Source organism: Esox lucius, chromosome 20 (assembly GCF_011004845.1).
Source record: "Esox lucius isolate fEsoLuc1 chromosome 20, fEsoLuc1.pri, whole genome shotgun sequence".
NCBI lineage: Eukaryota > Metazoa > Chordata > Actinopteri > Esociformes > Esocidae > Esox > Esox lucius.
Window position 1 is genome coordinate 30825728 of NC_047588.1, and position 54029 is coordinate 30879756.

General features: G+C 40.9%; 4 protein-coding genes across 5 annotated transcripts; all 4 read left to right on the forward strand.

The window, feature by feature from the left end:
- The first annotated feature begins 17244 nt into the window (after nt 1-17244).
- On the forward strand, nt 17245-22016 carry ino80c (INO80 complex subunit C). The gene is made up of 6 exons (XM_020041496.3): nt 17245-17995; nt 20607-20723; nt 20866-20977; nt 21145-21212; nt 21402-21562; nt 21894-22016. The coding sequence occupies exons 1-5, from the start codon at nt 17774-17776 to the stop codon at nt 21531-21533; spliced, it is 651 nt and encodes a 216-aa protein (XP_019897055.1). The 5' UTR covers nt 17245-17773; the 3' UTR covers nt 21534-21562; nt 21894-22016.
- A 6398-nt stretch (nt 22017-28414) lies between these two features.
- Nucleotides 28415-29693, forward strand: LOC105018947 (H-2 class II histocompatibility antigen, E-U alpha chain-like). Its single transcript, XM_020041497.3, has 2 exons — nt 28415-29179; nt 29340-29693. Exons 1-2 carry the CDS (start codon nt 28999-29001, stop codon nt 29468-29470), a joined length of 312 nt encoding a protein of 103 aa, XP_019897056.2. The 5' UTR covers nt 28415-28998; the 3' UTR covers nt 29471-29693.
- An 83-nt stretch (nt 29694-29776) lies between these two features.
- Nucleotides 29777-34894, forward strand: LOC105018946 (H-2 class II histocompatibility antigen, E-S beta chain-like). Its single transcript, XM_034288908.1, has 5 exons — nt 29777-29935; nt 30257-30529; nt 30631-30912; nt 33147-33260; nt 33760-34894. Exons 1-5 carry the CDS (start codon nt 29875-29877, stop codon nt 33780-33782), a joined length of 753 nt encoding a protein of 250 aa, XP_034144799.1. The 5' UTR covers nt 29777-29874; the 3' UTR covers nt 33783-34894.
- Nucleotides 34895-35418: 524 nt separating this feature from the next.
- Nucleotides 35419-44461, forward strand: LOC105018945 (cytoplasmic dynein 1 light intermediate chain 1). 2 transcript variants are annotated; one of them, XM_034288907.1, is made up of 14 exons: nt 35419-35547; nt 35723-35796; nt 37023-37139; nt 38222-38452; nt 38553-38722; nt 38972-39065; nt 39288-39423; nt 39528-39639; nt 39965-40024; nt 40152-40196; nt 40355-40445; nt 40646-40756; nt 41916-41939; nt 42794-42859. In XM_034288907.1, the coding sequence occupies exons 1-13, from the start codon at nt 35456-35458 to the stop codon at nt 41936-41938; spliced, it is 1356 nt and encodes a 451-aa protein (XP_034144798.1). In that variant the 5' UTR covers nt 35419-35455; the 3' UTR covers nt 41939; nt 42794-42859. The 2 variants fall into 2 exon arrangements, with proteins under 2 accessions (XP_034144798.1, XP_010883078.2); XM_010884776.4 differs by lacking the exon at nt 41916-41939 and having other exon boundaries at nt 42794-44461.
- Nucleotides 44462-54029: the final 9568 nt, after the last annotated feature.

Consider the following 54029-nt stretch of genomic DNA (forward strand, 5'->3'; position numbering starts at 1 on the left):
TGCCTGATGTCCCTTGGTCTGTCTGTCTGCTCCCCTTTTTTTTTTTTTTTTTTTTTTTTTTGTCAAATATAAAAAAATAAAGTATAAAAAAAAAGAAAATAGGACTGATCATGCAAAAAAAACTGTCTTTGATTTAATGATAGTGATCATATGAAGCCATTTATTATTACATAGTTGTTTGGCTCCTTTTTAAATCATAATGATATCAGAAATCTCCAAAGTGGCCCTGATCGAAAGTTTACATACCCTTGAATGTTTGGCCTTGTTACAGACACACAAGGTGACACACACAGGTGAAAATGCCAATTTATGGTTAATTTCCCACACCTGTGGCTTTTTAAATTGCAATTAATGTCTGTGTAAAAATTCTCAATGAGTTTGTTAGCTCTTACGTGGATGCACTGAGCAGGTTAGATATTGAGCCATGGGGAGCAGAAAATAATTGTCAAAAGACCTGCGTAACAAGGTAATGGAACTTTATAAAGATAGAAAAGGATATGAAAAGATATCCAAAGCCTTGCAAATGACAGTCAGTACTGTTCAATAATTTATTAAGAAGCGGAAAATTCACAGATCTCTTGATACCAAGCCAAGGTTAGGTAGACCAAGAAAGATTTCAGCCAAAACTGCCAGAAGAATTGTTCGGGAAACAAAGAAAAACCCCCAGGTAACCTCAGGAGAAATACAGACTGCTCTGGAAAAAGACGGTGTGGTTGTTTCAAGGAGCACAATACGAAGATACTTGAACAAAAATTAGCTGCATGGTCGAGTTGCCAGAAAGAAGCCTTTACTGCACCAATGCCACAAAAAAGCCCAGTTACAATATACCCAACAACACCTTAACACGCCTCACAGCTTCTGGCACACTGTAATTTGGAGTGACAAGACCAAAATAGAGCTTTATGGTCACAACCATAGTGAGTCAAAAAGGCCTATAGTGAACACAATACCATCCCCACTGTGAAGCATGGTGGTGGCTCATTGATGTTTTGGGGGGGGGGCAATACACAGAATTAAGAACGAAGGGTATGCAGACTTTTGAAAAGGGGTCAGTTAAATGTTTCCTTTTTGTTGCTATGTTTTGTTTTATGATTGTGCCATTCTGTTATGACCTACAGTTGAATATGAATCCCATAAGACATAAAAGACATGTGTTTTCCCTGCTCACTCAGGTTTTCTTTACACATGGTACATATATGATGAATTTTCCAAGGGTATGCAAACGTTTGAGCACAACTGTACGTAGATATTCTATTGAAAATTCCAGCTGCAACAGTCATTTACAACATTTACAATGTCTACACTCTATTTCTGATCAATCTGATGTTATTTTAATGGACATTTATAAGTGGCCCCAAACCTTTGAACATGTATACCCTCCTCATTCAGCACTCACATTACTCTGATCCAGAGCAATGCATTGGCACATATAAATTAAATGGGTTTGGCCAGAGTCATATTTCCAATATATAGAGTTTAGCAAATGTAGCTGAAACTTAATACATGGCTCCAGGGTAGACCTAACACTGTTAGTTGTGTCACTGTTAGGCGTGTTCTCTCTCCCTCTCAGTGTTCACTGATATATGCAATGGTACCAGGGCTGAGTGTGAAATATGAGCTGATTATCTCTGACTCTGGTCTCTACAGCTTGGGGGCAAACAGACACACATACCCCTGGATGTGATCAATCTCTTTATTTTTTCTCTCTCTTCCTTAAACACACCCCCACACATACATTGGCTCAAACGTATACCCGTGTCAGCCGGCTATCTCACAATACACATTACAAACACATTAATAGATATCTGGTGCCCAGTCGATGGCTGTCTTATACAGAAGGCAGTGCATGGGCAGTGCTGCTGGCTTTGGGTCCAATCTTTGACTCATATCAGAGACTTGGCTAGACTATGACATGGACTGTGAGGTAGACCTCAAATTTTGTGCCAAAGATCCTCTCCTTCAGGGATCGTATCTGCTTGAGCAGTTGTTGATCTGCAAGTAATGTTCAATCAATCAATCAATCAATAAAATGTATTTATAAGCCCTTTTTACAACATCAATTGTCACAAAGTGCTTTTACAGACACCCGGACTTAAACCCCAAGGAGCAAACAACAGTAGTTTTGAATTTCAGTGGCTAGGAAAAACTCCCTAAGAAGGCCGAATTTTAGGAAGAAACCTAGAGAGGACCCAGGCTCAGGGTGACCAGTACTCTTCTGGCTGTGCCAGGTGAGATATTAAGAGTCCAATTGGAATAATTAATACATTTATCTGGGCTTAATCCAGAGTCTATTTAAAAAGAAGTATGACCAGATGGACAAGGACAGGGACAGCAACGGGGACCCCCAAACCAGGTACTCTGCAGGTGTGTACCAGGACCTCATGTCCTCCTAAAGTTTAAAACGGGAGGAGACTGGGAAAATTCAGAAAATGCATTCCTCATATCAACAACAATTTATAGTGGAGAAGGAGAACTTAGTGGGGAAAGGAGAACTGACCCAATCCCCCAGCACAATAGTGTAGCAGCGTAAGACCTTGGAACTAAGACGGAGGAAGACCTTGGAACTGAGACACTGTGGCCCTACCCAGGGGAGGCTCCCGGACAGGGCCCAACAGGCAGGAAATCAATCCACCCACATTGCCAGGCAACAACCAAAGGGTCACCCACCAACCGCAACCACCCTGAATGAGGGCCAGCAGAGTAGAGCCCAATTGCACAAGTGCGCAACAGAGAGACAACAACAAGCCAGTGACTCTTCCCCCGAATGGCATTGGAGGGAGGGCATCCCAGTGGCGACGAGAGCCCAACTGGCAAGACAGCAAGGGTGGACAGTATCAAGCCTACTGGTCACCTTCATGCCCTCGGGCCAGGCTACACCTAATTATAAACTGTGCTGTAGAGATGAGTTTTTAGTAGACACTTGAAAGTTTGCACTGAGTTTGCATTTCTAACCTTAATGTTTCAAAGATGAAAATAAGTAACTCTTGAGACATATTTTATATGTTCTTCAAAGGAGAGGTCAGGGTCAAGGGTAACGCCAAGGTTTTTTACAGTTTTTTGGGATACGACCATGCAGCCGTCGAGGTTCACAGTGAGATCTGCTAACAACACTCTTTGTTTCTTGGGTCCTAAAACGAGCATTTCTGTTTTCCTTGAGTTTAAGAGCAAGAAGTTCTCTGTCACATGTTGCATGATGAACCACCCCAGGCGACATAAACTCCACACTATGTGGATAGAAATCATATTTGTGATTTTGCACATCTGACTGCCTGGCGTCTTCAGCAAAGAAATTATTGAAAATGGCCTGTGCAATATTAAGCTATATTAGTTAGGTGACAACCAATGTAAATTGCTAGAGTACTGTTAAAAAATACATTGCTGAACATTTTTGTTATTAACATTTGTGCCATTTATTCTTGTCTGTCAAACTTTAGATCATTTTAAAGTTAATGTGTCAATAACACACTATTAGTTTTTCGGTCCCCCTCAAATTTAGAAATTTCAGAATCACATTTTGCAGCAATAGACTAAGCTGTGAGTCTATTATGATAGTTCTCTACCAAATCTTCACACCTAGATTTAACTATATTACACCGTTCTAGTAACAACTGTTCAAGTTCTGTCAAGTTCCTTGCTGGGTGATTTGGAATGTGATATGTGACATTTGAACACAGTTATAAATGATATAATAGAAATTCAGTTAAAATGTGTTGGTTGCAAAACCTTAAAAGTAAAAAAAGTCTGCTATGATGTGATCTTGATTTCAGCCTTTGCATGTATTTGGGATGAGGGTTTGTAGACTATAGTTATCCACTGTAGATGCAAAGTGACTAAGACATTAACCAATGAACCACTCCTTACAGGTTTGCCTTTAATTATTTTATTTTACACACCTCATATGTCATTCTCCAGGATTATTTTCTTTTTATTCACTTATGGTTTCTTTCATTGTCCAGCAAACATTGGCAATTCTAGTCATATTAGCAACTCATGACTGTAGTTGTATCTTGAGAGTTGTAGTTATATATGTTTCTAAATCTCTGATATTGTCAGGTGAAAACTCTCATGGGAGATGTGCTTTCAGAAGGATTTATCTAGATGCATTTTGGAAGTGTACTACTATGTCGCTGCAGTTGTAATTTAAATAAATAATGCTTAACCAACATCTTAAGCCAAACAAAAGGAAATTGTCTTGTAAAACATGCTAAAAGGTTGATGTTAAGTGGATTTCAATCACATTTAGTACAGTAGTCCATTCACTAAGAGATCACATCGGCAAAACAATCATACTCTGTACCCTACTGAAAAACAAAATGACCATACTAACATGAGGCAACATATTCATGCATTCTGAGATAGATTTGAGATTTACATGCAAGTCCCTAAATGAACACAAGACTTCCTTATTTGTATTGACTTCTAGACATTACTGAATAGGACCAGGAGTATGTGGAGTAGATCTCCAGCTAAACGGTAGCAGATGCTTGAGCAGAAAACAATGTCTCTGATGCAACAGTAGTCCTTTATTGTTTATATTTAATATTATTTATTTACAGCCTTGTATTACAGCAATAAGAAAACATACAAAATACACAGATATGACATAAATACACATAGACTTATAATTTAAAAAAGCCCTCACAAATGGCTGTTAAACAGAATCAGAATTTGGATTGCATTATACGTTTCTAACTTAAGGTCACTTTGCAAAACATTATAAGTGTGGTGGTGTAGAAGTTGAAAGTCATTTAAGCTAGCTCTGAATAAATCTGTGTTTTATCTAGCACTAGCCAGTCCTGAAAACATGATTGATATCTCCCTTTTTCTTTACATAATTTGTGAGGTTTTGAAAGTTCTGAGGTTGCTGCAGGACAGTCTTATATACATGCATCAACCAATGTCATGGTCTTTCTGGAAGTCGGAGAGTCCCAGGCAACCAAGTGTGCAAAAGAATACATAATCATCATATTGGGGAATACATAATCATCCTATTGGGGAATACATAATCATCACAATATAACAGCAAGTCAATTAAACTTCAGGGATATCATTCTGTCCAGTTAGGAAGTATAAGCAATTGTGAATCAACATAGCAGCAGGGTCTGGAGACACCATAGTGAACGTTATGCTGCCTGCATCATCATCCAGTATGACCACTTTGGCGGTGGGTCAGTGATGGTCTGTGGATGCATATCCTTGGAGGGTTGCACAGACCTCCACGTGTCAGTATATTTCGTTCATCGAGACCCGATGTGTGATTTAAGTGTTCCCTTCATTTTTTTGTGCTGTGTACTTTGTTTTACTTGCATTTTGTACTAACATTAAAACCACAAGTGAATTTAGTTGGTACTCTAAATCTGACTCTAAATCAGACTATAAGTATGCAAAAAATTTTGTAAGCAAGGGAACAGACAAAAATAATACTGTGTCATCAGTAAAAATTAAAGATACAATTTATAGTTATAAATGTAATTACTACAAGGAGTAAACTGTATAGGACCCAAAATGTAACCCTGGGGAACTCAACAAAATATGTCCATTCTAATTTCATCACTAAGGTAATTTTTTACACCAAATGCAAGTGTCCGTGGCCATGCCTTAGGAGATCAGTTTCATTAGCAAATGGAGTGATCCATCGTATCAAAGGCCTTAGAACCGGATAACACTATGTTATATCTCAACCATGGAATTGGCAATATAATTTATGACCAATGTACAGTATTTGACAACAAAGTGGCAATAACAGGAATAAACAATAGCGTTTCCATCAGTAAAAATGTCCAGATATCACTATTGTTGAGGCAGAGAGGAGACGGCACTGTAATCTGACAGTTGAGGTGTCTGTTAAAGAATAGGGATGCTGGGGGTCCAGTGCCCAACAGTTAACTTACAGCTCACAGTTGAACTTGGTTTATAAAACATTCATGCATGTTTGCTATTGAACTGCACCAGTCTCCACCAATGCTTTATTAATGTGCAGCTTGTAGCTGTAGCCTGCTAGTGATATAAAATGGATGAGATGTCAGAAGAGTATTTCTCTGACTCAGCAGATTCTCTCCCTGTAAAAAATAAAAATGGTGTTTCCCAGGATTCTACATAACCATAGAGAGCAAGACCATATACTTAAACAACAAGAAAACACTGTTGAACAAAACACAAACACTACCATACACCTGGTGTCTTTATCCTGTGTTGACTTCTGGTTGTTGACAAGTCTTTCTCTGGGGACTGCTGTTAGCTGATGGATCTGCAGCAGGTGTGTGTGTGTGTGTGTGGGGGGGGGGGGTGGGGGGGGTTGGGGGGGGGGGGGGGACTGAAATCAGTTCTGGATTAATTACACACTTCCCAAAATAGACCGTTGAGAAGGAAACCACTTTTCTCAAATAAAAAATCTATGGAATGAACAGCATAACATGTGGTAGTTCTCCTTTAAAGTAACCATCAAGCCTCTACAGGTATTTTAATCACTTTTTCATGACTTTTGGAGACGCCCCGGAAAGGGACTAGGATTACAATTAATGGGAAATCGTGCCCATTGCTCAGCCCAACTGTAATGCAACCCTTACTCCCCTCTCCAGGAGATGATACTGTTTGCAGGAGGCAGGACAATATTTGAATATGACACTGAGAGTTCTATGGGACATAAACTCGATTATGGCAAAGTTACACACAAGGAACCCCTGTAATCCACCACTCAACCACAGAGATAGAGGGAACTCAAACAAAGCATGAACTCACCAACGTCTATATCATTTGCATTCAGGCACACCCTCCCTCTGTCAGTTGGGATAATCTCATACTAGATCATTTCATTTTCCTTAGGCAGTGTTCCCACCACACACTTTATGTTTAGTTGCAAACAGAGTGAATGGTTAATAGGCCGACCTGATCTTTGCCACTCACATTGATAAAACATATTCTGTTTATGTTTCCTCTTAGAAATACCAGATTTAGGGCAACATCACTAAATGTTAATGGAAACCCCATTCTATTCAAAATTGTATTGCTGCCGTTTGAATAGAGAGAACCCTAATGTTATGAAAACACAGTGCCTTTTTAGATTCCACTCTGGCAGAGATGTGGTCTCAAGTCTTGTGATTCAAGATAAACTTAGACAGGGTTGCTTTGTGTTTTCACACTCTAGCTACCACTTGTGGCAGGTCAGGTGCCAGCTAGCTCAATCATGCCAGGTGCAGATGCATTATGTCCCAGCGAAAACGTCCTTGTTAAGAGAGCTGTGAAATAAGTGGAACAGCTTGATGGGACATGCATCAGAGGAATCTGACATCTCCCACACCTAATGTGGAGTTGCAACAAGGCAAGGCCATAATCACAAATTGAAAGTTATGAAATTAGGAGGGGGAAAAATAAAATAAACGTAACATCCCCAAGTTATTCATAAACTATTTAAAAAATTTTTTTTCTTATTGTATTTTTTCCGGCAACTTTTTGAGACCCATTACTGAGTGGTGCCTAGTAAGTTTATGTCTGCATTGTGTGAAGCCACGCTAATGCCAATAAAACCATCTTCTGGTGGAGATTATATGGATTTCCTGAGTAGTCGTCCCAACGAAATGTCCTATGGATAGCTGGCAAGCATCATATTTGAAAAGAATGTGCGCCTCACTACCTGGCGGTCTGATATGATGCAAATATTTGTATCAGTCCATTGGCCGCTCAGTCATAACATAAGTACTACAGAGACGCTGCTAATCAACCGCCTCTTGCTGGTGTGCCCTTAAATTAAAAGCCCAGTGCAGTCAAAACACTTGATTTACCTTCCTGAAATGTTGAAAATGCCTGGATTTTAAACCTGTTTAGGTTGGATGGAAATGTTTGTCCTACTGAATTTCTTGTCCTGATATGTGTCACAAAGTAGATGTGATTGTATTTGTACATCTTAAATGTTAATCGGAGTAATGGTTGATGCTTGAGACCATCCTATAACCCAGGGTCAAGCTAGCCGGGGTGCAGCATCCTTATCCTTTGGTTATGTAGTTCTCCCTACACTATACTTGGCCTTATCCTTTGGTTATGTAGTTCTCCCTACACTATACTAGGCCTTATCCTTTGGTTATGTAGTTTTCTCTACACTATACTTGGCCTTATCCTTTGGTTATGTATTTCTCCCTACATTATACTTGGCCTTATCCTTTGGTTATATAGTTCTCCCTACACTATCCTTGGCCTTATCCGTTGGTTATATAGTTACACTATCCCTACACTATCCTTGGAAATGAATCTTGTGTTGGCAGATGCAGCATGTAAACACAGCTGAACAAATTACACAAGATTTTACTTCAGTGTACACTCACCTAAAGGATTATTAGGAACACCTGTTAAATTTCCCATTAATGCAATTATCTAATCAACCAATCACATGGCAGTTGCTTCAATGCATTTAGGGGTGTGGTCCTGGTCAAGACAATCTCCTGAACTCCAAACTGAATGTCAAAATGGGAAAGAAAGGTGATTTAAGCAATTTTGAGCGTGCCGGTCTGAGTATTTCACTATCTGCTCAGTTACTGGAATTTTCACGCACAACCATTTCTAGGGTTTACAAAGAATGGTGTGAAAAGGGAAAAACATCCCGTATGCGGCAGTCCTGTGGGCGAAAATGCCTTATTGATGCTAGAGGTCAGAGGAGAATGGGCCGACTGATTCAAGCTCACCAAAATTGGACAGTTGAAGACTGAAAGAATGTTGCCTGGTCTGGTGAGTCTCGATTTCTGTTGAGACATTCAGATGGTAGAGTCAGAATTTGGCGTAAACAGAATGAGAACATGGATCCATCATGCCTTGTTACCACTGTGCAGGCTGGTGGTGGTGTAATGGTGTGGGGGATGTTTTCTTGGCACACTTTAGGCCCCTTAGTGCCAATTGGGCATCGTTTAAATGCCACGGCCTACCTGAGCATTGTTTCTGACCATGTCCATCCCTTTATGACCACCATGTACCCATCCTCTGATGGCTACTTCCAGCAGGATAATGCACCATGTCACAAAGCTCGAATCATTTCAAATTGGTTTCTTGAACATGACAATGAATTCACTGTACTGAAATGGCCCCCACAGTCATCAGATCTCAACCCAATAGAGCATCATTGGGATGTGGTGGAACGGGAGCTTCGTGCCCTGGATGTGCATCCCACAAATCTCCATCAACTGCAAGATGCTATCCTATAAATATGGGCCAACATTTCTAAAGAATGCTTTCAGCACCTTGTTGAATCAATGCCACGTAGAATTAAGGCAGTTCTGAAGGCGAAAGGGGGTCAAACACAGTATTAGTATGGTGTTCCTAATAATCCTTTAGGTTAGTGTATATCAGATATTACTTGATTCTTGATTTATGACTTGGTTCCATCTATCCATTCTAGTTAATAGATTTAACCTTACTTTAATCGACACAATTTATATTTTGAATTACAGTTTTGCGTTTGCAGTAATATGTTACTGTTTTACACATTGCAATAAATGTGTAAAACAAATATTAATTATATAAATATTTAATACATACAGTGTAATTTATTTTCACCTACGCAACTTAGCAATATTGTTATAGTATTGCTGTTTCACTGCATGTTTTGATGATTAAATGTATAAAAACCTACCTAGCTTTTTGTTTCGGTGGCTTTTCTTTGAAACTTACCTACAAGTTATCAGTATTGATTCGGCATAATTTCGAGATAGGTTTTTGCTTAGTTTCCATACGGAAGTGGACATGATGTAACCAACAACTGTAGCATTGGTTACCTCCATAAATCCCCCCACCATAGACCCCCTACCATAGACAGATGATTATGGATGAGTTACCTCCATAAACCCCCCCACCAAAGACAGATGATTATGGATGAGTTACCTCCATAAACGCCCCCACCAAAGACAGATGATTATGGATGAGTTACCTCCATAAACCCCCCCACCATAGACAGATGATTATGAATGAGTTACCTCCATAAACCCCCCCACCAGAGACAGATGATTATGGATGAGTTGGCTCCATAAACCCCCCCACCATAGACAGATGATTATGGATGAGTTACCTCCATAAACCCCCCCACCAAAGACGGATGATTATGGATGAGTTGCCTCCATAAACCCCCCCACCAGAGACAGATGATTATGGATGAGTTGCCTCCATAAACCCCCCCACCATAGACAGATGATTATGGATGAGTTACCTCCATAAACCCCCCCAGCATAGACAGATGTTTATGGGTGAGTTACCTCCATAAACCCCCCCCCACCATAGACAGATGATTATGGATGAGTTACCTCAATAAACCCCCCCGCCATAGACAGATGATTATGGATGAGTTACCTCCATAAACCCCCCCACCAAAGACAGATGATTATGGATGAGTTACCTCCATAGCAAGATCTTATCTGAACATCATTACATTTTAGTGTCTCTTCGAAGAATATGGTATCAACACCCATGAGGGAAAAATATCCTGGTTGAGCAAGCAGAGTTATAAGGAACAGAACGGCTTGGGAAGATGTGCATTTGGAGACTCATATCTCAATCTTTGACTCCCTTCCACTGTGTTTTTGTGATGGGGCCAGGCCATAATCATGAATCTTATATTACAAAATTGACATAGGAGAAAACTGCACAAACATTGAAATATAAAGAGATGGTTGATCCCTAATCCCAGACGATAAAGACGGATTACGCACAGTTATTATAGAAAAAACGAGATACGTCATTGGTTAATGAATGGAGGAATCAATGGTCAGTCATAATGCTGCGCCGTGGCTTTGAATCTGCCCCACTGTGACCAGGAAAAAACTCCCCTCTTTCCAGTCTAATAAACTTTAACGATGCCTGAAAAAGCATCAATAAATAAAATGAATGGAGGAACCTGTAACACTCCTGCTCTGCTCCTAGGTGTTTTATGCTGTTTCAGTTAGGCCGCCCTGGTTCCCACAATATATTGGTAGCATTGAGACTAAGCATGGCTCTTGCTGTAGTCACCTCTTACTGAATGTATTTTCTCACAGGATATTCATAGCCGCCAATCTGCTAATCGGGCAGCAAATCTGTCATTGAAAAGTATGCAGCCTAACCAGGCTGGTTTCATTGTTTGAAATAGGGTTATGGGAAACAATTTCAAATAGGCCTGTTGAGCAAAAAGCAGTCTTCCTATTCTGGGTACAAAGTAATAGCCTATGAGAGAGAGGCTTTTAACATTGCCAGTGACTCAGCTGGACTGGAAAACATTTGAAGAACTACAATTTTCTTCTTCATATTGTAGCCTACAGTTGCTGGACTAAGACGTGGCCTTAAGACTTATTATGATACTGTACCATACCAGACCCAGATCATTATAGAAACAAGTATAACCACACATACAGATCATTCCATAATAACTAACTCTGTGGATATTTTGTCTCTTGAGCAGCTAAAGGATAAACCACTCAGACGTGTGTTTTAATCAGGTCGATACACCCAACATTTTTCTATTTTGTCTGGGATTCAATTTAATTTTTTTCCCTCTTAGACCTTCCTATTTTTTTTAAATGTTGTCTATGTGTCTTCATACCCAAGAGTTATTACTGGGTACAGGCAATACAGCTGTGAATCATTTTGAATAGGATTCAGCCCAAGTTGCTCTTGTGCAACAGATATTTATTGTTTTTGTAAAAAATCCAAAATAAGTTTTGTTGGGAATCATTGATTTAAACCATTCTTTAAGTAAGAGAGGAGACTGAACCACTCAACAACATTCATTAATTCTTGTAGAGTAAATTTGCCGTGTCCAATGCTGATGGCTATCTGCTAGATTGGGCTAAGTATTTTAAAGACCAAGACACGTATCTTTTCTCAACATTTTGAACTGGGTATTACTTGTTTCATATTTATTCTCATTCATATTCAGACTAATTTTGTGACTGGCTTACCCAAAACCAGCTGACAGTACATGAAATACACAGCTTTGTGACATGTTGACACAAACCCTGTGTTTTTTTGATTTCGGCCAAAACGCCAGTGTTGTCAAGAACATGGATGATTTTCAATAGATGTGTTGACGCAGACTTCCTTCCGTTTTCTTTCACTTACAGGCCAGTAATGCAATGTTTGCTGGTAATACAGTTTCTTGCAGCCAATCAGTGGATTTGAGCTGTGTGGAGTGGGTCCAAACACTGCTAAAAAATAATTCAGGGAAGGACGGCTTCTTCCAGGTGAGAAACATCCCTTCTCCACTCATGCATGACAGTTTTTGGGGGTTTTCTCTGAAATACTGGGTTTAATTCAATAGCTACAGTGTAACGTACATCTGTTTTTCATGAATTTTGATAGTCATGAAAAATTTGCCATAGAATGTTCAGGGAGACGGTTATTGTGTGTCCTACATCAGAGTTGTTTCCGGATCACTATGGCGCTCAGTATGACACAACACTGATGATACCCATTGGTGAGTTTCTGAGCTGCTGCCCATGATTTGGCACAGTTGGTACAGATACAAGGCTCTAGTGGGTTAATGAAAATGTGGGGGTCAGAGACTCACACCCCATCAAAATTCCAGAAGCTAACCACTACTGGACAGTATTGCATTGCATTGCATCATCTTCCGCTTATCCGGGGCCGGGTCGCGGGGGCAGCAGTCTAAGCAGGGATGCCCAGACTTCCCTCTCCCCAGACACTTCCTCCAGCTCTTCCGGGGGGACACCGAGGCGTTCCCAGGCCAGCCGGGAGACATAGTCCCTCCAGCGTGTCCTAGGTCTTCCCCGGGGTCTCTTCCCGGTGGGACGGGACCGGAACACCTTCCCAGGAAGGCGTTCCGGAGGCATCCGAAACAGATGCCCAAGCCACCTCAGCTGACCCCTCTCAATGTGGAGGAGCAGCGGCTCTACTCTGAGCTCCTCCCGGGTGACCGAGCTTCTCACCCTATCTCTAAGGGATCGCCCAGCCACCCTGCGGAGAAAGCTCATTTCGGCCGCCTGTATCCGGGATCTTGTCCTTTCGGTCATGACCCAAAGCTCATGACCATAGGTGAGAGTAGGAACGTAGATTGACCGGTAAATCGAGAGCTTCGCCTTGCGGCTCAGCTCTTTCTTCACCACGACAGACCGATACATCGACCGCATTACTGCAGAAGCTGCACCGATCCGTCTGTCAATCTCCCGTTCCATCCTTCCCTCACTCGTGAACAGGACCCCTAGATACTTAAACTCCTCCACTTGAGGCAGGCACTCTCCACCAACCTGAAGTGGGCAAGCCACCCTTTTCCGACTGAGGACCATGGCCTCGGATTTGGAGGTACTGATTTTCATCCCCACCGCTTCACACTCGGCTGCAAACCGTCCAAGTGCATGCTGAAGGTCCTGGCTTGAAGGGGCCAACACGACAACATCATCCGCAAAGAGCAGAGACGAAATCGTGTGGTCCCCAAACCTGACACCCTCCGGCCCCTGGCTGCGCCTGGACAGTAGCCTACCAAAATAGACGATCGACTATTTCAGTTTCGTTCTGACATAGTATGCATTCTGGAGAGATTCTTGTGTTTTTGCCCCCATTCATCATGAGCTGAATTCAAAGATCTAATACTTTCTTTATGTACACAAAAGGCCTATTTCTTTCAAATATTGTTCACAAATCTGTCTAAATCTGTGTTAGTGAGCACCTCTCATTTGCCAAGATAATCCATCCACCTCACAGGTGTGGCATATCAAGATGCTGATTAGACAGCATGATTATTGCACAGGTGTGCCTGAGGCTGGCCACAATAAAAGGACACTCTAAAATGTGCAGTTTCACTGTATTGGGTGGGTCCGGGGGGGTCTGAAAACCAGTCAGTATCTGAGTATGACCACCATTTGCCTCACGCAGTGCAACACATCTCCTTTGCATAGAGTTGATCAGGTTGTTGATTGTGACCTGTAGAATGTTGGTCCACTCCACTTCAATGGCTGTGCGAAGTTGCTAGATATTGGCAGGACCTGGAACACGCTGTCGTATATGCCGATCCAGAGCATCCCAAACATGCTCAATGGGTGACATGTCCGGTGAGTAAGCTGGCCATGCAAGAATTGGGATGTTTTCAGCTTCCCGGAATTGTGTACAGATCCTTGCAACATGGGGCCGTGCATTATCATGCTGCAACATGAGGTGATGGTCGTGGATGAATGGCACAACAATGGCCCTCAGGATCTCGTCACTGTATCTCTGTGCATTCAAAATGCCATCAATAGAATGCACCTGTGTTCGTTGTCCATATCACACACCTGCCCATATCATAACCCCACCGCACCCTTGGGCCACTCGATCCACAACATTGACATCAGCAAACAGCTCACCCACATGACGCCATACACGCTGTCTGCCATCTGCCCTATACAGTGAAAACCGGGATTCATCCATGAAGAGAACACCTCTCCAAAGTGCCAGACGCCATTGAATGTGAGCATTTGCCCACTCAAGTCGGTTATGAAAACGAACTGCAGTCAGTTGAGACCCCAATGAGGACGACGAGCATGCAAATGAGCTTCCCTGAGATGGTTTCTGACAGTTTGTGCAGAAATTCTTTGGTTATGCAAACCGATTGTTGCAGCAGCTGTCCAGGTGCCTGGTCTCAGACAATCTTGGAGGTGAAGATGCTGGATGTGGAGGTCCTGGGATAGTGTGGTTACACGTGGTCTGAGGTTGTGAGGTCGGTTGGATGTGCTGCCAAATTCCCTGAAACGCCTTTGGAGACGGCTTATAGTAGAGAAATTAACATTCAATTCACGGTCAACAGCTCTGGTGGACATTCCTGCAGTCAGCATGTCAATTACACTCTCCCTAAAAACTTGAGACATCTGTGGCATTGTGCTGTGTGATGGAACTGCACATTTTAGAGTGTCCTTTTATTGTGGCCAGCCTAAGGCACACCTTTGCAATAATCATGCTGTCTAATCAGCATCTTGATATGCCACACCTGTGAGGTGGATGGATTATCTCGGCAAAGGAGAAATGCTCACTAACATTGATTTAGACAGATTGTGAACAATATTTGAGAGAAATAGGCATTTTGTGTACATAGAGAAAGTCTTAGATCTTTGAGTTCAGCTCATGATAAATGGGGGCAAAAACAAAAGTGTTGCGTTTATAGTTTTGTTCAGTGTGTGTCAAGTAAGAACGGGAAAACATTTCACTTTCAAAACTACAGCAGTTGTTCTCCTCAGTTCCCAAACTGTTAAAGAGTGTTGTTAAAAGAAGAAGTGATGCAACACAGTGGTAAACATAAGTTACAACCCACTGATGTTTGCCATTGGTAAGTTTGGGGACATCCTGGTTTGACACACGGTTCAACGCTAGGTGTTATGTACGGGTATGACGTTATTACGTTGAGTGTGGTAATGGAGGAAGAAGAGTTAACAAAGGTTACAACTTTATCTCAGAGTCTGTGTGATTTCATTCAATATCTCAAGTGGTTCAAGCATTGATATAGAAAATAAAATTGTATTTTCTCTGACTACAAAAGCGCTCTAGTTTGATTATGCTTGTACCAATTATGTAAAATTAAATGGTATTTTCAAATACAAATCATTGTAATGGCTTCTTATTCCTTTGACTGTTCAATTTAACAGCAATGTTCTAGAACGTTGAAACTGGTAATTGGAAGTGTTGAATTTTCTATAACCTGTTGAAGCAAGGTGGCAAGTTTTAATTTGCATCATGTAGAGGTCAGGTCAACATCTGTTTACAGAAATAAACATTTTTCCGGGGCTGCCTGGATCAAGCAAATTTTTTATTCAAGAATAATGATGCAGTTATGGACTTAAAATATTGTTGGGAGGCATATAAGTGTTACATGTCTTGGAATTGATTATCTGAGGTCTAATTTAACCATTATCCTAAAAGTGGATTCAATAACATAAATTACAAGTAGAATAGGTCCAAAAGAGCACAACAGACAATACTGAAAGTCAATTAATGTAGTCCAAAAGCATGAAGTTAATGGCATAACCTAAAAATACACAATTAAATGATATGCCAGTTAGGTAATTAAACATTTAATCACCCGATCAAATATTAAAAACATTAGATACCAACACTGACAAAACTAAACCGTTTCTTTATGTAGTGTTTATTCAGCTTTGACAGATTCTGTAGGAATTGGTTTAATCTTACCATGTTGTATGGACAGGTGAACACTTCCAAAACACTGTCCAGTTTACTCTTGCTAAACAACTAATGTTTCTTGTCTCATCAAACTATATTGTGTTTTCTGGATCTTGTCATTGGTTTTGTGTGGAAACCAGCATTAGCTGATGGTGTAAAGACAGTTAATAGGTATCCTCATCAACAAAAATAATGAACAGAGAAGCTCAAAATTATAAATAAGTCCTCTTTTCTCAATTTCAGCCATGAATGTTTCAATGTCTTCAAAATTATTAAACAAAAACATGAATGGGGAGACAGCTTCTTGTTCTTCCTCTAGAATTGAGGCTCTCTGAGCATCTGCACAGCACCCTGTATTTCCTCATCATTCAGGGGTGAGGACTTATACCTGGTCTCAGAAGAGGCCCGTGTTGGCATTTACCCAGGCAACAGCATCCCCCAGGTCAACAACGCATCTTGGCAACTGAAATGAAAGATCACAACAATCACATAGAAGTAGAGGTAGAAGTACTCAACTAGGTTCAGCTGTGTTCAACACTTTAGGGAAGTATCTAATAAAGATCTAAGTAACCAGGTAAAGGGAGTTCAAAACTAACCAGTGATCAATAAAATAAAAAGGAAGAGTGTAAATGATCAATTAAGGTCATTGGTAAGTTATGAACTCTGTTTAGGTAATTTAGCTCATCCTTAGCAACTTCCCAAAACTGGTAAACACAGCCAAATACATCTACATTCAAATAATTTTGTAGATAAGCGATCTTAGTGAACACTTTAACTATCCCTAAATATATAGCTAAAGGTTGTCATATCGAAGCACTTGAATTTTCGTCATTTACCCTGTAATTCTTCCTTCATAAACGCATGGACTAAATCAAAAACACCATACCAATGGAAACCGTCAATGGGCGTAACTTAATCAATGCGGAACCCCCATATTAAGTCATGCCCCCGACTTTCGGTCTGCTGATATACCCTCCTCTCCAAGAAGGCCAGACGAGATTGAAGGTGTGGCCTCGCGAGACTAGGCGCTCCCTTGTTGTGGAGACCCCCGTCCGGCTCACACATACTGAGAAGCTTTCCAGAGAGTGGGGTCGAAAATAGGTTCATCAAACGAGGCTTTGATTAACACATTGTAGACTAGTGACACCTGCTGATCACAATAATTAACAGCAGTCAAATTGTTACAGATTACGTCTCACACCAACACGGTATGGTGCGGAAAAAGTGCTGTAATAGGTGCTTCGTTGGAGCATAATTATAATTCATTTTTGATCATTTTTAGACTGGGCAGTACCACACCAATGTGGTAACGAAATAAACATTCGGACGTCATGGATGAGTCTGGATATTTAAGCGACACTAAAATTAGCTTGAATAAACTTCACAGAGAGGTCGATGCAATCTCCGAAGCTTTGGTTTCAAACATAACATCACTAATTTTATCTACGTTTCATCTGTCCGGGTCACTGAGTTGATATGGGGGTGTAGGGTTCGTAGTAGACCTAAACAACGCGGACCTGTATTTTGAAAAAGGCCCTCTGGAAATATATTTGACCCGGAAGGAAATATTTGATAGAAGGTTCATAATTACTTGCGACGAGAATAGAATGGACTATGGTAGTTTAAGTGCATTTTGTTTGTTGCGTAATTCGTTTTCAAAAAAATGGCTTCTCCGACCCGTAACCGTTGTATAGCAGCTGCGGTGATGGTTTCGGCTTCGCCAGCCGTTAAAACACAGACTTTGGTGATGGCATCTAGCCCGGCCGCTATCCGCGGTAAGAAGCGACCTGCCAGCCCAGCCACTTCGCTTGCTGTACCGGCCAGTGGGAACAACAACAAGAAAAAGAAACTCCTACCCACCGCAAACCCGACACAACAAACACAGGTATGGTAACTAATGTAGGGTAGGGTAGGTTGTTCCAGGCCAGCCATATATAATACAGCTATATTCACACACAAGTTAACTCAACCCCAATGGGATTTTACCGAGAGTTAGTCTGGACAGGCTTGGAGTGACAGTTAACAAAAAAAATGTTTGTTTTTACAAATTATTACATTATAATGACACATGCATGTGATTGGTTCCACTGCTCAGAATAGAGCCATTCAGAATAGCATTATGTCCAAAAAGTTCCCTGAGTTACCAAGATATGGAACTTAACTGGGGACATATCAGATGTACATCATACTTATTGCCATTACCCACGCAAAGTCTAACTGGAAAAAACGCACGACTTGTCCTGGGACGGCTCCGATATTGACGCAGGCATCTGCATAGTTGTCAAGAATGCAATATAAAATGTGTCTAAGAATGTTATGAAATACTACGAAATACCTGAAGAAAACTAATTAAAGAAACCTATTTTGGATGTTGTCTTTGAACTCTTGGATAAATCCATATTGAATGATGGGACAGTGGATTTCTGAATCTTACAACCCAGTTTCCAAAAAGTTGGGATGCTGCATAAAATGCAGATAAAACCAGAATGCAATGATGTCCAAATATTTTATCATTTATTTATATTTAATTGAAAGTTCTACAAAGACATGCCCATTTTGAATTTGATGACAACAACATGTTTCAAAAACGTTGGGACAGACGCAACACTGTGTTGCATCACCTCTTCTTTTAACAATACTCTGTAAGCGTTTGGGAACTGAGGAGAACAATAGCTGTAGTTTTGAAAGTGAAATGTTTACCCATCCTTGCATTATTTAGGATTGCAGCTGCTCAACAGTTGGCAGTCTCCTTTGTTGTATTTTCTGTTTCATAATACTCCTAATGTTTTCAGTGTGTGACAGGTCTGGATTGCAGGCAGGCCAGTTTAGCACCCACACTCTTACTACGGAGCCATGCTGTTTTGATATGTGCAAGACCTTCCCTGAAATAGAGGTCGTCTGGCTGGCAGCTCCAAAACCTGTATATATTGTTCAGCATAATGGTGCCTTCACAGATGTACAAGATGCACAAATGCACCCCCATACCATCATGGATGCTTTCTTTTGAATTGTGTGTTGATAACAAGCCGGATGGTCCCTCTCCTCTTTAGTCCGGAGGACACAACGTCCAAGATTCCCAAAAATAATATAAAATGTTCATTAGTCAGACCACAGGACAGTTTTACACTTTGCCTCAGTCCATCTTGAATGAACTCTGGCCCAGAAAAGGCGGCAGCATTTCTGGATCTTGTTTATATATGGTTTCTTCTTTGCATGGTAGTTTTATCTTGCATTTGTGGTTGCTCTGACGTACTGTGTGCACAGATAATGGTCTTCAGAAGTGTTCCGGAACCCATGCAGTAATGTCCACTACAGATTTATCTGTTTTTAATGTAGTGCCGCCTGAGTGCTCGAAGATCACGGCCATCCAATATTGGTTTTCAGCCTTGTCCCTTGCGTACAGAGATTTCTCCAGATTCTCTGTATCTTTCAATGATATTATGTACTGTAGATGATGGGATCCCCAAACTCTTTGCAATTTTATGTTGAGTAATGTTATTAAATAGTTACACTATTTGCCTCCTCTCTGGGATGCTCTTTTTATACCCAATCATGTTACTGACCTGTTGCCAATTGACCTAATTAGTTGTGACATGTTCCACCAGAATTATTTTTTGCATTACACAACTTTTCCAGTCTTTTGTTGCCCCTTTCCCTGCTTTTTTTTAAAACTTGTTGCTGACATCAAATTCAAAGTGAGCATGTTTGTAAGAAACAATAACTTTTTTCAGTTTCAACATTTGATATGTTGTCTTTGTACTATTTTCTATTGAATATAGGGTTTAAATTATTTGCACATCATTGCATTCTGTTTTTCTTTACATTTTACACAGCGTCCCAACTTTTTTTGGAAACAGGGCTGTAGAATGGATTGTAGTGTTGCCTACACTTCCTGCATCCAGGTTGATATATGGTTCAGCCCGTGTAGAAGACTTGATGGTATGTGTATGGGCTATTTCATGCCAGAGAAACCAACCTGCTATGAAAATAAATTTCTCTAAGATACAATTTTTTTTGAGTATGACAAAAGTTTGTTTTACTGAAAGAGGAATAAGTCGCATACAAAGCCACACTGCAGGTGTATGTACGGACGAGTGGCTGCGGCTGGACCACTCTATGCAACAGGAAAATGTAGTTTTTACATAAACCCAACTCCATCTAGTGAATACGGATCATCTTGAAATAGCATTTGGTGAAGAACGTTATGGTATAGTTTGAAGAAAGATCACAAGGTCATGAGGAAGGTTCTGTAGCCGTAGGAGCCGTAGGAGGTTTCTCACTCTGCTTGTGCTCAGAGATGCAATACTGGGACTAATGCAATGTTTTTTTTAAATAAATGGCAGTTTCCTCAGCCTTGTTTATTTGCCAAACATTGAATATGTTCCGTGTGATTCCTTAAACGTCAAAGAGTCGTGTTTGTTGTTCATGGCATAGTTCTATTTGAACTCCCAAAACCGTTGCTTCCTTTTGATTGCACCCCTGGTGTGGACTTGTAGGTTTGTGTGTTGGAGTCGGTGTTGGAGGGTAAAGCAGTGGGAGTGTCTGACGCTGTAGGCCCAGCCACTGCGGACCCTGCAGCCAAACCCATGCCCTTCAAAGACCCCATGTTTGTGGTGAGTGGGGCGAGGAGATTGGGGTGGGGGCACTTTGGGGATTTTTTTTTTTATAAGAACATTTTCTGTCTTTGCCTCACTTGGTTTTACATTATACTTTAGGCCTCCCTCCCAGGTCCCATCTCTCCTCTTTTCTCTATAGCATTCTGGGATAGGGGGTGCAGCGGCTGGAAAAAAGAACCGGACCTGGAAAAACCTGAAACAGATCCTTGCAGTGGAACGGACTCTTCCCTGGAAGGTCAATGATCCTAACTGTGAGTGATTATATGCGTCTGACTTCGTGTTTTCGATTGAATGTGGTTTAGACTGAAAATGTTGTTTGGATATTAACAGCAGGCTCTGTAACTATTAATGTTCTGCACCATGACCCAAGGCTTATTTCTGTGCTTGGATTTCACCTTTGACCCTGCTGTGTTCACAGACTACAGCATTGATGCCCCTCCTTCTCTGAAGCCGGCCAAGAAATACTCCGACATCTCAGGGCTCCCTGTGAGTACCTGACAAACTGTCACATGAATGTTCTCGTCACACTCCGACAAAATGCTCTCCACTTGCGCTTAACCTCATACAAGCTTTTTTCGATTTGTATGCGTCAGGTAATCTACACACACACACACACTATATACTTCTTATTGCAATTTCACTTAATCTACAATATGACATGTTTCTTTGTTTCAGGCAAACTATACGGACCCACAGACTAAGCTGAGGTTCACGTCATCTGAGGAATTCTCCTACTTGCGTCTGCTCCCCACTGACACCGTTACTGGTTACCTGGCGCTCCGCAAGGCCACCTGCATTGTACCCTGACCACAAAGCCTGCTGGGAGGTGGAGTTCAGTAAGTGTCTGACCTGGCCTGGGAAAGACATTGGAGAACAAAGTGACCCTGGCAGTGGATCAGTGTTGCCTCACTCAGGGACATCTCACATTCCTCATGGAGTAGCGACAGACGGGGCCGGTTACAGACTAAAAACCAAATGAGACCTTTTTGTTTTGTTATCACAAGATAGCGATAAGACTGCCTTCCAATTTGGCCCAGGTCATGTTGGTGATTATATGAGGATTTCAATAGTTGAAAGAGTGATTGAGATTGCCTTTGTCTCCTGGTATGATGGCGCCATAAACCTGTTGGGAATCCTCACATTTGTGTGTTTCTTATGCTGTTGTAGGATGTTAAAGCTGGAATCTGGATGAGGTGAATTGGCGACTGCATGGGTGTATTTGTAGTTGTTTTTCATTTGTTTTATACATATGCATATTTATAGAAATAAAGATGATGCTCTGCTTTTCTACTACGTATCCAATAATTTTGTTTTTTAATATGAACATGGCAGTTTCACTGCTATCAATTCCAGGTTTGAGTTGCCGTATGTTTTGTTTGCCCTCTCTATGACAATGTTCTATTTTTTTTATAGTAATGAAGCAAAATAATTCTTATAAGTTTTGACAATAATTCTATGACCTGCTGTACAGTTTTAAAGGGGTGTGTGTGTGTGTGTGTGTGTGTGTGTGTGTGTGTGTGTGTGTGTGTGTGTGTGTGTGTGTGTGTGTGTGTGTGTGTGTGTGTGTGTGTGTGTGTGTGTGTGTATGTATGAATGTGTATATATAGACATGCTCAAATTTGTTGGTACCCCTCCACAAAAAATGAAGAATGCACAATTTTCCCTGAAATAACTTGAAACTGACAAAAGTAATTGGCATCCACCATTGTTTATAACATATTTAATAGAAAATTTAATTTTTTATTCAACATAATATTGTAAATAAGAAAACAAATGCAAATGGCCTGGACAAAAATGACTGGACCGCTAACCTAATATTCTGTTGCACAACCTTTAGAGGCAATCACTGCAATCAAACGTTTTCTGTAGCTCTCAATGAGACTTCTGCACCTGTTAACAGGTAGTTTGGCCCACTCCTCTTGAGCAAACTGCTCCAGCTGTCTCAGGTTTGATGGGTGCCTTCTCCAGACTGCAAGTTTCTGCTCTTTCCATAGATGTTCGATAGGATTCAGATCAGGACTCATAGAAGGCCACTTCAGAATAGTCCAATATTTTGTTCTTATCCATTCTTTTAGCTGTGTGTTTTGGGTCATTATCCTGTTGGAGGACCCATGACCTGCGACTGAGACCGAGCTTTCTGACACTGGGCAGTACGTTTCGCTCCAGAATGCCTTGATAGTCTTGAGATTTCATTGTGCCCTGCACAGATTCAAGGCACCCTGTGCCAGGCGCAGCAAAGCAGTCCCAAAAAATAGCAGAGCCTCTTCCATGTTTCACTGTAGGTATGGTGTTCTTTTCTTTGAAAGCTTCATTTTTTCGTCTGTGAACATAGAGCTGATGTGACTTGCCAAAAAGCTCCAGTTTTGACTCATCTGTCCAAAGGACATTCTCCCAGAAAGATTGTAGCTTGTCAATATGCATTTTAGCAAATTCCAGTCTGGCTTTTTTATGTTTTTCTTTTAAAAGAGTCCTCCTGGGTCTTCTTCCATGGAGCCCACTTTCACTCAAAAAGCGACGGATAGTGCGATCAGAAACTGACATACCTTCACCTTGGAGTTCAGCTTGCGTCTCTTTGGCAGTTATCCTTGGTTCTTTTTCTACCATTCGCACTATCCTTCTGTTCAATCTAGGGTCGATTTTCCTCTTGCGGCCGTGCCCAGGGAGGTTGGCTACAGTTCCATGGACCTTAAACTTCTTAATAATATTTGCAACTGTTGTCACAGGGACATCAAGCTGCTTGGAGATGGTCTTGTAGCCTTTACCTTTACCATGCTTGTCTATTATTTTCTTTCTGATATCCTCAGACAACTCTCTCCTTTGCTTTCTTTGTTCCATTTTCAGTGTGGTGCACAAAATGATACCAAACAGCACAGTGACAACTTTTCTCCATTTAAATAGGCTGAATGACTGATTACAAGATTGGAGACGTGTGATACTAATTAAAGAAACTAATTAGTTTGATATATAACTATGATCCAGTTATTATCTTTTCTAAGGGGTACCAACAAATGTGTCCAGGCCATTTTAGAATATCTTTGTAGAATAAGCAATAATTCATCTCTTTTCACAGCTTCTTTGCTTTATTCTATGACATACCAAAGGCATGCAAGGATACATGATAAAATAGCTTTCAATTTCATCACTTTTCAGGAGGAAATGAAGCATTATTTCACTGAGCTGTAAGGGTACCAACAAATTTGAGCACGTCTGTATATATACACTCACCTAAAGGATTATTAGGAACACCATACTAATACTGTGTTTGACCCCCTTTTGCCTTCAGAACTGCCTTAATTCTACGTGGCATTGATTCAACAAGGTGCTGAAAGCATTCTTTAGAAATGTTGGCCCATATTGATAGGATAGCATCTTGCAGTTGATGGAGATTTGTGGGATGCACATCCAGGGCACGAAGCTCCCGTTCCACTACATCCCAAAGATGCTCTATTGGGTTGAGATCTGGTGACTGTGGGGGCCATTTCAGTACAGTGAACTCATTGTCATGTTCAAGAAACCAATTTGAAATGATTAGAACTTTGTGACATGGTGCATTATCCTGCTGGAAGTAGCCATCAGAGGATGGGTACATGGTGGTCATAAAGGGATGGACATGGTCAGAAACAATGCTCAGGTAGGCCGTGGCATTTCAACGATGCCCAATTGGCACTAAGGGGCCTAAAGTGTGCCAAGAAAACGTCCCCCACACCATTACACCACCACCATCAGCCTGCACAGTGGTAACAAGGCATGATGGATCCATGTTCTCATTCTGTTTACGCCAAATTCTGACTCTACCATCTGAATGTCTCAACAGAAATCGAGACTCATCAGACCAGGCAATATTCTTCCAGTCTTCAACTGTCCAATTTCGGTGAGCTCGTGCAAATTGTAGCCTCTTTTTCCTATTTGCAGTGGAGATGAGTGGTACCCGGTGGGGTCTTCTGCTGTTGTAGCCCATCCGCCTCAAGGTTGTGCGTGTTGTGGCTTCACAAATGCTTTGCTGCATACCTCGGTTGTAACGAGTGGTTATTTCAGTCAAAGTTGCTCTTCTATCACTTTGAATCAGTCGGCCCATTCTCCTCTGACCTCTAGCATCAACAAGGCATCCTTCTCCACTATAAATCCCTGGAGATCTAAGGAATCCATCTTCTAAATGTTCCCTGTCTCCTGCTGTTTTAAACTTAGAAGGACATGAGGTCTTGGCCCACACCTGAGCAGTACCTGGCTTGAAAGACCCGTTGCTGTCCCTGTCCAAAGTCCTCCTGGTTGTGTTGCCGATCAAGACGATGCCTGACGATTTCAGCTGCCACTGTGCTGACACCTCCCCCTCCCCTGTGTTGTCCCTGTTCTTGTCCATCTGGTCATGCTTCCGACCTGGACTAAGTTTAAATAGACTCTGGACTCAGCCCACATGCATTTATTAATCATTGCAATTTGTACTCTTAATATGTTCACCCGACACAGCCAGAAGAGGACTGGTTTCCCCTCTGAGCCTGGGTTCTCTCGAGATTTCTTCCTAAATTTCGCCCTTCTTAGGGAGTTTTTCCTTGCCACTGAAATTCAACACTATTGTTGTTTGCTCCTTGGTGTTTATGGCTGGGTGTTTTGTAAAAGCACTTTGTGACAACTGCGGATGTAAAAATGGCTTTATAAATACATTTGATTGATTGATTTGTGCTGGTCCGTTGGAGAAACATTTTATACATAAGGAATAAGGGAAAGAAAAACCAATGCCAATGGGCTGAGCGTAACAACAGTAGACTGAGGATTAATAAATTACAAAAAAATATGTACGGTGCAAGACTTGTCCAGTTGAGGGTTGTGTGTGTGTGTGTGTGGGGAGGGGTTATAGATTTGTCCAGTTGAGGGTTGTGTGTGTGTGTGTGTGTGTGTGTGTGGGGAGGGGTTATAGATTTGTCCAGTTGAGGGTTGTGTGTGTGTGTGTGTGTGGGGAGGGGTTATAGACTTGTCCAGTTGAGGGTTGTGTGTGTGTGTGTGTGGGGAGGGGTTATAGATTTGTCCAGTTGAGGGTTGTGTGTGTGTGTGTGGGGAGGGGTTATAGATTTGTCCAGTTGAGGGTTGTGTGTGTGTGTGTGTGTGTGTGTGGGGAGGGGTTATAGATTTGTCCAGTTGAGGGTTGTGTGTGTGTGTGTGGGAGGGGTTATAGTCAGTTTGGCTACAGGAGCATGTTCATGAAGCCTACTGGAGTAGGAAAGAAACTGTTCTTGTGGCGAGAGGTTTTGGTCCTGATAGACCTCAACCTTCTGCCAGAGGGGAGAACAGTTTTCAAGGTGAGAGGGATCAGCCCCAAACATTGACGCTCTCCTCTGTTCGCCCTGTGAACCTTCATCTCCATTACATCCAATCGTCCTGCAGGAAGTGTCCTTCGGCCCAGAAATGCCTTCATTCACATTGAGGCTCTGTGATGTAGGCTTACACTTTCAGGACAGTCAGGGCCAGATCTAGCCTTTTGGGGGCCCTAAGCAAAATCTGATTTGGGGTCGCCTCTCCTAGTGGTTGGGGCACTAAGCAACACCTTATGTTGCTTATGGCTAGAACTGGCCCTGAGGACAGTTGGTTTAGAGCGGATAGAGAAGGGATAAATGCACACGTCCTTGCAGTGCTCTCGTCCTGAGAGTCCAAAATGTGTATGGCCATCTTTAGTTGTGTTTATCGGTCAAACGGTTAGTTATCCACTGACAGATGGAGCTACACATTGACATAGAAGAGTGTCTTGTTCTTTGAGGAGGATGATGATGAATGCAGAGTCCACAAACCGCATCTGTGCCTAAGTGTTCTGGTAGTTGAGGTTTCAGTTGACTGCACGAGTGCTTTAGTTTCAATTGCTGACAGTGCCCCCTGGTGGCATTGGATGGACAAAACAGGATTAAGGTGCTCGGTGCACACCAGGAAAGTCCTCTAACTTCCTGAATAAATATTCTTCCTGGATACAGTTGGTCACCAGTAAATACATTTTTTCATTGGTTCTAGAAAGTGCATGTTCATCTGTGTTATCATCAAAGTGTGTGAGATGTGTGTGAATTGTGATCTCTGCCACACACTCACAGGAGAGCTCTACCACACTCTCAAGCTGATATGAACGTTTCCGTGGCTATTGTCTTTCTCACCGGGATTTTTTGGGCATTTGCTGAAAGTATTTACTTTTGCATTACAAGCTTTTTCTCATTTATTTATCTAGTGTCTGTCATTCACCTTTTATCTTGATGTAGAAGCGTCATGGGATTCCTATTGGAGTTTTCCTATTTCCTATTTCTTCTTATATCTTTATTTGGGTACCATTGTAAGGTTTATGAGAAGATATCCTGCTGAATACAGATTGTCATTTAAATAATGTTTATGTATCTTTTGTTTGGGTTTCCAGTTCCTCATGAGGCCATTTATGTATTTGGCTGTCGTGAGGAAGGAGACGATGAGGCTGAAATTCAGTTGGATGGGAACGAAATAGTACATGCCGATTTCCAAAGAAGAGAGGTAGTATGGATGTTACCTGGTGACACTGAGTCATTTTCCAATGTCTATTTCACTCATGGCATTTTCCTCAGAGATGCGTTTAGAAACATTCAAACTTGTCGGGATGTTTTAAAGATTTGGACAGCGGAAGAAAGGTCTCCACCTGAGGTAAAAGGTAAAGACCAAATCAACTTTGGCAATGATGACTGAACATGCACAAGATACAGAGTGATAGCCTCCTCTGTAAAGATGACCAAAATTAGCTATGATTTTTATGCATTTATTGTTGTTCATTTGCCTGATCTTACACTCCAAATATTTGAGAATTCAAACCTTTAATGTTTCAAAGAAGAGGGTACCGGTAATTATTTATCAACAAATATTTTTCCCAAAAAAACCTGTCACATTTAATGCACTATTACATTTAGTTTTTGATGCTGCCTCCCTATGCCAAGATAACAGCCCTGAGTCTTCTACTATATCATTTGGTGAAGTAAGAGGACATAGACAGGGATTAGAGACCATCCATGCAGACTTTGGTCCTTGCTTGTAGACCATCCTCTTTAGCTTTCTCCACAGGGTTTAAATGAGGTTCAGGTCTGGAGAATGGTTTGGCCATTTAAAAAAAAAATCTGTGGTCAGTAAGACATTTTGGAGTGGGTCATGAAGGAATATCTTGGATCATTCTCCTGCTGCAAGATCAAACGACCAAGCTCCAGGTTTCAGACTCTTGGCAGGTAGATTTTGGTCTAAAATGTCCTGGTACGTCACAGTCCATGATTCCATGTATCCTAACAAGGTTTGGCAAGGTCCTGGCACTGTTTATGATGAGAATAAAGCCATTATTATGCTAAGGTGTCCAAATAGCCTTTTGATGTGGAGGTGGAGTGTAATTGTAGACCACATGATTCAACCAACTTCTGCAAATCTCCAGCTGTAATACATAGATATGCTGTTGATCCATCCTCTTCAGTGTGTATGAAGACACCATACATGTGGGCCCTTATCCATACAGGTTTAACACAGGTTTGAATCATTTTAATTAACGGAATAATAATTAGCTTTTATATTATTGCTATTACTGAGCTATTATGACTGGCAGGCCTGGTGTTTGGGTGTGTTCTACTGGGGCTGGCCAGCTCCGGACCAGAAAAGACAGTCCATGTGGAAGACCACCTGAGCATCTTGGAAGGAAGGCTTAAGGCAGTAGAGAGGAAAAAGGAAGAAGAGTTTTGGCAAATTGATTAAAAAAAAAGATACATCTAAAAAATTATATGAATGGTATATAAATAAAATAAAGTATATGGCCCTCACTATGTTTGAGCCCAGAATAGGACTGGACTGTTTTTGCTATTTATTTTTTGCAGTCTTTTTTTTTCTGAACCATTTGGGCAAAACAATGCTTTTTACAGTATATGTTTATTATCATCAATATTAGTTTTGAGGTACTTCTATTAGATTGGGTTAATAAAAACTCCAGAGGGTTCAGGAAACATGTTTTTGAGAAAAATGTGAGCACTCATATTTTCAGGGTAAGACTAAGACATTTCTATGATATGTATAAGAACAAAAATGCTCATTTTAGATTGCAGTCATTATCACATATGCCAGAGCACTCATCTCAAAAAGCAAGACAATGCATTGTTACTGACCAATATGTTTCAGAATAAGTGTTGTTGCATGATTTCTGCTACCCCCAGAAGCCCCTGAGAGCACCATCTACTCCAGAGAGGATGTGAAGCTTGGGGAAAACAATACTCTCATCTGTTTTGGGAATAATTTTTTTCCCCCCCCTGTGAAAATGTATTGGAAGAAGAATGGCATGGAGGTGACTGAGGGAACATCTCTTAGTCAATACTATCCTAATAAAGATGGAACATTCCACCAGTTTTCTACCCTGAGTTTCACCCCAGAGGAGGGGGACATTTATGCCTGCACTGTGGAGCACACTGCCTTGAACAAACCCCAAACCAGGTTCTGGGGTAGGAAGCTGTTTCTTTAAAGTCTTTACCTAATTAAACTATCAATGAAATTCAGGGAAATGTTTTCAAATGAAGTATTTCCTCTGCGGGATGCTGTAGATATGATCAATGAAAGCATCCCTTATTGGTTCTGATGATTTCACTCTCCTTCTGTCCCCAGAGTATAAGAACAGTGAGATGAATGGCTCCAGTGCTGGCTCTGCTGTGTTCTGTGGACTGGGCCTGGTTCTGGGGCTATTGGGGGTGGCTTCTGGAATATTCCTCTATGTCAAAGGACAACAGTTCAACTGAGTAGTGGATGACACATTTAACATGGGAAAAGTCCTCACTTTTACCATTTTGTAGGGAAACGTGACAAAGAATGGAATAATATGAGCTCTTAATAGCAACTATTGATTTATCACATGTATTGTATACAGAGCTGTATTGAATGTAACGTATTCTTAATAACGAATGTAAATAAAATGCACATTAATGACTTACATATGGGTTATGTCAATAGAATACACTGTTGTGTGGTAAATATGGGGAAGTATTTAAACAATTTCTGTTACTACAGTAAGGCCAACTGGAAAAACTAGAATGTGGTTATTCTGGAAAATCCTCTTTCCGCACCAGATTCTGTTTCGTCATAAAAACAGGACACCATTTTCCACACAACAATATGTGCACTTGACCTGTTCTAACTGTAAGATATGTCTGGGTTAAACCTTTCAATCATCCATCTACTGCTCCTCTTCTCTCTGTCTGGTGTAGGTGAGTACAAATGAACTATTTTGCCCTACAGGTGTGATCGAGATCACTGGAAATAATTTGAATGGTTTAAAAATACTCTCCAAATTCAAAGCATTTAAACAAATAAGCTTAAATGGTCATATATTATTCATATTTATATCAGTTACATCACAAAATGATTCCTCACAGGTTCCTGCTTGACAATAACAGAAAAATGAAAATAAATTTCAGTCATCAACTGGATTGCAGTGTTTCCTCTGGTTTGATGTTTGGATTATGTCATGAAAGACGGTAGAGAGAAACCTTGTTAGTGTCCTTTTCTAATTCCCCCTTATTTGGCAGTGAGCTATTTCGGACACATCCAGATGAAGTGTCAGTTCAACTCCAAGGATCTTCGTGATACTGAGCTCGTGCTGAACCTGAACATCAACAAGGGGTTGGTGGCAGAATACAACAGCTCAACAAATAGATTTACAGCCAACACCGAGTGGGTGAAGAAGTTGGTAGATAGCGTCAATGATGAACCTGATTCTAGACACAAAATACAATTTTATTTTGACCAATATTGCAGAAGAAACATCCCTCTGATGTACGAGTACATAATGAATAAGACATGTGAGTATATAAATACATTGAGAAGAACAGACAAATGAAAAATGAACATGGAAAGAGAATATGGGGAATATGAAGAACACTTTCTGGTCTTCCTCCTACAGTGAAGCCCCAGGTCAGGCTGAGTTTGGCAGAGCCGTCTGGTACCAGACACTCAGCCATGCTTGTGTGCAGCGCCTACAGGTTTTACCCCAAAGATATTATAGTGACATGGCTGAAAAACGGACAGAAAGTTACCTCGGATGTGAGCTCCACAGAGCAGCTGGCTGACAGTGACTGGAGCTACCAGATCCACTCATACCTGGAGTACACACCCACAGCTGGAGAGATAATCACCTGTATGGTGGAGCATTACAGCCTCACTGAGCCTCAGCTACATGACTGGGGTAAGATGAGCCCAATGCAAAATGGACTCCTAAAGCCCAAAACTGAGAGGATTAGATTTGATGTTAGAAGTATGGTCAATCTTACACCCAGCCTGAGTGCAAGGTGGAGTAATCACCTCATTACCGACACCTATCAAACCCTCTCAGAAGTGCATAGGGTGTAGTGGTCAATTTAGCATTTGGCCACTGCCAGATTCTTTCAGATATTCTTTGAATATGTACCGTTGAGCAAGACTTTTCACCTTAATTACATTGCCCTGAATAAGAGGGTCTGCTAAATTACTAAAATGTTAATGTAATCCCATTTTTACAACAGCAGTTGTCACAAAGTGCTTTACAGAGACACCCGGCCTTAAACCCCAAGGAGCAAACAACAGTAGTGTTGAATTTCAGTGGCTAGGAAAAACTCCCTAAGAAGGTCAAATTTCAGGAAGAAACCTAGAGAGGACCCAGGCTCAGAGGGGTGACCAGAGAACTGTTTTCATTCAAAGGAGAGTTTCTCAATTCAAAAATCTTCACTATAGTGCCTACATTTCTAAATACTGGCATGTTCAAGTTTGTTCATGTTAACATGGAACTCACTATTTGAAGTGATTTTGAATCCATCCTACATGGTTCTCACTGCAATTTTGTAACACTTCTATTACAGTCAAAGCTGCAATAGGTGAATTGATTAAAATGCAGAAGAATAAGTTTAAATGGGCTGTTGCTCATTCTAATAGTGATCTAATGATTAATAAACCCACGGGTTTGTTAAAAAAAACAGGGTTATTTACATTGTGTTTTGGGTAAGAGTTAAAAACAGTGGTTGAATTGGGTTTGGGGTAAATGTTAATAACAGTGGTTGAATTGGGTTTGGGGTAAGTGTTAATAACAGTGGTTGAATTGGGTTTGGGGTAAGTGTTAATAACAGTGGTTGAATTGGGTTTGGGGTAAGTGTTAATAACAGTCGTTGAATTGGGTTTGGGGTAAGTGTTAATAACAGTGGTTGAATTGGGTTTGGGGTAAGTGTTAATAACAGTGGTTGAATTGGGTTTGGGGTAAGGGTTAATAACAGTGGTTGAATTGGGTTTGGGGTAAGGGTTAATAACAGTGGTTGAATTGGGTTTGGGGTAAGTGTTAATAACAGTGGTTGAATTGGGTTTGGGGTAAGTGTTAATAACAGTGGTTGAATTGGGTTTGGGGTAAGTGTTAATAACAGTGGTTGAATTGGGTTTGGGGTAAGTGTTAATAACAGTGGTTGAATTGGGTTTGGGGTAAGTGTTAATAACAGTGGTTGAATTGAGTTTGGGGTAAGTGTTAATAACAGTGGTTGAATTGGGTTTGGGGTAAGTGTTAATAACAGTGGTTGAATTGGGTTTGGGGTAAGTGTTAATAACAGTGGTTGAATTGGGTTTGGGGTAAGTGTTAATAACAGTGGTTGAATTGGGTTTGGGGTAAGTGTTAATAACAGTGGTTGAATTGGGTTTGGGGTAAGTGTTAATAACAGTGGTTGAATTGGGTTTGGGGTAAGTGTTAATAACAGTGGTTGAATTGGGTTTGGGGTAAGTGTTAATAACAGTGGTTGAATTGGGTTTGGGGTAAGTGTTAATAACAGTGTTTGAATTGGGTTTGGGGTACGTGTTAATAACAGTGGTTGAATTGGGTTTGGGGTAAGTGTTAATAACAGTGGTTGAATTGGGTTTGGGGTAAGTGTTAATAACAGTGGTTGAATTGGGTTTGGGGTAAGTGTTAATAACAGTGGTTGAATTGGGTTTGGGGTGAGGGTTAATAACAGTGGTTGAAATGGGTTTGGGGTGAGTGTTAATAACAGTGGTTGAATTGGGTTTGGGGTAAGTGTTAATAACGGTGGTTGAATTGGGTTTGGGTTAAGTGTTAATAACAGTGGTTGAATTGGGTTTGGGGTACGTGTTAATAACAGTGGTTGAATTGGGTTTGGGGTAAGTGTTAATAACAGTGGTTGAATTGGGTTTGGGGTAAGTGTTAATAACAGTGGCTGAATTGGGTTTGGGGTAAGTGTTAATAACAGTGGTTGAATTGGGTTTGGGGTACGTGTTAATAACAGTGGTTGAATTGGGTTTGGGGTAAGTGTTAATAACAGTGGTTGAATTGGGTTTGGGGTAAGTGTTAATAACAGTGGTTGAATTGAGTCTGGGGTAAGTGTTAATAACAGTGGTTGAATTGAGTCTGGGGTAAGTGTTAATAACAATGTTTTGTTACTTGTGTTATTTCAGACTCCTCGATTCCTTGGTCTGAGAGGAATAACATTGTGATCGGAGCCTCTGTACTGCTGCTGGGGGCGGTCTCTGTAGCAATGGGATTGATCTACTACAGGAAGAAATCTACTGGTGAGGAGCCGCAGGCCTTAGCATATCTATTCTATATATGTCTATGGGAAACCTTCCTCAGATAGGCATCAAACAGTCCATTCACTGCTATGCTGCCAGACATCATGAAGCACAATAGTTATTTTACTCTCTTCTCAACTGTTTCCTTTCTCTCACTCTCTCTAAACAGTGCTGATGCTAATAGATTATCAGTTTCATTTTTGTTAAGGACTTGTCACACTTCAGCGATTGTAGGCCTTACCTCTAATTGCTAACCTACCTCATGCTGAATAGGTTACTAAAAAAGCTGAAATCAAAATAAATAAGGCAGTTGACCTTTCTTGTATATAGTCAGTATTATTATGTCTAGTTATCAACCTCCTAAGTTTAACAAATGAAGGTTAGATCAGGTTTTGACAGTAATGGAGTTTACTGAGTTTTTGAATATTGTACAGTATTTTTTGTCTTTGTAGTATTGGGCTGACAGATTTTCCCCTCTCTGTTCTCTCCACGAACGCAGCCAACAGAACGGGTCCCATTTGAGGGAGCCACGTTATGTCTATGAGGGGACACTTTCAGGAGAAGGATCAAAAATAAGGACATCAACTCTAAGAACAAATCTTTCTGATATGTCTATTGTTACAGTATTGTGACAGTATTAATCATTGCTAGTGTACTATATCAGTCTAACAAAATCAACATGATTTTACAATCATATGTTGACGCCATATTCATCTTTGAAACTGTATCTTTGTATAGGCTATTAGTTGACGGCTGTAACTTACGCTCAAATAGGGACTTCTGTAGTTCTTCAGCTCAAGGGACATCTTGCTATGTTACAAGACTTTAAACAAACAGACCTTCCTACGACTGTAGCTCATGCTCAAGCAATTATAACTTTTACAATGTATGTCTAACATGTATGTCTATGGGAAACATTCCTCTGATAGGCATCAGACAGCCATCCATCATGATGCACAATAGTCATTTTAACACCAAAATAATGTTGGTGACCCTCTTCTCAATTTTTTCCTCTCTCTCATTGTCTGACTGTCTCTAAACTGTGTTAATTCTAATAGGTAATCAGTTTAGTTTTTGTTATGGTTGGGGCACAAATGTACAATATAATCATTTGATGATGTCAATTGAAAACAAAAGATTGGTTAATAGAAGTGTTCCTCCTGAATTCATATTCCGAACATGAATGCAAAAACAACTGGAAAGATAAAAAGGAAATAAAAAGGAAATATACCCATTATTGCTTTCAATCATCCTTTGCTTACCATCAGTGAAGACCAAGAAACATACTTCAGCTGATTGGGTTGCGTTCCAGGTCATCTATTTTGCAGTCCCAGTTTGCATCTCATAAGATGGCTACATCTTCATGTGATTCCTGATTTGTTCTACAGTCCAGGCTATGTGAAAATAAACGATGCACCATCTGTAATTAAACTATGCATGCATGACATAATCAGCAGGTCCTTTTGACAAATCACGATTTTGCAGGTGTTAGCATTCATTTACATTTTGGAAGAGGAAGGATCATTTGGCCCATAATCTTGATACAAGGTCGAGCTCTATGCTACCTTTCGATCTCATCCCTTAACAAACATTAGAATAAATAAAATATTTACAACTAATCACCTTTTTGTTCAATATCATAAAATATGCATAGAAAATTCCTGAAGTGAGAAATAATATGTATTGGTTAAAGCTATAATAATATACATATTGATGTGCACAATGTGTGCAATTCTGGTAAAAAAATAATAATAATAATAAACATGTACATTTTAATACTAGTCAATAGTCTTTTGTAAATTAAAGATTTTGTACATTTGTCGAGTATCTTACTGTTACATTTATCAGAACTTTATTTCTGAGCATTCATATATTTTCATATAACATAAACAAGCACCTGACCAAAAGTAAGCAATATTTTAGTTCTGCATAAACCAAGATTATGTTTATCTTTAGAGCCTAATGTTAAATTATTTTGGCATTTGTTTATAATTTCTCTTTCATTCGGTCGATGGTAGGCTACTGCCCAGATGTTCTACAAGTAGATGTTTAGATCAGTGATACTGCATTTACTCTTAGCTTAATATTTAAACTTTGTGGCTCTACATCGTTGATTTTTCAGGTGATCTGAAACGCGCCCTCTATTATTCCAACTCAGACATCCGGGTACTGGCTCCATTGAAGGCTGCTAGAAGATGGCTTCGGCAGTGAGAATTACGTCAACTGCAAATACACTAAATTTTCTAGAAAATCAAAACAGCGAGGAGGAGGAGGGACAGAATTTATGGTGAATATTGCCCGTAAACTATACAAATCTAAGGCTTTTAGAAAGAGTTAGCTCGCCTGTCAGTGTGTCTTGGAAATTATAAGAGCTATCAGGTTCTCGGCAGAAGCGCATCCGTTATGATTTTCAGGCATGCGGGTGCTAGATATAATGTATCTGGTATTATTTTCTCTTGCAGGTCCTCAATTTTGAGTGAGGTATCAACCCGTTCACGATCCAAATTGCCGTCTGGCAAAAATGCCCTCATTTTGGGTAAGTTTATTTTATTTTCTGCTTACATTGTGTACTGTTCGCCCGACATTGACCACCTGCTCCAGAGTATGCGCAATTGTAGTGGTCCTGGCTAGACAGGAAAGGGGCAATCTCAATGTAATACTCCTCGTATCCTTTATTCACCACCTCAAACCCCATTGGAGGAGAACGTCTGACGGGAGGGACCTCGGGCTATTATCCAATAAATGGGTATAGGGAGGTGAGGAGACTGAGCATGATGTGTATAACGTTGAGATTCTCCCTGGGCGTGCCTTTTACCTAGCGTTGTGTATTCTTCTTAAGTCAGCATTGCAAAATGGTTGCAAGGTTTGAAAAAGTTTATCACATTAAGTCAAATCTTAGAAGGCTGTTGTATACGTTCAAAAAAACGCAGAAATTGTCGAAACATCATGGACATTGTTTTGTTTACGCCTGAAAACGGCATTGTCCATAGAAGATCTGAACTTGTCAGAACACATTCGAATCAAGCAAATTCGATATCTTATTTACAGTCTGAACCAGAGGGACGTAATATTACCTGTTGTTCGAGTATGTCTGACATGGATGTAAGCCTGATCATTTATTTTGTGAATGCCTTGTCAGAATGCATCACCCATGATTGGATGAAAATCTGTTTAGTTTCAGACCAGTAACCGGTCACAAGAAACATGCTCAAATAGCTTACAGTTTGCTATTAATTAATTATTATAAGAACATGTACATAATATACAGTATATGCAGTTATAATGGAATGATAGGCCTACTCTTTCTTAACAGTATTTTGTGTACATACAAAAACAAATCCGGAAATACAGCATTTATTTTTGTCAAAGGGCTTCTCAGAAATTGCACACTAAAAGACACGGAATTTCCCTAATCCCATAGACAAACAATGGCAGATGGGGGCAACCAAAATCCCTCTGTAATTTCTTAGTTGCTAAAAAATGTCTGTTCAAATGTGTGAACAAGTACTTTGCTGTGTAAGATCTATTAATCATTTTGTCACCTAAATAGCTTTTTTAGTATTTAGGAATATCAAAAACATATAGTTTGTAAAGCTTTTGAAAGCTGGTCGACCAAAATTGCAAGTGAAACACTTACTACTACAGTGTGCTTGAAGGGGAGAGTTGGTCTGAATGTGAACTGTTGTTGCTGCAAATGTCATTTAATTTCTGTTGCTTATAGCATGCTATTTAACTGCACAATTGGTGTAATGTTTGTTGCAGGTGATACAGGAACGGGAAAGACCACTCTGATTGCCAAACTCCAGGGAGTTGAGGAATATGTCAAAGGCAGAGGACTGGAATATCTGTACTTTAATGTTCATGATGATGATATTGATGGTAAGTGGATCTGTTGTCAGAGACGAAGAGGCAGAGTAACTATAAAGTGATACATGTGAGGCATTACCTTATCTTTGTAGAGAATAAAATTTGATCCCAGTTTTAAACTTGAGTTGGCTGACCTTTTAAAGAAATGTTAACTTCAACACGATAACCTGCTGGTTGGAGCTTTATATGTTCCTCAATTTGCTAATCACTGAGATCATGTCACTGAAAGTATTTATCGTTCATAGTGGTGGACAATGATCACCGATGTTAGGGCTCAATCATGAGCATCTCATACATACTTTTTTTGGCAACCATTCATTTCCAGAGATGCAGCGTTCGGGGGAGCAGGTTTGGTTTTGGAAGGGGAGAGTCGGCTTTGACAGCGTGTAGAGCGTTCGTGACACAGAGGCGTGTGGTACTGGCTGAGGTTTTAAGTTAGAACAGTTCTTTAGCCCATAAGATTTTAGCTGGCTTAACTTTAAGAGTTACATTTCAAACTTAGCTAGCTATCTTGCTTAAAGGGGCATTCCAGTAACATGATCACCTGTTTGAATTTGCCAAGCTCTTCCAAAACCACGTTGTTGTTAAGAAATGTATTTCAGCTTGTTTAAAAATGACCTCACCCTGTCTCAGAGGTTTAGGTGTGCAGCAGGCTGTTTGGGGAAGCTCTGCTGGGCTAGAAATGGACGTCACTCTACGTCAGTCTTTTAAACAAATTGTGCTATGTGGGACTTTTCAGCTGGATAGAGATTTCAGATGGTTGAGCATGTGACCAGATTGCACTTGAGAATATGGTCTGAAAATATCCATATTGATGAGGTAATTGTAACTTTGCAATTCAGGTTATGGTTGCATGATTTTCTCAGAATATTACACATGTAATTCCAACTTGGAGGGTCATTCAAATGAAATATCCCACTGGGAACTAGGATGTCCTGAAAGGTCCTTTTTGGACATAATGAAACTAAATAATTAAACATGTTCATATAGCTTGGGGCGTCCGTTTATGATGGGTCACCAGTGATCAGTTCCATAGTGTAGTTTGGCTCTGGTTTCTTTTGTCTACAACTGTTCACCTGCCTGTGTCTGTGCAGATCATGCCATGTGTAACGCGTGGATTCTGGACGGTGACCTGTATCACAAAGGCCTTCAGAAGTTTGCTGTGTGTGGGGAGAACCTGGCTGACACCATGGCCCTCCTGGTAGTCGACATGTCCAGGCCGTGGCTGGTGCTGGATTCCCTGCAGAAGTGGGCCAGCGTACTGCGGGAGCACATTGACAAGCTCCGAGTCAACCCAGAGACACTGAGAGACTTGGAGCAGAGATGTATGTCTGAGAAGATGAGATTGATGGGGGGGGGGGGGGGCTCAGAAATGTAGAAACAGGGTTCAAACAGGGTCTCCCCCTTCTTGTCCCCTGCCCCTAGTGGTCCGGCAGTTCCAGGAGTACACAGAGCCAGGGGGCGACCACAGCGCCTCTCCCCAGAGAAGAAATCCTGTTGCTGGGGACGCTGAGGAGGAGTGTGTGGTCCTGCCATTGGGAGATAACACGCTCACACACAACCTGGGTGTACCTGTTATGGTGGTCTGCACAAAGGTAGGGTGGCCAACCTCAAGCATTAGGCCAGAGGCAAGTCTTAAATTAATATTAACTTCAAATGGTCATCTGGGTGGCAGTACAGTAAGGTTTCCTTATGTGTGCAAGACTGGAATATCGATCATTTTGTTTCACACTTCCTGATTTTCTCTGCTTTTCCATTTCCTTTTCAATCTTGTCTTGTTTGGCTTACCCTCTCTCTCTCTCAGCATAGTCTTTCCCTCTTTCCGCTTCCCTCCTTCTCTGCAGTGTGACACCTTTGGCAGTCTAGAGAAAGATCATGACTACCGGGAGGAACACTTTGACTTCATCCAGTCTCACATACGACACTTCTGCTTGCAGTGTATCCTTAAGCCTTAGTGGTTTCCTGATTTAATGTCATTCTGCTGGTTTTATTATTTTAACTAATAACCTATACTTATTATTTTTTTAACAATGTCCAGCCACCAGTTTATTGCTTGTCTTTCTTGTGTGAGTAGAGCAGGTCCTAATGTTGCTGAAAGAGGTCAATGAGGTGTCTGTGGCCATTACGTAAATATTGTGTCCTTGACAAGTGGCTATTCAGATGGTGCAGCATTGCTATACACGTCAACGAAGGAGAACAAAAACATAGACTTACTGTATAAATACCTGGTCCACAGGTTGTACGGCTTTCCCTTTGACCTGTCTGCCCAGGTTGTAGAGAAAGACTCAGTGTTCATGTAAGTGTGGCTTTTCGTGTTCTCACTCATGAAACGTTTAGCCTCCATACCGTTCTGTTGACTGAAATGACTTATTCTGTTGGAATACTTTTATTGTCTTCCAGACCATCCGGATGGGATAACGAAAAAAAGGTTGCCATTCTATATGAAAACTTTCAATCGTTGAAAAAGGAAGACAAATTTGAAGAGGTTATCATCCAGCCTCCGGTTAGAAAGGTAAAATCACTCCCAGATTTCATCATTTCCTCTTTTTCCACAGACGTTAAGGATTTGGGTACTAAACCGTTACACTAACCTCCTACAGACTAGGCAAAGGCACGTTCTAGGGGTATGATCAGGGTTACCCAGGAGATTATAGCTGGCATGCAGGATATGGGCAGGTCCTTAACTAGGCCCCAGGATGAGGACCGTAATCTAAAATAACATCAGTTCACCAGGATGAGCCTTCCTGTAATCAGATTACAGTGCCAAAAACCAAGCAAATGTCTCTAAAAATAGTTTTTTTATAGCTTTTTTTATTGTTGTTTTTGTTGTTGTATAGGTTGTTCATGAAAAAGAACTAGGAGCGGAGGACGATCAAGTGTTTCTTTTAAAGTTTCAGGTAAGCAAAATGTGCAGATTAAATAAAACAGAACATTGCACATGAATAACTGTCCCAACATCTTACTCATGCCAGTTGCTTCTGTTATGTGGACCATCACACTGATGTGTTCTGTGTTGTTCATCAGACACTGTTGTCCAAGCAACCCCCAGCAGCAGCAGGCAGACCTGTGGTAAGTGTCTGGGGAAACTTTACTGAAAAGGACCCCAAAGCAGTAAATCTTGTCATGTGTAATTATAGATAATCTCCCTCCTTCCTGTCTCTCGTCTCCTTTGTCTCTCGTCTTCTCCCTACATTCCCTTATCTCTTGCCCCCTGCTTTTCTCCTCAGGACACCACCAACAGAGCACCCACAGGTTCTCCTCGGGTGTCCAACCGTTCGGCCACAGCAAACGTAGCCAATGTCATGCCCATGCAGCCAGGTACCAGCAACAGTCCCCAGATGACTCAGTCAGCTGAGCTGATTAAGACAGCACCGCTGCCAAAGGCTAAGATGGCAGATATTTGGTGCATTAGGAATAATATTAGTGTAAATGTCCCGATAGCAGAGCTGCCAACCTTGATGCTCAACCCTTAGTAATGGTTGTGTTTTGTCTGTCTTTGTTTTGTGCGGTGCCGTTAGGTGGCCAGACCAGTGAGGGCGTACTGGCTAACTTCTTCAACAGTCTGCTGAGCAAGAAGTCAGTGGAAGGGGGTGGGGGTGGCAACACGCCCAGAACTGTACGGAAATCAGGTGTAGTATATTTACAATGAGATATATAAATATAAAAATTTTCAGTGTGAATAAATGGCAGTGGTAGCAAACCTCTGTAACTAATATACATTATATTATTTAGGAATCAATGACCATAGACTTTATTATTAGCAAGCACGTTTATTTATATAGCACAATTCATAAATTAAAGCAATTCAATGTGCTTTACAAAGAAAAGGAGAAATATAAAAATACAATAGAATAAAAAGAAATACTGTAATAATAAACAACAAAATTACATAATTTTAGTAAAACATTGAATAAGAAAATATAAGTGGAATAAAAACGTAACTGGTAGATTCCATGAGGAAGCTGTAAAAGCTGTAAGGCTAAACGGTCTGGTTAAGTTTAAGTGCTCAGTCATAAGCACGTGAAAAGATACGTTTTTTTTTTTATTGTATACCCTTAGGGCACGTCTAAGTTCTTCTGCTAGTTTTGGGTGCAGAATAACTGCTAAATGCAGCTTCACCATATTTAGTTTGGCTCTGGGTTCTACTAGCTGACCTGTGTTCATGGATCTAAGAGCCCTGTTCTGTTTATACTCAGTAAACATATCAGAAATGTATTTGGGGCCTAAACCGGAGTGATGTTTTCTGTTCTGTTGGTCCGGTTAACATTCGAGCAGCAGCATTCTGAATGAGCTGCAGCTGTTTTATTAACTCAAAAGTATAAAATTTTATTTTTGAAAATACCACAGCTAACTACTGAACAACCATTTGGTATACTTATATTAGGAAATGAATTTAACCAAACATCAGTTATCTGTTGACTCCCACACCCATCTAGTTGTAGTTGGGCTTCTGTACCTGCCTTTGAGTCACAAAGCACTATGGAATGTGCTGGAATCCTGGTTTGACCAAAGGTTTCCCGCTGAGTGGGTCATTGTCTGTTCAAGATTTGGATTTCTAGTTACAAGCAATTTTTAGGGGAGTAGTGTAGAGTTGTTGGATGTTGGATAACTTTAATGACCGTTTCTTTCTTTTGGTTTTCACTTCACCTTCAATGTATAGTAATTTATTAATGATATCATGATAGGAATGGTATATCACAATTAAAAAAAATCCCAGATTCTTCTCTACGTCCATTGCTCACGTGTGTGTGTGTGTGTGTGTTCACCTCCTGTGTGTGTGTGTGTTAGTTACAGGATGCTGGCCCCGCTAAGGTCGGTGTATCGTGTAACTCCTGCATGCCCTCATATTGTATCGATGCAGGGCTCGTCTGCAAAAGAGACCTTTGCTCTCAGCATGAGCTCCCCTGCTAAAGTTAAAGTGAAAAATATATACAGTATATATTCCTAGAGCATGCTCTGTCTCTGTGATCTTATTACTATTACCATGCCTCCTTTGCTCTTATTTTAAAAGACCAGGTGAGTGAAATCAAGATGGCAGCAACTCCAGCCCACCAATCCACATTGCATTCTGCTATATACTTTTATATACCCCAGACTTTAAGTGCTGTTATACTCTTGATCTGCTGCTTTTGTACTTGTTCAGTTACATTAAATAGCCTGTTGTCCTGCCTGTGTTCCCTTATTTTAATGCCTGCACACACACAGAGCCTGTCTGGCTCATGTAAGTGGATGTGGCTGGATGCTACATTGGCTTTTGCTTGTATGTGTCCATGGCATCATTGTTTTTTATACTGCTCATTCTTTTTCTCCACACATTCTTTTTTTGTCAGACCTTAGATTTAGATAAGATTCAACTTTATTGTCACTGAACAAGTACAAGTACAGTACAACGAAATGCGGTTAGCATCTAACCAGAAGTGCAAATAGAAGATAGCAGGATATTTACAAGTGAAACCTGGGTCTGCCACTAGAGGACAGCATCATTTCCTCCTATATCCTATGTTTTTATTGTATTACTCGGGCTCTTGAAGACTACAGTGGTAGCTGGTTAGAACTTTGCAGTTTGTTTGTGGTACCATTTGAAAACGACAGACTAATTTGTCCCAATATCAGGAATTGGTGAAAGGGTGTTTTTAACACCTACTTCCTTAACTCTTATCTTTCAGATCCAAAGGTGGGACTAGACGGTGACCCAGAGGCATCCTCCCCCACCTCACCCTCACCCCCAGCGGGCATGGATGAGTCCTGAACCCCAGACCCTGACCCCACCACCACACGAGTGCACACACGGGCTGGATCTTCTCCCTCTTTTTATACCCTTTATTGTCAAATGGATCAAGGGCTGGACTGGGAACAGAACGGAAGCGGGTGCCATGAGACCAAGCCCTGCATGCCTGACCATCAAAACACCGCCAAAGCAGCACAAACTGGACTTAATGATAACCATCATTATATTATATAAAGTTATAAGCTCACTGGATATTGGAGAGAAAAGGAGTAAGGCTGCTTACTTGCCTGTCTGTTATTGCTGTATTTTCAGACCCACATTAAATTGAGAGTAACAGATTTTTTTGGGTGGCCTTAGTAGAGTTTAAGTCTTTAATTTGCCATATCTAATAAGCTATCATAGTTTTTAGATGAACAAACCGTGGATAATTTAGAGATTCAAGTTTTTGGAATAAAACAAAAACATATTCAAAATTAAAGTGAAATAGGCATGTACTGCTCATGCCCAAGCAGTTCCTTTTAAATTTACCAGATGCTTTTATTCCCAACAACTTGCATGTTAGGTTAGGTTTTAGTGCCCAAGGGCACAAGAAATTCTTCACAGTTGGTTCAAGGATTCGACATGAAAACATTTCGGTTGTCTGACCCAAACACACATCTGTCTCACCATGTTATCTCATAACATGTCTGTAAATTGTAACAGGCAGAGATACAGGGACAAGGGGTGCAGAGACACAGACAGCTAAGGGGTGCAGAGACACAGACAGCTAAGGGGTGCAGAGACACAGACAGCAAAGGGGTGCAGAGACACAGACAGCTAAGGGGTGCAGAGACACAGACAGCTAAGGGGTGCAGAGACACAGACAGCTAAGGGTGGCAGAGACACAGGTAGGAAGGGGTGTGGGTGGCTGAAACCTGGGTAGCCTCTGCACCCTCTGTCTCCTGGCCGGGGTAGTGTGACACAAACGCGTCGACTGCTTCTCGTTTTTGATCAACTCCTCGCACTGTATCTTCTGCTTCCTGGTTTTTCTTTTTTCCTTCTTCCACAGCCTGCTCCGCAGGGGCCTTCATATACACTCCCTGACAAGGTCCCAATGCGGCGGGGCTGCTAGCTGCCTCGCGAATGTTCTGGAACCTGCCAGCTTCTCCTGTGGGGGGCGTTGGTACAATGCTGATGCAGCAGGCGGGGCGTGTTTGCGCCAGAAAATGCACCACATTTGTTTTAAAGTGTATAACTGAGACATAAGGACTCAGGAAAAATAAGCATATGTTTTTAGACCCATGTTTGAAAATTTTACTCATGGGTATTTGCTCTTTCCATTAATGAATCCTAAAGTCTTCTCTTCGCTGTAACCGAAAACAAATAAGTGATCAAGTGGTCAAAGAGATGTTTATTTGTCAGTAAACAACTAAAATAGTGTCCTCCCTTCCCTGATTGCACACTTTCATGGAGGATACTCAGAAGTATTAATGGATGGTGAATTTCTTTCAATTGTAGTAACCACTTTGAACCATATTGTTTGTCAAAATATAAAATCATGCACATATTTAAAAACAATATGCCAGTTATTGTTATATCAATAAAAGGTATTGCACAACAAACTTAATCCTATTTTTATCACTTTATTTTGGGATGCACAACTGTAACTGTAATTTGCTTGATATAGGTGCATGGAGAAGGTGGGAGAAAGAACATCTCACCCACACAAATAGATTTTTTTCGGGCTAGTCTTTCTTGATAAGGTTGGAACTGCTTTGAGCGAAGGCCAAAGAGAATGAGGTACAGAGGAGGTAGGGAGCAATATAACTAATGCTAGTTTGTTTGCTTAATCTGCTTCTTCAAATATCCATTATTAGTTTAAACTCAAACTAGTTGGACAGCACAGACTTGCCTAGCTACTCAAACTCATTGCTCCTGCCAAATGCTAGGACACGCCCATGAACTTTACTTTCTTCTCTGCAAGGGTGTAAGGATCTAGAAGCACCATAAAGACAGTTCCTTGACGGCAAAAACAATGTTAACTTTCTAAACGGACCTAATCAGTAGTTAGTGTAGGGTATATTGTGTCAGAATGGTGATTTATGGCCCTGGGGGGCGGGACTTGTAGGGTGGGACTTCCGGTATGACGTATGTTAGGGTGGGACTTCCTGTATGACGTATGATGGGGTGGGACTTCCTGTATGACGTATGTTAGGGTGGTACTTCCGGTATGACGTATGTTAGGGTGGGACTTCAGGAGTGACGTATGCATGTCCGGTGACTTTGTGATTTATGATTACATTGATGTGTCAGTGTTTGATGTTTTACAAGGCCTGATGAACAAAACAGACTAGTGTTATAACAGGTGGGTTATGTTTGATGATTAACAAATGGGGCTTAGGGTTCCGGAATGTTAAATTCCCAGGCAGTAAATAAGTGTTGTGTCAGCGGTAAGGTGTTTGGTGTTAAACAAAAGGAGGCCAGGGTTCCAATGCCTTGTGGTACAGATGTAAACTTCCATGTTTTGCAATGTGGTGTTTTTCCACAAACACGGAGTTACACATGAGAGACATGTTTTTCTGTAAGATATAAAGAAGGGGATGGGACGGGACTTACGAGTTCGGATAGTTTTCAGCCCATTATTCATTTTAACAAGAGATGGGCTTCAAGGTTATGTCTGCCCAGTAGTAATGGTCCCTAAATAACCACTAATACAAACTGTAGTACATACAGGTTAGAAACCATCCCGTATCTCACGGTTTGTAGTCCAACACAGCACTACAGCAAGTTAACATCGCATGAGCAATGCTTTTATTTTGAAGGAGCATCCACGGCCCAGGGCCAACCACACATTTCGCAAAGGTAGATTGTTTAGCGGTTGGGGGGTTTTAAAATATTGTTATAAATAAAAACAAGTGTATGTATGAGCAATGGTGAGTTTTGTAATACAAATGGTTAAGTCAGCATTAACTTCTAAGTTGCATTATAAGGCAAAACGTCACAAAGTTACCAGCAAGGTCGCGTATAAATTTGCATGAACAACGGCGAATCGTTGACAGGTAAGGATCATAGACTGTATATATAATGGACGACGCCCTTTCGCTCTTTTCCATTGGTGAAAAATGAAGCCACCAGTGTCCTGATACGGCGCTGACATCTTGGACTTGCGTCTGCGCAGATAGCGATCTTGGGACCAGTTCTGCGCAGTAGTTATGCGCAGTAGCGAGAAGGAAGTAAAGCCCTAAAGCCGCGAAATCAACGGCCCCACCCCTGTGCCCCGCCCTCACTCTCCCTCGCAGAATGCGCATACCGTAATCAATCGCAAATCCAAGTACAGTACAACCTTTGCTTGTTAAACCTAGACGATGTTATAGCCTAACTTACATCATGTTTAACCTTAATTTAGAATAGGCCTAATACAAAAATAATTGGTAACTTCTAGCTAACGATCACCTGCTAGGTATTAACATGGCTATTAACGAGGCTTGTTGTCTTTTAGCTAACGTTAGCTAGCCCATTACATTTATTTACTAATTAAATAGCTTATACATTTAACTTACCGAAAAAAATTCAAAGATCGATTGGAAATGCCAGATCGGTTAGCACAATGTACTGCAGAACAACCCATTATGTCCGTGTGAAATTATATCAATTATAGAAATTTAGAGATTAAATGTAAAGTTCCAATCTCCTCAGTCCTCCGAAGATTCAGTGGCTCCTCGGCTCAGATAGCTGTCAATCGCAGCTGTGAATCACGACGTCACACCACCGTTTTTAGAGCATTAAATAACTAACTAAAAACAAACTCTTGAATTTACATTAGCGTGATACAAACTACAGTAAATGACAGAAACCAGCTTCGGAAAAAATATATTTGAAGGGTAATTTAATTGTTTAGTTGGTCTCGCGTCCCATTGAATAACATGGGGAGGGCGGGGTTTATGACCTATACTGGGACCACTCACCAGGGGGCGATCGAGACGTTTTGGCTTCACTTTTCAGGGCTTGTGCGGCACGCTTTGTAAGGATAGGTTATTTCAGGTAATTAAAACATTCGTAAAGGCGTCTTTTGAAATTGTACAACAGAGATCAACGCAAGATGGTTTTCTACACATTGGTAGAAATGTTTAATAATAGGCAACGTTGGTTAAAATGGGGTTATGGGGTTACCGGTATGCTGTCACTTCCGGGTGAAGATGTGCTGCATTCTCTTAATGAACAACTCGTGAAATCTGATTTTGTATTGCTGTATTATGCTCCTGTGTTTGTTAAATGTTGAACTGATTAATGGCGATATGGTGACAATAGCAAGCGTTTATATGTAAGCAGATGAGTTTATCGTTAATATATACAATTCTATGACGTGATGTCACGGCTGAGCCGCGAAAATTAACGAGAACGGCTGTTCTACCAGACATGATATAGCAATATATTTGGTTGCCAAGTGGCTACAAAAATCAGAACTAAATAGTTAAGTTTTATCCTGAATTTGTATCATTACAGCATGTATAGTTCTAACACAATTTGAATCTAACGTGAAGAACGATGACATGTAACCAATGACAAAGTTAAGAGGTGTGACTTGCTGGAGGAGCCCCGGCTGCGATGTGAAGACAGTAATTAAACCCCGCAGCATCCGCAAAAGACAGCTGGTGTTTCAAGCGTAGAGTATATCGTTTCTGTTGTAAGTACAAGTTATTTTATTTGAAGTAATTTATTTGAACTGTGATGCAACTTTTTAAGAATTTGTAAATCAATTTTACAATTGCGCAATCCATTCATTTTTAGCTGCCTTTCATATTGCCTGTTTAAATCTCCGGTTTAGGTTGAGCGGATTTGAACACCGACCGTGTTTGGTAAACACATTTTTGGACCTCCAAATCTTGGTAAGTAGACTTTTGACATTATTGTTAATCAGCTTTAATTACCTGTATACGCTTGGTGGTCAGACTGTGATCTTACACAACCTGAGCAGATACTTTGTGTAAGTTTAATTATTTACAGACATTTTTAGTCTTGTTCTAAAGTGTTATTAACAATTATGACTATGTATACTGACCCTTGGTACAACATTCTATATTCCAACAGATTGAGGACAGCCGGGTGATGAGACAAAGTACATTACCACAATGGGGTCAGTTACGGACACCCTTCCTTGTGGCTGCACAGCGTGAGGGGGTTTTTGTTTTCTTTCAGGCTTGAAAGCTGAAGGTAATACAGCCAACTCTTCAAAACTGTGCTGTATGTAAATGTATGTTTGAGTTAGAATATTCAAATCTGAAAAGTGGATTGTTATTTACACGTTAAACCAGAGAAATGGCGAAAGATAATGCTAACGACAGTCCAGACACGGAACAGCCAACAACCTCTACAAATAATCAATCGACCATACCCCAAAATACAAACGAACCAACCACTACTTTGTTACACAGCGATGCGCACAATAATCCTCAGATACAAGGCTTGTTAACCGAGCTTAGTAGCCCCCATTTTTCACACGATCTAGTTGACACTCCTTCGAGCTCTCTGATGCAAACTCAGTGCAGTGATGGCGATGTTAGAGTTATACAGCGTAATGCGTTTGACAATGTTGAATTACGACAGTTGATAAATTTACAAAATACTGGTGAAGTTGGTGATTTTGGCACATTCTACACAAGTATTATGGCAGGCTTGGATACTTTGATTGTTAGAGCCTCAGACTTTGTACAAGGGCCTGGTGATCGTCTGCAGATTGAGTTGATTGGTGAATCTCTGATAGATCCCGTACATGTGACCATGAGAGCGGATGAATATAATGAACGCACGTTTGGTAATTTACTTGAAAGTGTTATGCAGAGTAATGCCGAGATTATGATTGATGAATCACTAGAACTGGTGGTACAAATTGTCATAAACCGTGAGGGTGGTGCCCCGCGACGTAAACCTCAAACATTGTTGATAGATCAGATTATCAATAAAAAAAGAAGACATTTATATGTGGCTGTGAATAATGATTCTACGTGTTTTTCTGTTTGTTTGATGGGTATGTTGAACCCGCAGTACACATATCCTGAGGCCCTGGTTAGTGGTCGTGAGCTACATAAGGGGGCTGGTTTAGCTTTAGATGAATGTGTGTCATTCACAGATATTGTTCGGTTTGAAGAAATGACAGGGTGTAAAATTGTTGTCTTTCACCGAACACGGGATAGTCACTTTACCAAGTTTCAAAACAGCGAGGAAACCCACCCTAGAACTGTCTTTATGTACTTACACGATAACCATTTCTACGGTATCATGCATCTGAAGGGTTTTCTGGGTGTGTCTTATGTCTGTGACTGGTGCTATACCGGTTTCAACACACGTGGTGATCATGGTTGTAAACATAGCTGTAGTGTCTGTCTTCATGAAGATTGTCATACCCAACTCTGTAACAAAAAGCAGTGCCTTGACTGTAAACGGATATGTTATTCAGATTTTTGTTATAACCAGCATAAACGTTTGAAGCACCACAAAAGTGTGGATCGTTGGGTTAGCAGGTGTGACCAGAAGAAATACTGTGTCGATTGTGGTCGCTATTACAATGTCAGTATTACCAACTCTAAAGCACACAGGTGCATTGCTAACATGTGCCCCAATTGTAATGTGGATCTGGCTTTTGAAATGAATCATCAGTGTTTTATAAAACCCTCCAAGCCCGATGACCCCAGTGAGCGCTACATATTTTATGATTTTGAGACAATTGCCAATCCGGTGAATGGTGTACACACTGCAAATTTTGTGTGTGCAATAAGCTTTGATAACAAGACGTGGTGTTCAGCCGGAGATGGTTGTGTCACTGCTTTTTTTCAAAAGTTTAGGCAACCGAAATATAATGACTACACATTTATAGCACACAACTCTAAAGGTTTCGATGGTTACATCTTGATGCAGTACCTTGCTAACAATGGTATTGGCACGACACTTATTGCTAATGGTAGCAAGCTCATGATTTTTACAGACAGCACATTCAATCAGAGATACATTGATAGTCATTGCTTTCTACCTATGAAGCTGTCATCCTTGCCACGTGCTATGGGTTTTAAGGATTCGAAAAAAGGCTACTTTCCTTACAAATTTAACATCAAGGAGAATGAGAACTATGTTGGCCCCCATCCGGAACCGCATTACTATGGTGTGAATACCATGATGGCTAAAGAAAAAGATGAGTTTTTGCAATGGTATGCAACTGTTTCCGCAGACCCCTTTGTCATGCAGGATGAAATAAAGGCTTACTGCGTGAATGATGTGGTCATCTTGAGAGAGGGTTGTATGCGCTACAGACTCGAGTTCCTGGAGTGTGGTGGTGTTGACCCATTCCGGTCAATTACGATTGCTTCGGCTTGCATGAAAGTCTTTTGCAACAGATTCCTCACCAAGGACACCATTGCATTGGTCCCCTCAGACAACTACAACCGTTGTCAGAAGACATTCTCAAACAGCTCAATCCAGTGGCTTGAATATGTGGCCTCCGATGGGAATATATCAATACAGCACGCCCTGAACAGGGGTGAAGTGAAAATCGGTCCCTACTACGTTGATGGTTATGCTGAACGTGATGGTTTTAGCACGGCCTATGAATTTCTAGGTTGTTTCTGGCACGGTCACCCAAAGTGTCATTGTTCAACCAGCATCAATCCAATGACAAAGATTCAGAATGGGTTGATGCACCAGCAATGGTTGACAAAGCTAGAGGCTTTGAAAGAACAACACAACGTACATGTTCAATACATATGGGAGTGTGAGTGGAACCGGCTTAAAAACACATCCGCAAATGTCAAAGCTTTCTTGAAGACCTTTGGTTCTCCAGAGCGCCTTGACCCTCGGGATGCTCTTTTTGGTGGTCGTACTAATGCGATTCATCTGAAGTTTACGGCTCGAGAAGGGGAGACTATTCAGTATAACGATGTCTGTAGTCTTTACCCATTCTGCAACAAGACAAAGACTTATCCAATTGGGCATCCAGACATAATCTTTCGAGATTTCAAACCCCTAGACACTTACTTTGGTATTGTTAAGGCTACAGTGTGTCCACCGAAAGGCCTTTATCACCCCGTTTTACCACACAGGGTTGGTGGTAAGCTGTTCTTTCCATTGTGTAGATTATGTGCAGAGTCTGAAAACCAGGTAACTGATTGTTCACATACTGATTCAGAAAGATCTTTAACCGGTACCTGGGTTTCTATTGAGCTGGTTAAAGCTGTTGAGAAAGGTTATCGCATTGTGGAAATATTTGAAGTCTGGGATTTCACCAGGACATCAGATGATCTTTTTGCAGATTACATGAGAACATTCCTGAAGCACAAGCAGGAAGCTAGTGGATTCCCACCATCTGTGGTTGACGATGAGGCTAAAGACCGGTATATCCGTGAATATCATGAAAAGGAGGGTGTGCAGCTTGACAAGGAAAACATTGTTGTAAACAGTGCTAGGCGATCTTTAGCTAAATTGGCAATGAATAGTCTTTGGGGTAAGATGGGTGAGCGGACTAACCTTATGAACACAGTGTTAATTACAGATCCGGAGGAGTTTAGCCACTACCTTTTTTCCAGTGAAATAGATGTTGGTTATTTCTCGTTCATCTCAGACACTGTTGCGATGGTACAGTGGCGTTACACAAAACAGACACCAATCAAACCACGTAACGGCAACATTTTTATTGCCGCGTTCACAACCGCTTATGCTAGACTCGAGTTGTATTCACTCTTGGAAAAGTTGGATAGACGTGTACTCTACACAGACACTGATTCCGTGATCTTTGTCACACGCCATGGGGATTGGGTCCCCCCACTGGGTCCGTTCTTGGGTGATTTGACCGATGAGTTACCAGATGGTGACAGCATAGCACAATTTGTTAGTGGTGGGCCAAAGACATATGGTTACAAAACCGTTAAAGGTCTGACCTGTCTCAAAGCAAAAGGCATTACGCTCAACAGCTACAACACAACCATTGTTAATTTGGAGACGCTGACACGACTGGTTGACAACTTTGTACGGGGTGAGGGCGGTGATGATGATCATGTCCTTGCTAATGCAGACACAATTGCTAGAGATAAAAGAACATTCACGTTGAAAAACCGAGTAGTGTCTAAGCGTTTCAGAGTTGTGTACAACAAGCGTGTACTGCTCCCTGATTACAGCACAAGGCCTTATGGGTACTAAACCACAGTCTAGGATGGATAGCGGTTTTGACCCGCGACTGCAACACCCGTTCAGCTGTGTCATTAGTGGCCCCAGTAACTCTGGTAAAACATATTTTGTGAAGATGTTGTTGGATAATGCAGAGGTTGTATTCTCCAAAGAAATTCAAAATATCGTCTGGGTTTATTCATGTTGGCAACCGCTGTATGACGAACTGTTGAAAGTAAGGGAGATACATTTTATAGAAGGTCTAACAACATCGCTGTGTGATGACAATCTGCTACCGATTCAGAAAAACAACCTTTTAATCATTGACGATTTAATGAAAAGTACATCAGAGAGTTTGGAGATGGAGAGAGTTTTCACACAATATTCACACCACCGTATCCTGAGTGCAATTTACCTCGTCCAAAACATGTTTGTTAAAGGCAAATCTAGTAGAACTATTAACTTGAACACAAACTACCTCATCTTGTTTAAAAACCCCCGCGACAATCAGCAGATTAGTATTTTAGGCAGACAGATATACCCCGGTCTTTCTCGATTCTTCATGGAGAGTTTTAAAGATGCAACACATCCGCCTTTTGGTTATTTACTTATTGACTTTAAAGCTACAACACCAGAAGACTACCGTCTGAGAACAGGGTTATTTTCAGGGGATTGGCCTGTCGTGTATGTTCCTAAGAAAGTTTGATCATGTCTAAACGCATTCGTAGAAATTTACCACTTTTGAAAATGATATTTAAGGCACCGGCAAGTCAACGAAAAGTTATTTTAGAATCAGCATCCACCGACCTCATTCTATCACTCTGTGAAATAGCGCTTAATCTAAGGCGCGGTAATATACCCTTAACCGAGTCGCAGCTCCGAAAAGTAAAGAGACAAAAAGCCAAAATTATATACATGTCTAGAAAGAACACTTCAGTTGCACGGAAAAGAAAAACCATCAACCAATCTGGAGGTTTTCTACTGCCCTTACTAAGCGTTGCAGTTCCATTCTTAACCAGTCTAATTGCATCGAGACAGGGTTAAACAGCATGGAGCATGCTCAGAAAATGTTTCTGGTGCCACAACATCAGTTGGAAAAACTGCGAGAATACAAAACGACTAGCACCGATGTAAGACAATCTGTTGAGAATGATTTGGACTCATCGATTCGCAATATACTGTTGAAGCCTGATATGGATTTACATGAGAAAGCTAAAAGATACTCTGCCATTTTACAAAGATTTTTGACTGTTGTGCGCCAGGGGGATCTTGATACAAACACCCTGACTTTAAGTCTACCCGGGTCTGACCGGGGCTGCTGTAGTAAACGTGACTGAGAATAAGCAAACTGTTGACCGAAATGTTGACCTTGTTGATGAAATTTTGGATAATGTGCCTGTGACGCGTAGAAAGAATGTTGAATATATTCTTAATAGAATGCACAGGTCTAAAGATTTGACTTCATGGAATTCAAATGGTGAATTCGTTTTCAAAGGAGAGATAATCAAGGGCTCGCACCTATTGGATCTTGTTAAAAGTGTGACAGCTACCAATAAAATTGCTGACGATAGAAGACCGTTGGGGTGGGGTGTGTTTTTAGAGGCCGTGGCATGTCTCAACATGCCTTTTACAACTATTCCAAATGCGCATGTAAGATGTAAAATCAATTTGTATAAACAAAAGTCTGGTGACACAATGGATGATTTAGCCACACCACCAGCAACTGGTTTTCAAACAACCAAAGCTTTCTTTGAACCTCATACCACGGACCCCGCAAAATGGCTTCCATTTTAATGTGTTTTTATTTTATTTGTGATACATTGTATGTTTGTTTTATCTTGAATAAATGTATGAAAAATAATATGTAAACGTTGATGTGGTTTTACAAATGTTTTTATTTTTGAATAATAAATTCGACATACACGTTATTGGCTTTTCTATTTCTTCAACAACCATGGCACAAATTAAACGTTTCACAAGATTGAGCATGTTGTATGCAATTAAACATTTGCTTATCACGCTTACTCTGGTACATCTTAACTACAAAC

What these genes read in the sequence shown, in the direction of transcription:
- ino80c (XM_020041496.3), top strand. Translation starts at nt 17,774, where the DNA reads ATGGCTTCTCCGACCCGTAACCGTTGTATAGCAGCTGCGGTGATGGTT. An exon ending in ACCCGACACAACAAACACAG is followed by an intron (nt 17,996 to 20,606) that starts GTATGGTAACTA and finishes GTGGACTTGTAG; the next exon opens with GTTTGTGTGTTGGAGTCGGT. An exon ending in TCAAAGACCCCATGTTTGTG is followed by an intron (nt 20,724 to 20,865) that starts GTGAGTGGGGCG and finishes TTTTCTCTATAG; the next exon opens with CATTCTGGGATAGGGGGTGC.
- LOC105018947 (XM_020041497.3), top strand. Translation starts at nt 28,999, where the DNA reads ATGTATTGGAAGAAGAATGGCATGGAGGTGACTGAGGGAACATCTCTT. An exon ending in ACCCCAAACCAGGTTCTGGG is followed by an intron (nt 29,180 to 29,339) that starts GTAGGAAGCTGT and finishes TTCTGTCCCCAG; the next exon opens with AGTATAAGAACAGTGAGATG.
- LOC105018946 (XM_034288908.1), top strand. Translation starts at nt 29,875, where the DNA reads ATGTCTGGGTTAAACCTTTCAATCATCCATCTACTGCTCCTCTTCTCT. An exon ending in GTACATAATGAATAAGACAT is followed by an intron (nt 30,530 to 30,630) that starts GTGAGTATATAA and finishes TTCCTCCTACAG; the next exon opens with TGAAGCCCCAGGTCAGGCTG. An exon ending in CTACAGGAAGAAATCTACTG is followed by an intron (nt 33,261 to 33,759) that starts GTGAGGAGCCGC and finishes CCACGAACGCAG; the next exon opens with CCAACAGAACGGGTCCCATT.
- LOC105018945 (XM_010884776.4), top strand. Translation starts at nt 35,456, where the DNA reads ATGGCTTCGGCAGTGAGAATTACGTCAACTGCAAATACACTAAATTTT. An exon ending in GAGGAGGGACAGAATTTATG is followed by an intron (nt 35,548 to 35,722) that starts GTGAATATTGCC and finishes TTTCTCTTGCAG; the next exon opens with GTCCTCAATTTTGAGTGAGG. An exon ending in GAGAAAGACTCAGTGTTCAT is followed by an intron (nt 39,424 to 39,527) that starts GTAAGTGTGGCT and finishes ATTGTCTTCCAG; the next exon opens with ACCATCCGGATGGGATAACG.